The 72,089-nt window shown below is 37.1% G+C and overlaps 2 protein-coding genes across 2 annotated transcripts; both read right to left on the reverse strand.

Annotated features, from left to right (window-relative positions):
- Positions 1 to 21,247: 21,247 nt before the first annotated feature.
- LOC121297823 (cerebellin-4-like) lies at positions 21,248 to 28,178 on the reverse strand. Its single transcript, XM_041224336.1, has 3 exons — positions 27,377 to 28,178; positions 25,505 to 25,621; positions 21,248 to 23,653 (listed from the first exon to the last, which is right to left on the reverse strand). The coding sequence occupies exons 1-3, from the start codon at positions 27,668 to 27,670 to the stop codon at positions 23,456 to 23,458; spliced, it is 609 nt and encodes a 202-aa protein (XP_041080270.1). The 5' UTR covers positions 27,671 to 28,178; the 3' UTR covers positions 21,248 to 23,455.
- Positions 28,179 to 35,035: 6,857 nt separating this feature from the next.
- Positions 35,036 to 51,400, reverse strand: LOC121297802 (formin-like protein 13). The gene is made up of 13 exons (XM_041224308.1): positions 50,792 to 51,400; positions 49,531 to 50,035; positions 49,113 to 49,275; positions 46,613 to 46,724; positions 45,758 to 45,848; positions 44,279 to 44,365; positions 41,123 to 41,275; positions 38,456 to 38,585; positions 38,324 to 38,356; positions 37,906 to 38,006; positions 37,637 to 37,720; positions 36,825 to 36,947; positions 35,036 to 35,163 (listed from the first exon to the last, which is right to left on the reverse strand). Exons 2-12 carry the CDS (start codon positions 49,702 to 49,704, stop codon positions 36,843 to 36,845), a joined length of 1,233 nt encoding a protein of 410 aa, XP_041080242.1. The 5' UTR covers positions 49,705 to 50,035; positions 50,792 to 51,400; the 3' UTR covers positions 35,036 to 35,163; positions 36,825 to 36,842.
- Positions 51,401 to 72,089: the final 20,689 nt, after the last annotated feature.

Raw genomic sequence — 72,089 nt, forward strand, 5'->3', positions numbered from 1 at the left:
ACTGAAATCCTCCTTTTCTTTAATTGGTTTCTACAGTTCAATATGTATTGCTTGGAATACATCATCTAAAGCTATAATATAAACCTTGAATTTGTCTTTAGAAATAATTCTAACTTGTATCCTTGAATATCTTCCACTGGGCACCATTTACAGAAACATAAATACTTACATGCTGTACCACACATTCCAGCAGTGCCAATAATCCATTCACTGGGAGCTTTGAATAACAGTTTAATTGGTAATAAAGAGGCCTTGACCTTTTCTTTATCATACTGTCCAATTAATACACTGCTTCTTAGGAAGAAACTAGCAGAAAAAAAAAAAACAATCACAACAAGTAGGTGGTCATTAAGCAACAATCTTGAAAACCACTCCAATAAAGATGTATGTATGCATCATTAGACTACTACTTGGTACATTAGGTGTCTGGTAATTACACTGTAATAACACAGATGGTTGTGTAGTTACAATACAACAGCACTGATATATTGTCTTTTACAGTCAAGACTGCCTCAAAGCACTTAACAATATGAACTTTTAAAACAATAAAGACATTACCGTTCTAAAAAAAAAAAAAAACTGTCAAACTTGTAGCAAGTATTATGATTAAAATCAGGCAGTATTATATGCCAGCTCAAATAAATAGGTCTTAAAACCTCTGAATCGAATAGACTGAGGAAGAATGCTCGGGCGCTCTGTCTTCCAGTAAATTCCTGAGCGAGAGATTGTTCTTATATCTTCAATTTTACAATACATTAATACATTAGATCAGACTATACCAATTACATAGTTTAGCAAAAACAACAGTTTCCTTTAAACAAATATTTACTAGCATTGTTTAACCCTTTTGGCCCATACAATAATAATCTGGGCTGATAACACTGGTCAAACCAGTTACTAGTGACCAACTTTACTTCCTTTGGTTTGAATTTAAATTTAACTAAACTACTGATAAGTACTGCAGACCAAGTTATGAAGTGGAACCCAAATTAAACTTGTTCTGCACACCACTAGTGCTGGTTGCTTACAGAGAGGCACCTAAATTAACTAACACCAAATAAATGAATTAGACTAATTAGAATTAGACAGGATTAGACTGCATCAGCAATACCCTAACTCTTCTATGCCTTATTCAGAGCCCGAAGAAAAAATAGGAGGGACCAGTGGCAATTACATGTACAATGTGTCCAGAAAAGCATAGTTTTTACAAAAGAAACTGCAATATGGACTGATGATGAAGAAACTTGGAAATAACAAAGCAGGTCTACACGAAAATTATCACAATGTACATTCCTACATGAAGCACTCTGGCAACCAGGTTTAAAGGGCTGACTAAACTGTTGTAATATGCATTCTCAACTGCGATTGCCATGTTAACACTATTCCTGTTGTTTCCTTAAAGTTATAACACATGCAACGTTCCCATTACCACCTGTCATTTGGATTCAATGCTAAGATTTAAAAATTTCACACAATGTCTGTCAGCCAATAAACTGGGTAAAAACGTGTGGTAAGTCTCTTGTCTATACTTTTACATTTCATTTGCATTTGAGGGACTTTTGCATTAACTTCAATGCAAAGGCATTCCTTAAGAAAATATTCATTTAGGGTCCACCCAATGTTAAATATCCCACCTGTGACCTGGTCCGTTAATTCTTTTTACTCAGGCAATGTGAGAGACAGCCCTGCTTATGTCACTGGAAAGAAAAGATTCAGAGCTATAAAACGAGGTCCTTACACTGACCCAAATTGCTCCTTTTGCAGCTCTCATACTGAAACAATCCCTCACTTCTTTTCCAGTTGTACATTTTCTAATGTATTTTGGAGAAGAGTTGCTTACTGGTTTCTTGATTCTTGCAGTATCCTCATTTATTTCTCGATAAAAGATATAATTTGTTATTTTCTGGACTCTGATCTTGATTGTTCTCTTGTCTTCCTAATACATTTTATTATTTGATTTGGAAAATATTGCATACATAAATGCAAATGGATGAAAACCAAACCAATTTTTTCTCATTTTCGCTCTGATTGTAAAATATATCTCAATTCTTTGAAGATGTGTAAAGACAAGAGAGCTATCAGAACATTGGATGCCTTCAGTGGTACTGACTTTTGAACATATTATTTTCTTTGAATCATCGATTTTAACAACCTTTAAATATTGAAAAGCCCTGTTTATAGATTCTTCTTCTTCTTCTTCTTCTTCTTCTTCTTCTTCTTCTTCTTCTTCTTCTTCTTCTTCTTCTTCTTCTTCTTCTTCTTTTCTTTTTCTTTTCTTCTTCTTCTTCTTTTTTTCTTTTTTTTATTATTATTATTCATTGATTATGGAATGTATATACCTCATTGTTGTTCATTGTGCATTTTTTTTTTTTTTTTATATTACTGTGTCTTACTATATTAAAGCTAATAAATGGGAAATAAATAAATAAATAAATAAATAAAACAAGGTCCTTGTGGCAGAGCACAGCTCTGTCCTTTAGAAATTGGCAGGGATGGGGTTAAATTTCCCTACCTGCCTGGGTTCCTTGTGTTCAGGTGGCTGGGGTTGATTAGATGATTAGTTTAATTAACAATCAATCAGCACCCAGCCACTTGACATAAAAGGAGGCCTCTGCTTCTCATTTAGGGAGAGGGAGCTGAGGAAGCAGGTTGGTGTTTTGTTTGTATGTTTGTATGTTTGTATGTTTGTATGTTTGTATGTTTGTATGTTTGTATGTTGTGAAGGCATTGCCCAGCCTGGAAATTGTTATTTTTGTTATTTTTGCTTTTTGTCTTGCTTTATTTGTGTTTAAATCCCTTTATTTTGGCCCTTGTGTCCTTCCATTTTTGTGTTTATTTATAATAAAATAGTTATTTTTTTTTGAACTACAGACTGTCTCTGGGCCTCTATCCACTCGCCAGCCTGCCACATTTGGTGTCAGTGTGGGATAGCGCCACCTAGAGGCTGAGAGCGGTATTTTATTTTTCAGGTTGAGAGAAACAATCAGAATGGAGCTGTGTCAGCACATGCTAGGGCTGATGGCTGCCGCCTCACAAGCCCTTCCTTTGGGCTTATTACACCAGAGACCCCTACAGGCCTGGTTCAATGCCTTCGCGTCACATCCGCGGAGAAACAAACACCGCAGGTTGACGGTATCCCAAACCTGCTGGGAAGCACTACGCTGGTGGAAAGTTCCGTCAAACATCTGCCAGGGCGTGCGCTTGGGTCCCATCTTCTGGAGGGAGGTGGTTACGACCGACACTTCCAACCAAGGTTGGGGAGCAGTGTGGAACGGCTCAGGGACCCACGGAGTGTGGTCAGGACCCTGGAGGTCAGCCCACATCAATGCTCTGGAACTCAGAGCAGTGGACCTCGCCCTCCAGCACTTCTTGCCAGTGCTTCTAGACAAGCACATGCTGGTGCGATCGGACAACACCACGGTTGTGGCGTATATCAACCGCCAGGGCGGTCAATAGTCCCCCCGCCTTCACCGAATGGTAGCATGGCTGTTGCTATGGGCACAGCCGCATTTGACCTCTCTGCGCGCGGTTCACCTACCGGGCAGAGTCAATTACACAGAGGACCTCCTATCCAGAGAAGGCCCTCTTGCAGGGGAATGGCATCTCCACCCTCAGGTGGTAGAATGCATCTGGGAATCTGCGTATAGTAAGTTCCCAGGTGGGTGGGCTTACACGTCAGCTCGCGCAGAGGCCTATCGGCAGCTTTGCTGTAAAGCTCAGCCAATTCCTACTGCCTGACGGCAATGTCCCATACATTGATGGTTATTTTCTCTTTCAGGGAACCTGGGTTGCATCCACAACCTATCGTTCTGCTGTATTATTAAGATAGATGATAACACTGGACCACAGTTAATAATTTCATGTGGAGTTTGTTTATTCAATCTGATCCCACATATTGCTTTTTCTTAAATCATAAACACCTTGCAATGCAAGATGCAGTTTGAATACAAATTAGCTGAAACAGACTGAATCACACCATGCTAAATAAAAATAATGCAGTGCAGTTGGGTATGAGATTGTGGGTGTCACTGTAGGAAAGTTTAACAAATTAGGTCACTTTTTTGTTTATAAATAGGTTAACATCCTTTGCCTAGCCACTTTATTAGGACCTGTACCTAATATCAGGTTGGGCCACTGTTTCCCCTTAAGGTGTTCTGCAAGATATTAATCTATATAGTCAATACAATGCCATGCAGTTGGTGCAGAGAGGTAGGCAGAGGATTGTGAATGTGTCATCCAAGTTCATCCCAAACATACTGAATTGGATTGAGATCTTGGGATTGTGGTGGCCTTGGAAGATGTCATCCTCCTCAAACCTTTCACGTACAATTCTGACACGTTGGATGGGTGCAGTATTGTCTTGAATGCAGCGATTGCTATCAGGGTGCAATTGTAGCATTGTTGAGAAGACTTGATCAGCAGTGACGCTTAAGAACATAAGAACATAAGAAAGGTTACAACGAGAGAAGGCCATTAAGCCCATCTTGCTCATTTAATTATTAGTAGCTTATTGATTCCAGAATCTCATCAAGCAGCTTCTTGAAGGATCCCAGGGTGTCAGCTTCAACAACATTACTGAGTTACTTCCAAACTCCCTGTGTTATAGGCTGTTTATAAAGCTGTTGTTAAAGTGTCATTACACTACCGAAGTTGTTAACAGCAGTTAATAAGCTGAAAACAGAGCTCCTTTAAAAGCTTTAAACCATAAGCATTTTCAACTCTGTGGCTATCATTCAAGATATAGTGCTCCAGTGTGAAACATTGGTTTGCATCTCTTTTTTTATTGTTTGTTATGTTGAAAGGTTAAAGTCATCCTTTAATGTTTTCTACAGGTACTGATTTGCTCAACAAAAGCAATTCGTTGACAAGTGACCATTTGCTATTATTTATTCCACCCCTTAATCTATTTAATCATAATAAAGTAACAGATTTCACAGAAACTGTTGCCATCTGTATGATTAGACTGTCAGCAGTGAGTGTTTTCATTTGTTGCACAACTTATAATATATAATAAAACAAAAAGTTTTGCATAAATACATGATAATTAAAACAAATCGGCTGAAAGTTTATGTTTAACTGTTTAATGTACAATACAAAAAAAAAAAAAAAAAAAAAAACAGATGCAAAGTGGCAAAGCCCTATCAAGATTTAATTTAAATTGTGTGGTTAAACAAGACCATTGGGGCTAATAAAGAAGCACTCATGTAACAGAAGATATCCCTGTTAAATGGTCAGTTTTCAATTAAATCACCTGTGTTCTCTTCCCCCATTTTATCTGGACAAGCACTGATGAGCAAAATGGCCTGCGAGTTTTTTAGAATGTTCTTATGTTCTAATGTTTTAGGCGAACATACAAAATGGCCTGCAAGTTGTTTAGAATGTTCTAATGTTCTAGGCAAACATACAAAATGGCCTGCTAGCTTTTTAGAATGTTCTGATGTTCTAATGTTCTAGGCGAACATACAAAATGGTTTTACCTGCTAGCCCACTGGTCGAAGGACTATGGATGTATGTACATAGGGCACAGTTGTATATATACAGTATATGTATACATTTTTTTTTTTACTTATTCTTGCTTTTTCTGTGCCTTTTTCTATTAGAACATGCCTATAGTTTTAAAACAATGCTCTTTTTCTGCAGTGTTTTCAAGGAGTGCTGCTGTATTTCTTGTGGGAACATTTCTCATGGTGGTGCACAATAATTTGAGACGTGACACACTAAAAAAAACAAGTAGAGGTTCATTTTTTATTCACTGTGTTCTAGTTTTTTTTTTTTTTTATGTTTTATGGTTTAACAACACAAATGAACAATGATTTTAATTGTCACGTGTGTTTCTTTGGGAATTCCCATAAAGAGTCTGGCTAACAGTTTCAGTAAAACAACCTAAACCCATCTTGAAAAAAATGAAACTGTGACCCACTTCTCTATGCTGCCGATCCCTTTGTCTTTATGGATGTTTTTCCATATGTAAAATGGATACTAATAACAATAATGCAATTCAATCTGGCCACCCTACTCTAGGTAGAAACACAGAACCTGGGAAATGCAGTCATCTGATTTAAAGCACTGGAAGAATCTTAGGAGTGGTCCTTACTGTTTCACATTTTTTAGCTTCATAAAACTGCTCGTAAATACAGTAGTGTTATATAATTATAAATCACATATCAGAAATTGACCAATTATAAATAGAAAAGCACTTTTGTTTTTATTAAATAGTCCCTCCCACGACACAGCATCTGTAGGCCTACATGTAGTATTCAGTGTTGGTTGAGTCTGGACTGAATCATTTCACAACCCATGGAATGGGGGATAAGTTATCCTTTACAATTTTTTTTTTTTGTTTTAAAGCTATTCCTGAGTACAATCTTCATTTATGTGATGTGTGGCAGGGTAGCCGAGTGGTGACGTCAGGCCACAATGCAGGAAAAAAAACAAATGCAGTATTGAAGGGCAAAAATGAATAAAACAGTTTAACAAAAAACTCTGCTCACAGAGCAAAATGAAACAGGTATACAAAAACAAAATCACAGACACAAAATACCAAACACACAGGTCAGGCCGGGCAGATCGCTTTCACTAATCCTATGTTTGTTTGGGTTTTTATCTTTTCATTTTCTCCTCGCTCCCTGTTGTTCACTCTTCTGAACACCCACACAGAGTGCAGAGAGCTGCAGGCTTTTATGCAGGTGGCCATCTCCCAATTAACAATAAATTAAATTAAACAATTCATTAATAGGGATATGGCCACCTTCTGCACAAGGTTTTTAATAGAGGATGGGGCTACAACACTATCAAACAAAAGCTACGGCTTCTCGGCGTCATATATACAAATAAAACAATAACAAAACACACAGCTTTTGCCGTCATTTAAAAATACATTTTATGGCCGGGTTTTGGCTCTGCCCCTTTTTCATATACAGGGCTCCTGGTCCTGTTACATCATGTATAAGTTATGTCTCTTTTTCTATACGAGAAGTCATTTCCCACAGACATTAACATCAACCTCAAGAAAAAGACTATAATCACTAACAATGATCAAAAGGGAAACGTCCATGAAAAAGAAAAGGTTTTGTTATTTGCATCAAAAGACAAACACCAAAACTAAATTGTTATGCATTAAGATAGATTATTATTCCCATTATTACTGTGATCTCTTGTATTTCTGTTATACGTAAATCACACATGGCTATGGCAAATCTTCCTATTGAGAGGCTTCTTGCTCCACCCTACCCTATAACTTTCCATGGCTTTGCACTTTCTGTAGACTCTTTTGTGTTCTCTTCTTTCATTTTCTTTTGCAAGTAAGAAATGTATACATTTTCGAGAAATGACACACAGGATAATCTGAATGTACAGTACCTAAAACAAATTCAGCCAGCCGCTATTGCTGGTACCTCATAAATAAAACAAAAACTGCATGACACAACCTCATAACAAAGCAGAAATCTGTTTACAACTAAGATCTGTTGAGATGTAGAAACAAGTTTGGCAAGTACAATGAGTTCTTACATATCAAACACCCACAGTCAGCAACAAAACAGCTGCTTTCCACCTGGGCTATGAATATATTCTGCCAGTGGAGGATAAATCCAATGGCCTAGAAATCCTAGACTATAGATTTTCAGATTTAAAAGTATAGTTGCTGGGTTTTGATCCTTTTTCCATGGGGGTTCCTTACTGTCTGTACACAGATGATTCAACTTTACGTGTGTTTGATTAATGTGGTTTTACAGTGGGTCTATATTTGGTCATTTAATATTGTTGGCTCAGCAAATTTTGAATATAAAGTGCCTTGGAATACAAGCATTTCGTTTTTCTAGTGCTTCTTGGTAGAAGTAGAAAGTTTTGGATAAGATGAGCATTATTATTATTATTATTATTATTATTATTATTATTATTATTATTATTATTATTATTATTATTATTATTATCTGGAAAATATATTGCTTTAAAAAACTAACTATTTATAGGAAATTTTGACATGTTGCTTGTTAAATGGTGTATTTTGTAGAAAACTAGGTTTCTTGTCCTACTTATTAAGCATATTAAAAGTGTTGAAAAACATGGTAAATGCCTATTATAACTTGAATAAAACCATTTTTAAAAAAGGCAAAAGTTATATATGTTGCTTTAAGTTGCTGCTTTGTTTTTGGAATGCATTTGAAAGGACTAGACTGCAAAAGGTCATCTCCTGCTGAGGAATGAGACAATTGAAATGACTTATGCTGACTGAATGCAATCTTTTGCTGTAAACTCTGCTTCCTGCTACAAACAGTTCTCAGAGAGATTGCAGGTGCTATGCTTTCCTGGTGACCTTTAGATCAGATTTTAGAGTTCACACGGTAATGCCTCAAAGTCAGTGCTGACAGCTTAATAAAGTGAAGATTTGTTAGTAGTGTCTGTAAGAAATTCAATATCTCTCTTGATAATGGACAGCATTTCCTCTAACCAGCAGTAGAATTCTCAAAGGTGTAGTTCTCTGTACAATTTACAAAGGTTTACATATTCAACTTTTTCAGTGCCTTTGACGAGAGGTCTCGTCATTTTACTGTCTCTCTTGCTGTACCAAACGCATCATAAATATATAGGTTGTAACTCTGTGCAACCTTTAAAAAGGCTTTGACCATGGCTGGGACCAAATCAAAACTTTTACAAAACCTTACTTATCAAAACTCAAAAATTATACTGTAAATTTAAAGTATAATCATACTACTCACTTCTAAATCTTTTGTAGTCATTTTTGTATTACTTTAGTATAAATACACGTTAATTTGGATTCATATGTTGTTTTTTTCTGACTTCATGTGAACGAAAAGACACACATTTGCCCGTTTTCCCATTGGAGATAGTGATATTTTGAAATATCACTGTCCTGGTCACAAAACCAAAGTTTGTGGGGAATAATAGCCATTTTCTATACTTTTGAGGCATAAGCAATTAGGAAATAACACTTACTACCCAGGAACAAAAAAAAAAAAAAAAAAAAAAAAATTGTTACACGGTGTTATCACATATTTTACATATTTCAAACCTAAAATGTTATTAGATCTTAATCTAAGTCCTAATAATAGCTAAAGATAACCTGATTAAACACACGACACAATAACATGATACTTTTTCAACACTTATTTATCCACAAATGATTCAACATTCAATATTCATATGTGAAAAATTATGTGAACCTTTAGATTCAGTAACTGGTGGCACCTCCTTGAGCAGCAACGACTTCAACTAAACGTTTCCTGTAACTGTTGGTCAGTCTCTCACATCGGTTTTGAGGAATTTTGCCCCTTTCCTCCTTACAGAAATGCTTTAAATCAGTTATATTTGAGGGCTTCCTTGCATGGACAGCTTGCTTCAGGTCCTGCCACAACATTTCGATGGGGTTTAGGTCCAGACTTTGACTAGGCCATTCTAAATCATTGAATTTCTTCTTCTGTAGCCATTCTTTTGTAGATCTGCTTGTATTTTTAGGATCATTGTATTTCTGCATGGCCCACTTTCGTTTCAGCTTCAGCTCATGAACGGATAGCCTGACATTCTAGAATCTTCTGATAAAATGCAGAATTCATGGTTGTGTCAATGATGGCAAGCCGTACAGGTCCTGAGGCAGCAAAGCAGCCCCAAACCATCACACTCCCACCACCATGCTTGATGGTTGGGATGAGGTTCTTCTGTTCGAATGTAGTGTTTTGTTTTCACCAAACATACATTTTTTCATTGAGGCCAAAAAGTTCTACCTTTGACTCATCTGTCCAGAGAACATTGTTCCAGAAGTCTTGTGGATCATCTATGTGCTCAATGGCAAACTTCAGACAGGCAGCAATGTTCTTTTTAGAGAGCAGTGGTTTCCTCCTGGCTATCCTTCCATGAATACAGTTCTTGTTCAGTCTTTTTCTGATAGCTGAGTCATGAACACTCATACTAGCCAAGGTGAGAGTGGCCTGCAAATCCTTGGATGTTACTCTGGGGATCTTTGTGACTTGATAATTTTTCAGTTTGTTCTTGGAGAGATTTTGGTAGGAAGGCCCCTCCTGGGTAGAGTGACTGTGGTCTTGAGCTTTTTCCATTTGTAGACTATCTGTCTAACAATGGATTGGTGAAGCCCAAAATCCTTAGAAATAGTTTTGTAACCCTTTCTAGACTGATGAGCATCAATAACTGTTTTTCTGAGGTCCTCAGAGATTTCATTTGATTGTGGCATGACGTGTTTCCACACATCTGTATGGTGAAGACCAAACTCACAAAGTTTCTGATCTTTATATAAGGTGGGGCCTTCCAAACTCACCCCTGAACATACCTAATTATTTAAACACCTGATTCAAATTATCCCCTTAATTGAGCTGATAAAACCAAAGAGTTCACTTTTTCACATACCCTGAATTTTAATTACTCATTGTCTAATTCATACATCATTTTGTATCAAAAGAGATGGAATTCGTTAGTATTAACCCTATTGGATATTTAAGAAAAGAGTGGTTTTGATTCAAGAGGGCTATCATGGTAAAACTATGGCATTTCCTTAATTATCACTGGGGTTCACAGACTTTTTCTCGGCACTGTATATACACGTGTAAGCAATCAGGATTTGACAGTGCTGTTTGGGAAACTGACACCACACGCAGTTACTACAGATTCCTGACTTCTCGTCTATATTTTGTTACAACAGAGTGCTTTCTCTTACCATGGCAGAGCAGGCACATACATTTTTCATTTGGGTTGGAGTCAAATGGTTAAATAGGTTATTAGAAGATTATGTTTAAAATATCAGCTCTTCAGGAGTTTTGTGTAAAATAAGCCCAATACTCTGTTTTGAGATATTATATTAAAAGACATCCTTTATAAACTGCAGCTAGTGCAAGAGAAAAACACATTTAAAGGAGTGAAGAAGTAATATTGGAAATGTGTAATACATAATTTAATAGACAATTAAGATAATTTAGTCAGCAGTGTATTTAATTTTAGTTTCAAGTTTTTTTAAAATAATAAAATAGAGTTTGCAGTCTTAATTATTGCTAAAAAGAAAGTTAATGCTTTTTTCTCATTTGAGATATAATGAAGAGTATAATATAATCATCTTAAAAAAAAAAAAAAAAAACACAAGGCTACAAAATTATATTTTTGGGAAACAAAAAGAACATTTATCAGATAAGAAACAATTAATTTAGAAGATGCCACATACTAAGTGTAAAGTATTTTAATAATAATACTACACCTTTAATATGGTAAGTCTAATTCTAGTTGCCTGAAGCCCAAGTGAAAAGTAGTTTTTATCATGTTTTTGGATGCTAATATAATTTGAATCCTGCAGATTATTATATCCCAGAACTAATGAAAGCATTAGCAAACACTTTGATATCTGTGTGGTGAACTATTCTTTCACACTTTAGGCTTATAGTTCTCCTCAGGCAGACAAGCCAGCCATGGGAGAATGTAGCTGGACTGGTTAGTCAAGTGGTGGTCAAGCCAATGGTAATTAATTGAGAATTGGACTTGATGACTGTCAGGATGTGAGGGGTGTGGTGTGGGTGGTGACTTCAGAACTAGGAAGGATAACACAAAAGGTAGACATGCGGGGCAAAATCTGCGTGGCTGCACAGCGTATTTATGAAGTAAATACCAAAGTAACAAAATAAATCACTGGTAGCATTCGTGCTCTCTCTCTCCTGTGCACTCTTCCTCCTGTGTGCACTCTCTTGCACACTCTCTCACGTGTGCTCTTTCCTGTGCGCTCTCTCTCCTATGCGATCTATCTCCTGTGTGCTCTCTTCTGTGCGTGCTCTCTTCTGTGCGCACTCTCTCTCCTGTGTGCTCTCGCTCCTGTGCACACTCTCTCTCCCACACGCTCTCTCTCCTGTGTGCTCTCTCCTGTGCACACTCTCTCCTATGCGCTCTCTCTCCTGTGTGCTCTCTTCTGTGCATGCTCTCGCTCCTGTGCACGCTCTCTCTCCTGTGCGAGCTCTCTCTTCTGTGCACACTCTCTTCTGCACCTGCTCTCTCTCCTGTGCGCACTCTCTCTTCTGTGAGCTCTCTCTCCTGTGCACTCTTTCTCCTGTGCATGCTCTGCACACTCTCTCTTCTGCGCCCACTCTCTCTCCTGTGCTCTCTAAATCACTCTCCCCTGCAGCCAAAGCTATTAGTTCTTATAGTGGTGATCAAGGGATTAACCTGCTATTAATTATCTAGTCAACCACTCGGTCACATTCTGCATGGTTTACTAAATAATACATATTATGCACAGGGGCAAGGAGTACCCCATCACAATGGCATATAAAGGAGTAGTCTGGATGCCATCTCATATCTGCTATACATGCCAGAGCAGCAGATTGTGCTCTTGGTGTCAGTCTCACCAGATTAGCAAAGCTTGGGTGCTTTTGTTTAACATTTTTTGTTTAATGCTTTTGTTTTTTGTTACATAAAAGTGTGCTGCCAGCGTGTTTAGCTGCCTATGCCTGAATGCAACACTCCCCTTCTCCACATTCCCCAAATTCACAGCTAAATAGATAAGAAAAAGAATGTGCAAGGAAGATATAAGAAGCAACACTGCAGAACTGTATCACTATGTTCAACTGACATCTGAGACTTATTGATGACCAAAGGTGACCATGGAATGAGGTCATATAGAGGTCATATACATAACGTGAGATTTGCAGTCCATACAAAATAGTTAATTTATAGATCCAGGCAACATCTCCAATAGATAGGGTGTTAGAAGGGGGATCAATCGAGTAAACAAAAGCTAAGGTTAAAACATTAGGGGACTATAGTCCTGGAGTGATGTTTGGTTTGTCTTTCTGTCTTGTTACTTTTTTACACTTGTTGCAATTATTCTGAAACCCGCCTACTCCAAACTGAAACATGGATAAATAAATAAATAAATACACAAATAAATAAATAAATAAATTCAACATAAGAAACCTTGTAGCTGTATTTTTAATGTCATCTGAAATCAACTCATCTCACCTGCTAATTTGGTCTAATAGCCTTCTGTCACTGCTTTGGTGTCAATTAATAGAACTTTCAAATATTACCGCGGTATCCAGTTGTTTCGCTACTACTAAACTATAAGAAGCTAGAGGTCAGTGGGAAAAGTGTCCCTTTTAATCGTTTGTTTTCTCAATGGGGTATCATTATGATCATTTTGTTTTATAGTCCTATCACTTTTGCTTTGAGGAAGTAAAGGAACCACATAACATAGGGATATATCTATGAAGAGGAACAGATGTTTGAAACGTAACTTGGTATTTGTAATGGTCTGAAATCTGAAATCAGACTATAAAAGCTCTGCTGTGCTATATCGTTAGCCCTGTTGTGAAGGAGCTGAGGGGAAGAGGTGCTGTGAGGTAGCTGCTGAAATAAATAAATTATAAATAAATAAATAAATAAAGCAGTGGAAGCATAGCTTCTTCTTCTGATTTACTATTGTGCAGTAGATACAGTAAGCTGGTTTGGGGGGAAAAGGGTGGACTTGTTTTTCTTTTAAATGTACAGCAAAACCTGAAAAGCTTAATAAAATAAGAGATCAAAATGTGATAGCTTTGCATTCTGATTTTTTTTTAAGAATTCCAAATATGAAAGATCTATTGGTATTGACGTAAAAAAAAAAAACAAAAAAAAAACAAAGAAACAAAACAGTCGTGGATCAATGACATTCTTATGTGTTAATTCTGTCATACACACCACTGTGTGTTGGGCACTGTGACTGAGTAACTCGTTACAATAATTATTTTGAGCAGGATAGTAGTTGTTGTGGTTTGGCAGTCCAATGTAAAATGTTAAAAACACACCTCCTACCCCATTGTATAATTAATTTGAATGTGTAGATATAAATCAAGCTTGATATGTTCTCAATGCATTTTAAGTTTTATTGCATAATTTACATTTTTGACTGTGAGTTTTTAGAGCATTTTTGGCCAGGATGAAAGATTGTCATACAGGCATATGGCTCTTGCTTTTATATAAGAATAATGAATATTTAACTTATTTTCACTTTAGGTTAAAGTCAGATTGACATATTTTACACCAATATAAAATCACATGGAACTAAGTTTAGCACACTATCTGCATTTAGAATAGATTGTCATGACTAATAGCTTGTCACTCTAGAACACTATATATATACAACACATTTGGTATTTATTACATCTGCTGTAGGAAAGAAGTTTTGCTGGAAGACATGTTAATGGTTACACTGTGGTCTACCTGATGTACTTAGAGGTATGACATGGTTCTGAGAGCTTCATTGAAGCTTTTAAAAGTTTTTAAATGTCACATTGATGTTATGACTAAAACGGAAAATGACTAAAACATGATTTATTATTATTATTATTATTATTATTATTATTATTATTATTATTATTATTATTATTATTAATTGACTTTGAATGGAAGAAGCATCTCCTGACTCTAAACCATTAGACCACTCTCTGCTTTCAAATACCCTTGAGATGTCAGAAATAGTTTACATTTATATTTATTTTTCTTGGAAAGTTGGCTATTTTCTTTGCTACCTTTTGCCCTCATTATAAGTGCTTAGTTTAACTGAATTTCAAAAGCCTGTTTGTGTTCCCCAAGAGAGGGAGAGGAAACGGACACTTCTCCTTAGTGCTGAGGCTCTTTTAGACAATAAGTGCTTTTAATATTCAAAATTAAATATTTAGTTTATTGCGGTTTTATACCTAGCACTCACCCTGATTTTTCCATACAGAAATCAACGCAGGAAAGTAGTAAATGTTTGATTTTCATGCTAAACAAAGGTGCCTTTTTAAATCACCTAAACAGGATTTAGATCAACCATTGTATTTAAATAACTAAAAATGTCTGAAGGACAGCATGCTTAAATTCCTGCCAAATATACTTTATAGAGTAGCTGTACAGTGGAAGAACTGCTCTTGTAACTTCATATTTCTTCTAGCAGAGAATCCATTCAGATGTTGCTACTGTAAATGAAATATGGTGATTGAATTTGTTTTATTTGTTTAATGGAAACATCATAGCAGGCTAATCATCATTTGATTCTTTCCGGTCATTTGAATTGCCTGTATAAAGCTGCCCAGGTCAACAATAAAAGGGCTTGATTACATTGTGGTCACAGAAACGTAAATGCATGGTACTCTCAGGTAGCAGATATCTGGCTGTGGTGTACAGTAACGAAATGTAATACAGCTCTGTCTCAATCCATGTAAATTAATTAAGTCAAACTTGACTAGAGAGCGGTTTACTGTGCTTGTATTTGGAGAAACAGAAATGATCATTTACTTGTCATTTATAAAGCATGTTGAAGTGAAGTCTGCTTTACAGTGACTCATCTGAATCAAGAAACATGTTGGATTGACAAAAGTGGACACCATCACTGCGTTAGTAAAAGGGTCAAGCATCATATACTGTAATCCCTAGATTGAAAAAAAAACAAAAACATATTCCCTTGCAACACTTTATAATGTACGTTGTTTTCCATTGGCTATTGTTTACTAAAAGGTCATTTCTTTGAGTCAATCGATGAGTGGAGTGAGATCCAATGAACAGAAATCTTTATCAGGAGATTTGCAGCTGGAAAGTTTATTTTATTGTGAGTGCTACTTTAAAAATGACTGGTTCACCAGGGCTTGAAACTCTTCCCATACACCTTGCTAAAGCAGAGGGAACACTGGGACTTCAATACGAAATCAATGACATGTAGAGTTCGAACTCAACCTTCTGTGCAAAAAAGTGCTTGAACTGTAACTTTCAGAGATGCTGTTATCCAGGTCACCCATCCTACCACTTCATCATGCCGCATGTCTGTTTGAATTTTCTGGTTGCATTGGCATGCCTTCAGGATAATCCAGACAGCATATTTGATTGAGTCATTTTTCCAAAATCACAAGAGGTAAGGCTGCAGCATATTTACATCATGTGTTAATGCAGGTACAGTATTTGCATTCTTTTTTTTTTCTCTCCCAGAAACTGTCATTTATATTTTATTGTAAAGCTGGCATTTTATTTCAAAACTATACCCTAAATCACTACTGCATCCAGGTACTTGTACTGCTGGTACAGCACAGGTTGCAGCTTTAGATCACATGGTCTAATTGCTGCTAAAACATTTCTAGCACTTAGCAGAATATCCTAAATGAAAAAAAAAAAAAGAACAAGCAAAGAATCTTTAACAGAGCAAAGGGGAGGAGTGGTAATAATGTCGCTAGTGCTATTAAGATGCAAGAAATATATATATATATATATATATATATATATATATATATATAGGCTGTGTGATCCAGTGGTTCAAGAAACAAGCTTGTAACCAGAAGAGTTTGTCATGTCACACACTACCTGGGACATCTGTGAAGTGGTGATAAATGGAAGAGAGGTGACAGAGCTGATAAATGTGCAATTGTGAATCTGGGGAGCAGGTTTTCAGTTCCTTAGGTTTGAAATCATATTTTTCAATGTCAAAGAAAGGAGGTGTGAGACAACAACATTTAAATTAATTAACTTTGGAATGTGTGAGTGTGCAATAAAGTTATTTAATATTAAAGAAAGGTTCCGCTTTATTGATATAATGCTTTTGTAATGCATTAATAAAGCTCATGCATTGTAGTGCAGAACAGCATATAAGTGTGCTGAGGATTTCTTTAAGAGTTTCCATTCTCATGACAGTTAATTGATTGAAACTCTCTTTTAAACAAACACATTTTGAATAGTATAGACATATGCTAGTAGAATGACATTGTATTTGTTCTAACAAAATACATCCTAAAAAAAATAAAAATAATAATTTTCATAATCTTTCAAATTTTTAATACTGCATCTGTGATTTAAGGCCACTAAGGGTGAGGATTGAACTGTTTCCAAATGTTTTGCATATAAATTAGCCCATGGCTCACACTAAATGTCATTAGGACCATGGTATTGATTAGAATGGGCAACAGCAGGGAAACTTGACATTTTACAAATCACATGAAAAACCAATCCCTTCAAAGATTTGTCAAAGTTCTAGAGGGTCGTATCTTTTTATAGATGTCATAACATATGGCATGGTTATAAAGTTAAAAAAAAAAAAAAAACATTTTATGTTTAATAGTAGTTCAGGGGTAAATTTTTCTATGATTTACAGTATCATAAGTAGTTCTATTTTTTCGGGTTTTATTAATTGCATTTTTCAGTGCTTATTTTTAGCCATTTTTTAGTTTTATGTAAATCGTTTTTTTCGGGGCTTTTGTTTTTGATATACTGTATGAAATTAGTGTTTTCGGTTACTTTACAAAATGCTTGAGCTTTTTATTTTCTGTCAAAATATAACTTGACAGTACTTGCACACTTAAGTTGCACCTTCCTTCCTTTGCTGTCTTCCACAACTAAATCCCTATGATCACAAGCACATTCTTCAGGGGTTTTTGTGTGGAGGCATTTTTGTACATTTAGCCATAATTCTGTTTTAAATCCTCTGTATCTTAACTATAATACAGCTTTAAATCCCACTAACAAGACTCCACTCCTAATTGTAATCTTGTTTTAAATCTCACAAATGGAGTCTCCAATAGAAATGTAGGAATGTGCTGTCACTCAGCAGTTGGGGCGGGTTTAAAGTAATCAGAACGAATCAATGATAGATACAAGTCAGGCAGCAGAACATTGCCTATCAGCAATGGGGAATGTATTTATTATTGTTTTATTTTTTAATGGAAAAGGGTAAAGTCAATGTGACTTGATTAACTATTTCCACAGTTTTTCAGGTGTTTTTTCAGTGTTTATTGGCTACCCACCTATTTCATATTTTTTTTGTATCGGGAGTGTTTTATCGAGTTTTATCGGTTAAAAACGAAAATCAGAAGTCCTAATCATAAGCTAAAACATTGTTTGCTCTAGCCAATCAAACAGCTTTGATAAACCCAGAAATCTCATTGCCATCCATCCTTCTATAGATGTGTAATTAGTTAAGTAAGAATTCATAGTAATGTCAGGGTCATTGCAGTCTATTGTACTGTTTTTATTATTATTTCTTATCAATTTCCTGGCATAACATTTTATGAGCACAATAACACTCCACATGAGATGTCCATCTCATGCCTTGCAAACAGGTTATTCATTTTTCTGATGAGAAATACACCAGGAGCAGCAGTGACTACACACACACACATCTATAATATTCCTATAACCTAATCAACCCGTTCCCTTTCTCTAAATTTAAGGCCAATCAATATTTTAATTACTTCAGCCCTTATGTTAACCAATGCCAAACTTTAAAAAAAGAAACATGCATTTGAAAATGCCAGATTGTTCTTTTGTATGAACTGTATATCTAGTAGCAATGTGTGGAATATCAGATTTTAAATAGTTAAAATATGCTAACTAAGTTTGCATTCTAGACCCTGAATTGTCCCCTGAACCAGCTTCAGATGTATGGTAACTCAAGCCTCCACTATTAAAGACCATCTCCTTGGGTTTCTGTATATGTGTCATGTTTACTCATCCAAACCATGTCTGTACTATGCAAAAGTCAAACAAGTTAAGACAAAAATGTGAGACAAAGGCCGTTCATCTATAAAGCAGCATTTTTGTTTATTTCTATTTCGTCAATGAAAATGAAAAAGTCATGTTTTAAAGTCAACATTTGGAATACATGGTATTTGAATTGCCATTACCATTATCCTGTTACAGACCTGTAAAGGTTTGTCACAATTTACAGAACTTTTTGAGTTTACATTGCAAAATGTAGTATTTAAATATGTGATTTAAAAAAAAAAAATACACATAAACATTCCATGCATGTATAACTATCAGTTTGTTTCAGGGATTTTAGATTTGATGAGAATTTATAAATAGATTTCTGGTAATACTTTAAGTATTTCTAATTACTGTGTATTTACATAGTAGTTACTTAGCAAATACTACTTCTTTACACGTACTTACAATGTTATTATGTATAGTTACAATATACTTAATGTGTAAATTATTTTGCATGATATAACTCTAAACTTAACCCTAACCCCACTGACCCTAACTCTAAACCTAACCCTTTTCTGATAAAAGTGTCAACTTACATATAACATGTAAAAAGCACAATGTAACTATGCATAATAACATTCTAATTATTTTAAGTACACATGTATTCACTATGTAATTACTATGCAAATACACAGTAATTAGAAGCACTGATTTCAAACTTTTCCTTTGAATTCTAGTCTATTTGAAGGATCTGTTCACGCAACCCTCCACCAAAAGGGGTTGTACACCCCTAGTGCACACAGAAAGTTGTCATTTGAGAAATCTCCAATTTGAAAGTACCTTCCTTCTCTTATAGAAGTCCTAGAAGTGAGGCAAGCCTCCAGGATGGAAGCACTGCAGCTGACCCCACAGATGTAAATGTGACAGAGTTGAAGGCAGATAATTACATCTCAAAAACAGAACAGTTTCATCAATCCGTGCTTATTGGATAACTGATGACATGAGCCGTGTTTTTATTTTGAAGTCATGTGCACTTGGAGATGCCTCATGCACATGACTTCAAAGTAAGAACGTGGTTCACCATGCACCATTCATAATAATGATTTGTTATTTAGGAAGCTGCTTTGATTTCTGCTGCAGCATTTGGCGGAGGACAGTTATGCACAGGTAATGCCTTTCTTTGATAAAGTGCCATTATCAATAACAATGAAATTTCAGAAACGACACTGGACATGTGGCAGCACTGCCAAGTCATTTTTATTGTACTTCAGCTGCAGCACATCTTCCATATTAAGTAGGCTACTTTTAAGTGTGGTTTTGGTGGAATGAGTCAGAGTTTTTGATCGAAATGGATGGGATGTCATTTTAAACTTGTCTGATAATTTTTTTTCATTTTCTTCAGCCGTAACTTTTGTTTTGTATTCCCAAAAGATTCACACTATTTTCGATCTGAGTGGCAATCGACTAGATCAACAGAAATGTACATTGCACTTTTCTGTTCATGACTATAAATCTAAAGCTGTACGTATTATTTTCTATACAGTTTACATTTTACCACATTTATCATTGACTGCAAAATTCATGTTGGAGACCAACTGAAAAAGTACCACACCAAACGTATTTGATAAGCAGTCTGGACACTGTGAAATATACGAATTTCAGTCACTCAAGCACGACAACCTTCAATGTGAGGCAGCTTTTTTCAACTAGCCTCATGATCCTCTATTAGAAAAGATCGATTCTGGGTGTACTACTTCAGACCACAGCATGTCATCACTTACAAATTAGGCAATTAGTAAAATATATTATTGGTAAAACTTAGATCTTGAAAAACCAATAAAAACAACTTTGGGACACAGTGGACACTGAACATTGAAAGGAGGATTTGGTAAATTTAGTTCATAAGTAGTTAAGCAAAAAAAATACAATTAAAAAATCCTGTACATGTTTAGCACAATGTGTGCATCTTTTGAGTAGAAAACTTTGAGACCTACAAAATAATAGTAGTTCAGAGATTGCCTGGAATTGTTGTGTTAGCTCTATGTACTTGAAGGAACCCTGTGACACGCTGACGAGTGGACTGAGGCCCAGAGACAGACTTCAGTTCAAAAAATAATACTTTTATTACAAATAAAAACACAAAATAAAAGGGCACAAGGGCCAAAACAAAGGGATTTAAACACAAATAGAAAGACACAAAACAAGACTTACAAAAATAAATGCTTCCAGGCTGGACGATGCCTTCACTGGATGAGGGGGAAAAAAAAAAAAACCAGCAAGCACAAACACCAGCTTGCTTCCTCAGCTCCCTCCCCTCTCTAATGGGAAGCTGAGGCCTCCTTTTATGTCAGGTGGCTGGGTGCTGATTGATCATTAATTACTCCAATCAACCCCAGCCACCTGAACACAATAAACCCAGGCAGGTAGGGAAATTTAACCCCATCCCTACCAATTTATAAAGGGCAGAGCTCTGCTCTGCCACAAACCCATAGTGGTTTTCACTGGATCGCTTTTGGTTTTCTACTGAACACACTCTATAGTCTAGTCTACTAGGTATGGCCAAAAGTCACCCTATAGAATTAACTAATTTTGCTTGATAAAGTTGAATAATGTTACTTTAACATATTGAATTACATACTGCTTTGTAGTTGTCTATATACTGAACAAAAAAACTGACAAAAAAAAAAAATAGAAATGTGACATTTTGAAATCTAACATGAAATACTGTACTACTATCACGGCTTCTGGTAGGCTTTAGCGATATCATTTTGTAGTTCATTTGATTACATGATGTTAAATAAAAGATCTAAATGATGGTTTGTTTTTTTATGTCTATGTGATGCAAATCTTTTGGCCATAGCTGTAAAATGGCTCCATATTGAAGCCAAACATTATTACAATGATAAATGTAGAACTAGCTACCTGTTTACTCAGTATGTGGCCAAAAGTATTTATAAATGAGTAAACTCACTATGGTAAGTATTTCACAATGAAGCTCTTTATTGAGACGAAAAGCAAACACACACATTTCAAACAGATCCAAAAGCAGGCATTTAAAAGCAGCAGAAAATGGCACAAGCAGCATTATCACAACAATTTCTTATTTAATCCAAGAAACTAGTCCATCAATATGACCCAATTGTTGCATATCACTAATAAATGTAATTAATTGTCCACTGCTTGACAGTGCAGTGGTAAACAAAAAAAAACATAGCATCTTGCATTGCTCTGGTCAATAAATCTCTCCTCTTGAGCATTAGAGTCCACAGAGTAAATGTTAATCAGTTTCCCAGTGTCCATCTTTTTATGATTCCATCTTATAATCTCCAAGAAGTTTGGAGAATTTCTTCATCATTTATATCCTCCAAGTTTTTCTCTGGTCGGCATAATTAACATAGTACCTTAGAGTGACTTCAGTTTTAGTAAGCGCTAAAGCTCTTTGAGAAGTTGCTGCCAGTTTATTGCACAGCACTGCATGATGTTTCCATGAGTTGCTTTTCTGGATGCAGTGACATAACTGGAGCATGGCATTCACAACCCAAACATCTCACACTCTGTTTGAGGAGTGTTTGAGGAATCTCGCGTTAAAAACTCTTTAAACTCAGCCCTATTTCCACCGGTGTTTCACTGCTTTAATTTATGTATGTGTAACTACTGGATAACTACATACATAGATAGTTTCGTATTATATTAATTGCAACAGGTGCAGGCATATTATATGTGGTAGGGATGAGAATATATGTAAATAATAATAATCATGTTTGGTCACTACTACAGATTTTGTATCATAGATGGCTCAAAAAAACACTGCAACATTGAACGTCAATAGGAAATGAAAATTGTGCGAAAAAACAACTGTTTTATTTACACCTTTGCCAAATGACCATAATCACAACTATATCTCTTTCTCTGGTTTGTAGCTTGTCTAGCAACCTAGCTAGGCAACCAAGACAAATGGCACTGGAAGAGCCTAAGTCTGCCCTTTCAGAAGATATCTAATCCGATTGACTGGGCTTTGTGTTGTTTGAGATACAGTACTGAAATACATCCACTGAACTGATGCGTCTCACAGGACTGTACTATTGCATTCTGGATACTGTAGTTTTCTCTCTGGACTATGTACACGGGAACATTTGGTATATCTGAGCATCTAAGCTTTTCAATGATAGGACCCCATTCTGTAATCAGTTACAGTAATTGACTCGCAACGAAACCTAAGCAGGTGACCCCTGTCACATGATAAGTGGCTTACCTTCAGGTGATTTTAGCCCCGGCTAGCAATACCGCTTACCAACAGTGAATATGTCATTGGAAAGTGCCGGGTCTGTACTTTGAAACCACATAGGTGGCTTTTATGTTGCCTGAGTAATATGCACTTAAAGTTTGGTGTGCCAGCACACTGAAATGAATGGGGCTGAGTTTAAATTAATAATTTATTTCTATTGCTTTAATTACATCTGTATTACATCATCTAGCTGCAGTGCTCCACATTTATGTTCAGTTTTATGGTACTTCTCAGTGACTTTATACTACATTCTTTCATAATTAACCTATACTTCATAACAACCGATCTCTGTTCATTTTCTCGTTTGCTTTCGCTACATGAAAGCAAACGAGTTTCCAGTACAGGAAACACCTAAAAACCTTATAACATATGTATAATACCTTCTTAAATTTATTTGTTTTAATTATTAATTTTGTTTGTTTATCATAATTACTTACCACTACAGTTTCAGAGAAAGCCAAATCAGGGAGGGAAGATGCTTTGAGTTGAGCAAACCACAGGGTAATGCCAATGGGAGAAATGTAATTCAAGTAATTTTGAAGAACAAGCATGTCTTATTAATGGCCGACACATTTTCAGATTTCTTTCTTTCTTTCTCTTGTCACATTCTTCCCAGCTGATATACAATGTCACTGTGCAGGAGTGGAATTCAGAGGTGAAATCCATTGACATTGAAGAGTTTACTAACCGGAGATGACAAATAGACCACAAGTGAATGGAGCTTGCTTGGGGAGCACTCCTTTTTTACAGGGGGAAAACCAGAAACCCAGAGAATGTAGAGTATTGCCACCCTCCAACAAGGTTTCCCTTCTCCAGTTTCAGATAAACCTTATCCTCCTTGTCTAGAAATAACAGAACTCCATTAGTGGCGGCTTCACGGGTGACATCCTTATCTCCAGCAAATGCAGAAATGACAGGTCTTCCATTTAACATCAGATTTACCTGGATACCAGAAAAGACTTAAAGGGTAAAGTTACAAGCATCAATGAGACTAAGATATGCAGATACTCCTTGAGTGTTCATGCAGTATTGTAGTTATTCAATGAATGCCATTCTCATTAGGGAAATAAACACAGCACCCCATGAACGCTCACTGAGTGACATGGTTTTTACAACAAATACAATGTATGGCAACATTTTTAGCTCTAAATGAATCACTCAAATCACTTTCTTTATTTAAGCTCCACATCTGCTTAACAACGCAGTGTTATTAAAAAAAAAGTTATTCAGCCCAAAATATCTCAACACCAAACAAACAACAAACATATTTTCACTAAAATGTATTCTGACTGTTTATCATAATTAATTTGGCATACTGAAAACACTGGTAAAAAAAAAAAAACAAACAAACAAAAAGAAACAGGTGTCTATTCAGTTGATAGACAGTGGTGGATCTAAACAGTTTAAATATTAAGATAGGACTGAGCCTCCTTCTAACATTTTAAACAAAGACAGTATTTAGATCAATTTTATAGACCCTGCATTGTGCATATACAAACAAACATTGACTAATAAATATTGTGTCTCATTATTTATAAAGCACGTTACAGGTGTACCAGTAATACCAGTTTAGCACTAAAAAGGACTCGACGAAAGCAAGACAGCACAGTACTGACAATTTTAGCAGGAGGCCACAGCCTGAGACATTGTGGGGGGTGGGGGTGGAGGTGGGGGGGTTACCTTATAATTTACAATAAGATATGGAACTTAGCTGTCTGAATAAGAATGTCATAAACTAGTACCTTTCATTATACAATGCATTAAAAAAGGAAACCTAATAAAATGAAAGATTATGAATCGTGCAGTTTTTAAAAACTCCTCTCGGAGCTGTATTCATAACAGCATTTTGATTAATTTTATTAATATGTAAGTTTAATTAATAAAGAAAAAGCTTGTGTCAGCTTTTAAATAATACACGGATGCTTTTTTTCATTGTTTAAAAGTGTGAGTTTTTAGATTCAAAACTGAAGGCCTATCTACACACTGAAGCACAAGTAATCTTCCTGCTCAGTTGTCATGGTTCTTTCACCTCAGCTAAGGTTGTGAATCTGTCTGGTGTGAAATGTTGCAGGAGAAACAGCTACCTGCCTTAACTTCCTGTATGCTTAAAAAAAAAAAAAAAGAATCACAATGAAATAGCAAATAAAAAAATTACATTCCAAACCCTGCCTTGAGCTGTGTTTCTGCTGCCGTGAACCCCATCACAATTCTCGAGGAGCACTGTGCTGTTCCAATGAGTGCCTCCTCTCCCTCTGCAAGCAGGCTCTTCCAAGTCAGAACCAGGCTGGCTAATAAAGCTCTCTCAGGGTAGGCTGAGAGAGCACAGATTTGAAGGTCAAAATCTAATTTCGTTGGGCACATTTACTAGGCTCATGAGCACGGTGCTCCAGGAGAATGCATGAAAGCATGCAGCTGAGAACTGGGCAGTGGAAATGCAGCAGAATTGGAAGCATAGAACCCTGCCCTATTTTCCACTCAAAGACTAACAACAACGACAAAAGTCAGATATGATCTTAAACCCTTAGCAATGGAAAGTTTGTGTGTTGGTGGTCCTAGAGTCACATGTGCTCCTCTGAAACTTTTTTTTTTTTTTTTTTTTTTTTTTTTTATCATTGAACGAATCGACAAACTGGACAGCAGCTGCACATACTCTACCTTACCAAACAATACACTGTGGACCCCTGTACTGAAAAGATCTGTTAAAACAGTGTATCTCCAGAGAGGGTGAAAAAAAAAGTAAAAATCAGTTGGTTGTTTAATTTGAATTCAAAGACAAGAGAAATGCGTACGTACCTGAATGGTTTGGCTCTGGTATACTTTGATGACATGAAAGTTAAAACTGTAAATTCCTTTTCTTGGTGCTAAGAAAACGGATTCCAAGGTGAAATAATTGCCTATGTTTACAAGGATCTGGGGAAGAAAAATGCAAAAGTGCTTTGAAACCATTTATAACAAAGACCACATCCAGACAAGATTAAAATTGCCATGCTAAAGCAGCTTCCCTGCAGGCATAATTTGCTTGCATTCACTGCATTCAGACAATTATTTCAATAGTAGGATAAAAAGTAATGGAAATACATACATTAACATATATTTACTAGTGTTATTACCCCTGCGAAAGGCTTGCATAGATCAAGACAAATAGAAGGGTGTGCTTTTGGGAATCATTTTTAAATGAACATACTGTATGCTAGATGTTCCTTCATGGTAGCTCTAGGTGCTGGTTTACAAGCTACCAGTATTGGTACTTTGAAAAACATTTATCAAATTGAAATTGAATTATTCTCATCACACTGCAGCAAATAATGGGTTGCTTTCTCTTCTTTGAAGTCCAACAACAAATAAAAACCTGACTTATGCCAAGACAGTTCTCTTTTTTAAAAAAAAAAGCTTTCCTTCTATTCCGGAAAATATTATATTTTGCAGAATTTTCTGATTGTCCAAAACTTGTTTGCGATTTATATAATTAGGATATATATATATATATATATTAGATATTACTATATATATATATAATATATATATCACTACAATAAATATCTAGTTTAACAATGTGGAGAACAATCTATTTCTGAACAGAGCTTGATCAAGGTGTGTTTGCGTAACTGAACAGCTGTCTAGAAATGGCTTGCCCTGGTCTTCGTGACCCACAGTGAATGAATCTGGCTTGAAACAGGTTTTCTTTAATAAACACGAGGGAAGCATTTGCATTACAAGGACTGCCCTTCCGCACAAAAAGTGAGACCTACGGATCGGCTGTTTTTTTTTTTTTTAACACCTCTATAGGATTAAGCTGTTTCCTTTAAGTTAGGAATGTATAGCTCCCGTTTGAACTATGTACATACATAGTGACGGTACGCATTTGAGTCTTAAACAACATTAACTAAGTCTGCATTTTTTATATGGGTCCGCATGCGTGCCTGTGTACCAGTTATGTGAACCCCTGCTTTGTCTGACATGCCTGTGAAGGGGTGGGTGTTATGGGGGGTACATGCTTACTTATAATAGTTTGGCTTTTCCATGCACACCCCTTCCCACCCCTCATTTTCAAATCAATAGAAATGAGAAACGTATAATGAGATTAACAGGAAAGCAGGCAGGTGTAAATCAATCAATAGTAACCCCTGATATTAAAAGCATTGATTCTCCCCCCAAATTGAAATGGTGTTTGCAAAATTCATTTCTGTTCTGATTCGTAATGTTACATTACTTAGTGTCTTAATGACAACTGCGGTTGTTAACAACGATTAGTGACAGATACTGTCAGCGCAAGTCCAACTGTTCTGTGATGCGTAATTGGCACTTTACGCATCGCTGTGAGAAATGGGCAACGTGTTTATTATTATTATTATTATTATTATTATTATTATTATTATTATTATTATTATTATTATTATTATGTATTATTAATATGTAGTCTGGACGAAAACAGACTGTAACCTAAAGTGACGGCTAGAGTATCATGACAGTGAATTTTTAAAACCGGCTGTATTGGAATGATTAGTGTGAAGTAATAGAAAGCCATATTGTGCTTTTTATTTTGCACCAAAACCACAGTAGAGATGAAGATAACGAGGCAAACTATATTGTACTGTATTGTAGGCTAAAGTAGCAATTTCAGAACTTCAAAGTATTCATGTTATAACGTAAATAAACATATCCTACCTGATCAAAGTAAATGATTCTAGTTTTGTTGCTCATCTCAGAAGGCTCATGGTTAGTGCTTCTCACTGCTGAGAAAGCTACTTTTGAGTTCGCTGCACGGACAGAGATCCCAAGCGGAGAAGACGACACTTTGGAATCACTTGCTGGATTGGAGTCACAGACCACGAGACACTTGCCCTCCAGAACAATGGCCTCAGTGTCGTTTTGAGCCACTACTAGTTCAATATACAAAGCCAACCCAATCAGAAGAATCAGCATTGTGAACGCAGCCTTACTGAATATAATAATGAACATTGTAAAACACCAGAAACGGGTCTTCACTGCAGTTTTCCCAATAATCTCTTGGTTTGGACGCTTAAACCTTCGGATACGGGTTTCTTTATAGATTTAACAGTGCGTGGAAATCTCCTTCCTGTATCTCGAAGCTCACAGGTGAATTATTGATGATCGAGATCAAGAAGTAAGTAGCAAAACATTTGACGTTGCCATGATTTATTTATTTATTTATTTTTCCAGATCGGATTATTTCCCCTGAGTCTGTTCGAGTTGGGATGTAACGCTGTATTGATTGCAGAGGTTACAGACCGATAGCTCGTTCCCAGTCTGCCAAGCCCCGAGCTACCGTATCTGATCGCATTGCCAATGTATTTGCACGTTAAGAGTCTCTTGAAGTAATTCCCCGTTGTCTTATGTCATGTAGTTCCATTTTAATTTACTTGAGAATATATTGTATGTGCGCTCTTTGGTGCCTATAGATAAGCGCCAACAGCGCCTTATTCTTGCTCGCTCTCACGTACACTCAAAGCACCTGCACTCTTTCCCACATCACATGACACGCTTTATTTATAGTATAAAAAAAAGGGGGAGGCCGGGGGGGGGGGGGTTTGGAACAAGTCACATGGAGAATATATTTACTGGTTGCTTTAAAGTTACGATAAGTAATAATCTTGTAGAATGACAATCCCTAAAACAGGTGTCCAATAACAATCTTTTACTGTACCGATTTGGCACGAGCTGTTACATTGTTCTGAGCTAATTGTATTGTGTTACATAGTTATTTCATAAGTCTAATTTGATATGTAACTAAATAATTATTAAATACGTTACAGCATATGCGACACATTAAAATAAACAAACAAATAAATAAATAAATAAATAATGAGCCTAATTATTAAGGGAAATTGTGGGCTATGTTAGGAGACAAACCGGACAGGAAAATTAGTAGGCGTCTGTCGAAACAGCAACAAAAAGAAAACATTATACTAGCAGAGTTGTCTTACAGATACTGTTAGAGGAGGTAGACATTAATAAGGACATTTGATTTAAAATTAACAACCAGGTAAAGTTGCAAATAAATTGCAAATAAAATAAATCCATAAAAAAATAAAGAAATAAAGAAATTGTGCAGGTTATAGCCTACAAGCCCGATTCATATTGTATAAAAACAGCACATGAAACCCGTTTGTTTGGTTTTAAAACAAAAACTTTAAAAAACAGCTTAACCTCTGAACAATATCTGTAGACCATAATACCGCACAGCAATACACGAAACACGGTTGTCTTTTCATGTCGTATAAGCGTACCACAATTTTGGAGAGCATAAAATTGGTTTCTTAATTAGATGAGACATACATTTAAAATGTTTATAGATAAATCTATGCTATACAATCTAATAGCAGCCTTTAAACTTACATTATTGTGTTTATGTAAATTAGGTGTTGTTAATTAAAAAAAAAAGTAAACAGGGATGTAATGAGTTAGACAGGTTGCTTAACTGGTGTGTCTATTGATTTAAGATTCATGCATAGCTTTAATAGATAGCATAATTAAAGAACTTTAACCCTTGAAATGTGGGGATCCTGCAAATCCAAGGGCAGAATTCTCCGTTTGTGTCTCCTCTCTAAAGTAATTAACGCTGCCTTTGGGAAACATGAAGGTACTCATTAAAACAATGGCTCCCCATGGGCTGTGCAACGGGAGTTCTTCATCTTGCTATATATCTGTCAACACTATGTACTGTGATTCACACAAAAATGATAGAACAAGTAGGAGCTAGTTAGGAAGTTGTGACACCTTCAAATATATTTTTTCTTATATATTTAGCATAATAAAGTTGTTTTTTCAGATGTGGTGATGAGGAAGTACATTACAAATGACACATTCTTAGTTCTTTCCCCTTAACTTTTTTTTGTGGTTTTCAATCATTCATAGTGGCTTATTGCAAATACAATGTTTTAGAAGCTGCCTGCCATAGACATGCTATGTGTAAGCACAGTTAGATCAATACATTAATAAAAGAACTATCTTTTCACGTATAATTTAAAAATACTTTTGTTTTAATATACCAACACTGTTACTCAGTAGTTAGGGATCAAATTGGTACAACTAGAGTGAAAAATCAGGGACTTCTTTACTAGATACGTTTAAGCTGTTCCAACTATACATAGTGACACCTATAATATTTAGCACACCTGTGTAAAGGGGATGCACACATGTATAAAAGTAAATGGAATCTCTGACATGTACACTGTATTGTATATGTAAAAGCTGTATGGTCCATTCTAGCTCCATGCATGCTAAGATCATGTCCATGCTGTATCATGCATGCCAGTTCCAGTCATGGTAGGAACAGCAGATCTGAAACACAAGTGACAGACTTTCGCAGGATTTACTGATTTTGCAGGAGGAACAGCCTCAGATGTGATGAAGACACAGCCATTCTGGAGAACAGGATTCTCAGTGTATTCCTTTTCTCCCAGCAGGACATTGCAGATGGTAATCATTGAGAAATGCTCACCTGGGTATCCTTCCACAACAATTACTGCCTTTCTGTTCTGGAACACAATTTGCATATACATTTTCCATAATATAAATACATAAGTATATCACTATTAATCAGAGTTATTTATTTCATACCTATTGTCTTTCCTAACAAGTTGACATAGTAATGTTGGTTTAAGTTCACAATGGGGGCAAGAGACTAAACAATACACCGAGACTGGGGTTACCTGGTAGCAAAAAATGTTTTTGTTAATTGATAGCACTTTAAAGTTAGTGGTGCCAGAATTTAATTTGAATTTCATTAAAATGATTACGTACACACATTGGTCAGAATTGCCAATGGTTTTAAATACATTATAGAGCCCACCTATGTACAGCTGCATTCATAAAATATAAATCTGTACCTAACTGGAAAACAGCTTCTTGCATTTTTGACTGAACTCACTCTAGACAGTAAGGAACTGGCCTGTACTCTATAGTTTCTTTAATATCAGTGGATCTCAAAGTAAGACTCTAAGACTTTTAGCATTTTTAAGTTAAAATGAAGTGGCATTCAATACAGGTTATGTCTAAAACATTAATTACAGTGCTCCCACATTGCACTGCTGTGCTGAATATAATGTGTTATAAAGTGGGATAGTCCTGATATCGTCCCATATTACCATTTCATTTTCACATGCAGTCTGTTTATAATGTGAAATACATATAGCACAGTCTTTCACCCAAATAGTTCAAGGGGCGCACATGCAAACAATTAATGCAACCAATTAATACCTAAACACTAAATGATTTCCATTACATGAGAGTAGATGTTGACTTCATGCTGATTTGAACTCGGCTCTCGCCAAGATAAGCACCAACTAAGACGTAGCTTTGCAACAAACTAGTGTGATCCATCTGCATCTCCATCCATTTGCATTGTTTTCCATCTGATGATGTAGATATCCTTCTGTCTGGCTCCAGGGATCAGCTCATTTTGCCTCCCCAGCGCATCAACACACACAACGGCTGCGATGCTAGCTCTGGGGATCAACCCAGTGCGGTCTCCCCAGCATGACAACCGTCTGGATTGAGCTTAGTAGAGTTCATCTTTGGGGTCTTCAAGTGGACACCTTCCACCCTCGGTGTTTCGTTGACTAGCCCACAACACCTCAAGAGGGCTCAACAGTGATTCTGGCGTCCAAGCATCACCCCTTAGATTAATTATGTTTCCTAAAACGTCTGCAAACGACAACATGTGTTACTTGTAATCAATAAAAAACAGAGCATTCGTAAAACATTTATTATAGAATTTGTGTTGAAAACCATAGTGAATTTAATAATAAATGCTGTACAAAAAGCTCTCTATTTTTAAATATTTTGTAACATTTGCGTTGGAATAGTCTATAATATTTCGGTATGGTATGCCCATTTGTATTTTGTTTATATGTTTTGTAATTTTTTTAAACATCAGTCTTCAAGCCTTAGTTTTGTATTAGATTTGCCCCTGGGTTGTTCATTTCTTGTTCAGTACATCATGCTAATAATGAACAAAGAGCTGGTTAAATCTAGCCCAGAATGCATAAACAATTTGTATAAACTACAATTAGAAGGATAGAATTGATTTATTAGTTTAAACAGCAGTGAAGAGAAGCACAGCACTCACTATTTATTATTTAATAAACAGTTGCCTTCATTTTATTTTGTAATATGTTTAAATAACGATTGCTCTTTTGGAGGCTGTTTGTATTCACTGTAGAAGTTGCTACTGATAGGATATACATGCAGAAATATTGGCAAAGACAGCAACACATAGACAACTAAACCCCCAAAAGGCACAAAGACAATAAAATGTTTTTTTTTTTTTTTCTGAAGCATCATGAAACATGGTTAAGTATCTTATATATCAGCGATTCAAGCATCTGGATGTGAAATATGGCTGGAACATCTAACTGGACCTGAATGGCCAAATCAAGACCCTTCGGTCAAGAGGAAGAGATGGCATCATGAAAAAGATATACACAGGAAACAGGTACAGAGGATTAGATATGATTGGGACTGTGGCCTGAATTAAATAAGAGTTTATGGCGCAGCCATTTCTATGCTTTGTAAGGACTACAACGTTGCCATAGCTTAGATTGAATACAGGCCTGGGCTGTTTGCCTCTTAGAAACACGTTCACATTTTATTAAAAATAAATAATACCTAAAATTAGAAAATGATGAATTTCCCACAAATCATGATAAAAAAAAGATTGACCCTGACATTTGTGCAAAGATGTAATGTTGGCACCTAAGATATGGCCTTTGTTAGCATAATGAGACAGCAATACCAGAAATTGCATGTAGGTATGCAAGCATAATGCAATTCCTGAATATCTCAATGTGCAGAACATGTTTCATCACAATTCAATGAGGGGTTTTAAAGATATAAAAAGAAAGAACTGTCACCCTGTGACCTGCATTCACTGTATACTGAACAGCTTGCAATGCACATGAAAGTTTCATAACGTTCAGGGAGCTGCTTCTTAAAATATAGACTCCATTTGCAAAACCAACCACAAGCCATAACCTGTAGAGTGTGTCACCATGACCTAGATTCTAATACTCCAAGGAACGTCTGCTGAGTAATGTCCATATGGATTGGATAAGTGTTTCTCAAGATACATCGGGACATGCAGTGCTTCCACTATATGCCAGGGACAATACATAACAAATATAGGAAATTGGTCCTCAAGAAAGATAAAAAGCAATGCATTTTTTGCAAGTATTGATCTAGTGGAATCCCATTTGGATTAACAGAGTATGCTTGGTTAATGAGTTATAAGACTTACGTTTATTTATTTATTTGTTTCAAGATACGGGTCTATTGAGATGGTTCATTTTATTTTCAAGGCATCAGATGGCAAAAATAAACAAACAACAAAAAACCAATAATGAAATAAAACTAGTTAAATTGTGGAGACAAAGTTATTTTGCAAGAATTCAGATAAGAGAGTGCAAGTCCTGTACCACTTATCATAGCGATTAACAATGATGAGATATTTTGTCAAAATATGTAAAACATTTTGATATTTTTTATTAGACATGGAATAACTGTAACAAATATAACTGAAGGTCTTTCACATTATGATAGACCGGGCACATGATAAAATGTATGCACAAATCGTGTAAACAGGTATGTTTTAAATGACTATTTGTTTTAAAAGTATATGTACCAGTACACATTCAAACTCCACTCATGACACTTAAATATATGTGCAACTTTCCATCATAACCTACATTAAAATAGCTTAGCTTTATTTCAAATATTGTGTTTCTCTAATTAGTGGAGCATGTATCTGCTGTAAGATCGCAAGGAAATGTAATTGTTTTTTAAACCCCCTAAATGTGATTTTAAGATTAGAGTAACAAGACAACCCTTTAAATGTAAAATGTATGTTCAGTGTATTTACAACCTTGACTTCCTATTCCTATATTCCTGGGTAATGTCCTGTCCATTCCCACTCTTTATGGTGCCTATTAAGAGGAACGTGTGAATGCTGGTGTTAGTATTAGTTGTGTCTAAATGGCTTGTTAGTTAAGGGCAGGCATGCAGGATTGTTTCCACGTGCCCATTGTTTATTGCTTGAATGTTTTGAAAAGATTCATTGCATTGGGCTCTTGGTCTAGTTTGTAATGAGGTACTACGTACCATCAATGGCAAACACAAGAAGAATGTTGTAAACAGTCACCCATAAATCATAATTGACCATAAACTGATAGCAGGGCACTGCAGCTTCGAAATCTATCTCTCTGATTCTGTAACATGAACTGCTTCCAGAAACTGAAGGAATCCGGTTTGAAAATGGTGCCCTGTTGTGTCAATTTTACAGCTGTGCGGGGCGGAGGGGCAATACAAAAAATGTATACTGGGCTCTGTTCGAAGTCAAACACAATCCCAAGTTAAAAGTGAGTCTAAATTGTTATTGAGAGCTGTAATTACAGATTAGGGGAAACTGTTCCAAAGCTTTGGAGCCGTAGATAAAATGTTACATAGGCGTGGTTTCCATGGAAAAATAAAAAATAAGTTTCACCTTTATCTCACGCTATACTTACCAAATTTGGGTTTCCATGTATTTTTCTTTTAGGGTCAGAAATTCTCCTTCAAAATGCAAATGACATATTTAATATTAAAATATAGGAATGTATATTAAAATATTTCTGTCTACGTTCTAACAAATACTGACTACAAAAAACTCCCATAAATACCAACATTTTATAAGAAAGCACTGTGTACTATCAATGTATACATATATATGCCTGCATATATATATATATATATATATATATATATATATATATATATATATATATATATATATATATATATATATATATATAGACAAGTTTTCCTACATAACTGTAGCTTCAGCAATTCTAATCCTGTCACAGGATAACGCTGTGGCCTAAGACAGTACCGGTAGGAATAAGAGACTTGGAGACAGAAACCACAGTGAAGCATTGTTGTGCATATTTATTTTACAAAACACAAAAATAGAAACAAAATAAATAAGGCACAAGGGCCAAAATAAAAGGTACAAACAAAAGAACAAATCACTTGAAGGCTGGGCATTAACCTTCACTACACTGTTACAAAACAATACAAAAAAATCACAGCACAGGGTCCCCGAGTGGCTCATCCAGTTAAAACGCTGCCGCTGGGAACGCAGGGTGAGTCACACAGCTTGGATAGTGCCAGTTTGCGTCCGGGCTGTGCAAAGAGGCCGAACTTTGCTGGGGACTCCGAAGGGGGAGTCATATTGGCTCTGACGCTCCCAGGGTGGGTTGATGGGAACAGCAAACCCTACTGGCCACACACCGAGCACATTCAGTGGATAAAAACAGGGCTGATCTCTGTTCTACATGATTGGTAGCCTTCCCACCTCTGCTCTGGATTGCTCGGTGTAAAAGCGATTCTGGCTTTAGGCTTGTGTTATTGGAGGACGGTCTCACGCCCTCAGAATGTCCATGCTGTGTGGGGACCCGCTACGATGAAGAGAAAAAAATATAATTGGACATGGACATGTAATTGGGGGAAAATTAATAAAAATAATAATTGATCACTCAAGGATTTTGCTTCCTTTTATACATGTGGCCAATCCCCACCTATGATTGCTGGCAGGGACAGATTTCACCCCACCCCCTTCCATCCTTACATTCCCACACCTCCACTATTTACAGCAGCAGGGTTCTGCCCTCTGCCACAGGTGCAAACGTAATTTCTTTTGTCTGTGGTAGGTACCCATGATTGATGCTACTTTCAGTCTAATGTACAAAGAATTGCATCTGATTGTTAAGGGGCAAAAAAGACTTTAAGCAATCAGCCATCTGATCACCAAACACGAAGATAACAGAAGTTGAAAGGATGAAAAAATATATCTCTGTGCTTTGCGAAAGGCTTTATTTATTTATTTAAAATTATTTATTCTCTTTTTTTATAACCATGATTATAAACAACTAAATCAGAAAGCACTAGCATTGAGTCAAATGGAAATAATTTGAAATGCTGAATAATAAAGGTTGTTAAAAATAAAATGAATGAAGAGGTCTCTAAACCCCTTGTGCTGTATGCTTTCCTCCCTATTTGGTTAATAAAGAATTGTTTGGATCCTTTAGTTACAGTATAAGGCTGTGCAAGGTTACATTACAAATGGGATCTTCACTGCTGAAGTCTTGTGAAATATAAGGTACAGCTTTCAGACATGTTCCTATGCAAACAAAAATAACACATGCCATAGAGCACTAAAACAAACAACTACCAGCTCTGGTGCTGTGGAGGAGCAGGAACAAGGTGCACAATGCCAAACCACGATATTAACTTGTAGAAACCATAATACAACTAAATAATAATAATAAACTGGAGGGGAATTGGAAGCCAACAAAGAAATGTGTCTGACTACCGTAACCTGTACTGCTGTGTGCACAGCTCTTCTGTCCTAGAGAATGTGTGCTAACCACACTCTCTACAGTATTTACATTACACTCAATTACTGTCCCCAACATATATAGATTTTTTTTAAATGTAATCAATTTATTGGAAATACCATAATGTTATCATCCCAACAAACTGATTTTAATAGCACCCCTTGCTTCTATTTAGTTGGGATAATAGAGGTTTAACTGTGGTATAAGAAGACTGATGTGGTGTTATCAGAATGGGACCTCTTTTAATCAGGAGCATTAGTTTCAGATTACAAACACAAATCAATCGACTTTCAATGGACCTTCTGACAGAAATTGACCCCCCCCCCCCCAGCACAGGCTTAATGAGCTCCTTCACATGAAGCTGAATTTAAGCCCGTCAGTCATTAGAGATCCTGCCTTTTTAAAAAACAGTCAGCATCAGAGTTGGCCTTCATCCTTGATCCTAACCAACAGAACAAGTGCAGTGGTGCACCTACCTAGAGTTGTTCTCTTGTAGTGCACTAAACTACTTTGGGTGTGGAAATAGTCACTCGAGCAACAGTGCAATAATCTGAAGTGGGTTAAAAGAATGTGTACTACAGCACAAGATTTTGTGATTGACTTTAATAGAACCTTAATGTTGGGAGATTATGGTTTTTAAGTTGCAAATGTAGTTGTATGTTTGCCAATGAAACAATTGCTTGAAATAAATCCTGCCCTTGCATAATAATAATAGTGCATACTACTCGTCGTGAAAGTCCTTATGCAATGATTTCTTCATGAATCTTCTTGAAATTGCTGATGAATGAGCACACCCATCCGAAAAGCTCCTGTGAGTCTTGTTCTTGTGGCTCCCCAAATTTCACCTTTAAAGCAAGCCAAAAAAACAAAGCAAGAGGGATTTAAACAAGACTCTGCAGCACAATGTAATCTAAGGTCTTAAATGTTCAAAAGGAACCAAAAAACAATATTGGCGGCATATTGTTTTATTGGATAATGATAATCTGTTAAAAGAATCTGTTCAAAGATTAAACATAGAGACATATAGAAGATGTTGTACATATAAAGTCTAATACATAATGATTTGTTTCCATGAGTTTAGACATGTGAATAATCCATGCATGCGAGTCGAAATCTAAATCACTGTTAAAAAGAACAAGGGACAATTTAGACTGAAAAAAGGAAAAGTTAGTAAAGGATGTTTATATAATTATTGTACAGGTTAATGAAATAAAATGTCAGGGTCACTGTCAATCATCTAAATAGTGGCGAAACAATTCCCAATTAAAGCCTTTCGTATTTAAAGGAGTTTTGCAATCTGAAATCTAAAATATTAGCAAGAGGGATTTCACAGAATTGTCACAATCATTCAACATTTTCCCCCCCCCCCCCCCCCACAACTTGGAATAAGTTAGGTGGATGCAATTTTATCTTTATACAATCTTCGCCGATTGATGAAAACATAAAATTATGTCATCATTTTTTTGACATTACTGTATTTTGACATTTGCAGACAATAACAAACATCACTTAATTTAAGACAAGGCATGAATACCAGTATGTCACTGTACAGTTTCTTCATTTCGTCACATTTCCTTGTCAGCTGAGAAAGGTCTGCTTCATACTTCTGAAGTACAGTCTACAGCAGGAAAATGAATTTAAGATTTATAAATGACGCAATTCCATTTTAATGTTCTGAGTTAAATTGATGAAACTAAGACAGATCTCAGAGGCTTTTTAAAGAAGCAAAGCAATCTAAAATAAACTTTTTATTAGTATGAATAACTATACAGTATTAACTAATAAACACATAAATGAAATTACCTTTAGGTCTTTGTAAAACTGTGTTTCCCGGTTAACTTTATTTAAAACTTTATTTAAAACCTTTTTGTGTTGAATTATTTTCTGCAGCTCATTCTTCAGAACTGAAAAAAAAAACACACACACCTAATAAAACACTAAACGATCTCAGGATCTCAACATTTCAAACAGTTTTAATGCGATTACGAGAAAATGTTCTTGTGATCTTAACATGATAATTATTTTTTCAAATTAATTAGGTCATGAACAAAGTTGTTAGTTACTTTTTTAAATCTAGCTCAAAACACAGGATATTAATAAAACAATCCACTTCTCTTTGAGTATACATGGAGCCATATTTAAAGCAATTGTACCTTTCATGAGGCAGCCTTAATTTTTTTTCTTTTCTGATTTTCGACAAAAAAAAAAAAAAAAAACTTACCATCCACTTCTGCAGTGAGCCCTTTAATTGAAGCTAGGAAACGAAATAAAGAACTTCATTTAATTAAACGGAGAGTTTTCCAAAACACAATGTATTTCTTTGTGGACGCTGATAAAAATGTCATTAACTTACCCCCTGGAACAGTTTCAAATTCTGTCAACTCTTGGAAAAAAATAGCCAAGTCGGGTTCATGTAACATGATCTGCTGGACAAGGGCATGCAGCAAGGTGACTTTTCTCTCCTTTCCACGCATTTGTGTGAGCTGAGGACAAGGGGCAGCATTACACAGTGACACGTCTACTAGCAGAACCACACAAGATAAAATAAAGATGATAGGGTTAATACAGAATCAAACACAGGCCTGGAGCACCAGCCACTCAAATGAACATACTTCATTTATATTACCCTGTAAGAAGAGATCCTCACTGATCAATTTATTGGGGAATCTTCAATTGATATGAATACCCTTACCATAGTAAAAGCATAGCAAAGTGTAATAACACTATGTAACACAATTTTTGTTCCTGGGTAGTAAGTGTTATTTCCTAATTGCTTATGTCTCAAAAGTATAGAAAATGGCTCTTATTCCCCACAAACTTTGCTTTTGTGACCAGGACAGTAATATTTTGAAATTTACCTATTTCCAATGAGAAAACGGGCGAATTTGTGTCTTTTCGCTCACATAAAGTCAGAAAAAAGCAACATATGAATCCAAATTAACATGTATTTATACTAAAGTAATACAAAAATGACTACAAAAGATTTAGAAGTGAGTAGTTTTTCGAGATTTACAATTATACTGTAAATCACTTTCATGAATCAGCCCCCAAATGTAGTCTCCCATCATGTTCTCGTTATACTGTCCTTGGTAGCGACGTTCAAAGTCCAGTATATCCTGGTGGAAGCGCTCGCCTTGCTCCTCCGAGTACGCTCCCATGTTCTCCTTGAATTTATCAAGATGAGCATCAAGGATATGGACTTTGAGGGACATCCTACAGCCCATTGTGCCATAGTTCTTCACCAGAGTCTCAACCAGCTCCACATAGTTTTCGGCCTTGTGATTGCCCAGGAAGCCCCGAACCACTGCGACAAAGCTGTTCCAAGCCGCTTTCTCCTTACTAGTGAGCTTCTTGGGGAATTCATTGCACTCCAGGATCTTCTTTATCTGTGGTCCGACGAAGACACCGGCTTTGACCTTTGCCTCAGACAGCTTAGGGAAGAAGTCTTGAAGGTACTTGAAGGCTGCCGACTCCTTATCTAGAGCTCTGACAAATTGTTTCATAAGGCCCAATTTGATGTGCAGTGGTGGCATCAGCACCTTCCGGGGGTCCACCAGTGGCTCCCACTTGACGTTGTTCCTCCCCACAGAGAACTCGGTCTGCTGTGGCCAGTCCCGCCTGTGGTAGTGCGCCTTGGTGTCCCTGCTGTCCCAAAGGCAAAGATAGCAGGGAAACTTGGTAAAACCGCCTTGGAGACCCATCAGGAATGTCACCATTGCAGCCTCTTGATGCCATCTCAGAAAAATGCAGATATGTATCCACTTAGGCAGCTGGAACTAAACTGAACTGGTGGGCTTAAGGCCCCTGTATTTATACTACTATTTATATTACTGGAAAGTTCTAGAAAGTTCTAGAAGTTACTCCAAGTTTACACAGCACTGAATCTATCTGGAATGTTCTGGAAAATAGGTACATTTCAAAATATCACTGTCCTGGTCACAAAAGTCAAGTTTGTGGGGAATAATAGCCATTTTCTATACTTTTTGAGGCATAAGCAATTAGGAAATAACACTTACTACCCAGGAACAAAAAAAAAATAAAATAAAAAAAATTGTTACATGGTGTAATCTGAATCTGAAGTAAGCATTGTAAAGTCTAGGTATGGTAAATTGTATTGAAAAACATGGCACAGCATGGTAAATGCATAACCGTAGGAAAATTACAGTGCACAATTACTGTGGTAAACTTTAATGAGGGTATCAATGGATCTAAATGTGTTTTAAGGTGCATGAACATCTCAATGCATACATATTCAAATCTGGTTAAATCACTGTTAGGCAATGTTGGGGAAGTCACTTTTAAAAAGGGATCCGTTAGTTACATGGACCTTGAACAAAATTGTAACTACAGTAGTTACTGTAAGTTGTTATTTTAAAGCAAAAAAAAAAAAAAACTTTGGTCAGGCTGCAACATTTTTTCGAATAAATAAGGTATTGTCCAAAACAAACGGAAATAAATTTAAGCCTTTTGTGTACATAAAAAAAAAAACTACATTTCCACAGGACATATCATTCCACAGGACACATCATTAGTTACAAAAACTCAAGAACTACTATTAAACATAAAAAGGGTTATCCATTCTTTTTAGAATTGTCTCATATGCATGAGATCTGTACACAAGATAGGAAGTACTGGAACACTGACAGATCCTTAACAGTGATTTACATTCTGTAAAATCATGCTGGTGTTTTCCACCAGGGCACATTTATTGCTACTGTTTTAACACCATTCGCTACATTAGCTATATGCAGTGGAAAGAGGCCTGCAGTAGAGTAGGGTTACCATTCTAGGGTGGAATTAAGATGCCCTGTTATTCATATTATTCAGTTAGACCCTCTTGGCAAATCTTGGATTGAACTCACGTATGCAATCCGTTTACCAGGCTGTATTACACTGGATCGTATTATAGCTATGAAAAGGTGCTCAGGGCAAAAGATGGCTCCAAAGAGTGAGGTGATAAAAACCCTGATTAATACAGTTTAACCCTGGCAGGTCAAATGCATAGAAGTCAGCTACCTACTTTTGTTAAAGAAGAGAGTCTGAAACCTTTGGCCTTCTCCTTCCCAGCATTCTCATTGAGGTAATTTCCAACAACTAGCAGGTACTTTAACACAGAAACAAATGACTTGCTGTTCCTCAACTGAGTGCACATTTTAATCATCTGGTTTATCAGCTGAAATATAAAGAGAGACAATTACAGTCACACGTATAATACAGTAAAGAATATATTATGCTGTGTGTGTATATATATATTAACACGGCTTGGAGATAATAATTTTTTAATGAATAAGATAATGCAAAGGCATAATACTGCATACATGAGACGAACAGGTACATGCAATTCTACTTTTATTCACAATCTCATCAACTTACTCCTTAACAGTTTATGGTTCATTTTGATTGTCCTTTCACTACAACAAACCCCTCGATATAACGAACAAAAGGCTTGGACCCCAACAGGTTCATTATAGTGAGGGCGTACTGTATAACAATGGATGAAGCATGGGAAAATTGCATAATTAAGATGCAAATGTGCTGCGGTAAACTTTTATAAGGGTTCCGCTTGCCACTTCTTGTTTTCAAATCAATTTTTTCTTGTTAGGATTCTCAATGTATATGCCCCATATGTTGTATTGAATACCCTTTGCTTGTTTCTTTTCATAATTTGACTCAGGATATTAAGATTTTTCAAGTACAATACTGTGTATTATTTCCTGTGCAGCAAACCTAATTGCCGCTATGCTGTCTATCACTGGACTGAAACTGGTAATGTTGTGCCAGGGAGCCGATACAGCCTTGAAACACGGTATATGCGTTCAGACCTCCATAATGTCTGCAGCAGCTGGTGTTTAAGCCTGTCAGACTTTATCCTTCAGACAGCCTCTCACCACAAAAAGCCAACTCATTACCATACATATCTAGTTATACAGCAAAGATATCTGGTGTTGATAATCCAGATCTCCAGTGTGTTACGTCCTTTCCCCTATTTGGTACTCAAATTAAACATTCAAAGGTGCTTCAAAATGACTGGCAGAAAACTACTTTCACACAATTACTTAAATCAGCATGAGTTTCTTCCACTAACTTTCGACTGCAGCTATAAAGTTTGTGAATACCCTCAAGCACAAACAACTATGGGTACCTGCTTAATGAAACAGGCTTATTAAATTGCACAGCAAGTACTTCCTCAGTTAGGCATCCTCATAAAAGTGAGTCTGTTAGCAAAAGTGACTGGCTACTACTTTCAATATATGTTCAACTTACTCCCCACTCAAGAGAAAGCTCGACACAGCTGGAAAAACCAGCTTAGCCGGTATCAATGTACAAATGTGCATCCGCTAATAAAGGCCTCAATCAGCCAGCTTGTTAAATCTTACAGATAACAGTTTGCAATTCTTGCACAAAATAATCTGCCTTGTCCTGTACAGGAAATGTACAACTGCAAGCTCAAAACATAATTCTGATTGTTTTTATACAGTATATTCAAGTTACATTGAAAAAAAAAACCAAAAAACTATTATTAAGGAATGTGATGCTGCCAGGATTTTATGACTTGTTCTCTAACCTTGAGAAGAGCAGATGTGCATTTTTTATTTTTTCCCCAGAGCATTCTGATTTCTTCACAGTACCGTTTCTAGAAATCTGATCATCTCAAATATGCAGTTCATAATTAATGGTACTGGCTTCGCTCTCTGCACCACAGGTACACTGTACACTTTTTAAACTGAAAAGCACTATGTTAAAAAGAAAATAATTCCCAATATTCCTCTAGAGCAGTAGTCCTCAAGCCAAATAAATTAGTGGATGTGCTATACCAGCCCATAAAAGATAACATAAAGGCAAGCCAAAGGACAATAACAGTAGTGGACTGATTGAAAGCTGCAGAGACGTTAGTATTCCCTGCATAATGGTAAGGTTGATACAATGAGGATCAGCTGGAGAGTTACTGGGGTCAGCTGTGGCTGTGATGACCATTAAGAATACAGAGGAATACAAAGCATATAAGCTACACCCGACAGTGTAAAAGACTTCTCAGATCATGCATGCCAGCACATGAGCTACATATAAATGAATGCATGTACTGTATGTGCATCAGGGTGCATTGTTAATGTAGCATTCTGGTATATGAATGCTCTGTGAACACAAGAGACCCAGATCCTTGTGTCTTACCTTGGATCTTTAAAGTGATTAAAAACTATGGAATTCATGAGTGATTAGATTACCACTGTAAGCCTTTCATTTTTAAAATTGTTCAGGATGTGGGGATCCCCAAATGATCATAATAGGGTCTGCGATGTCTAGAAGTGTATTGTGTGTGAAAAAAAGAGTATTTATGGTATTTGAAGCAAGAACCTGTTATTTTCTAGTATAGCCATTGATTGTCATAAACTTCAAACATGGTTCTCTCAGTTAAACAAAATAAAATGGTTATGAAGTGTTTATGAGTTTTAAATCATTTTAAATAAACCTGAGGGTGTCTGATAAATGCCCATATACCTATCCTGCATTTTTTAAGAAGTGCACAAAAATTATTCAAATTCAATTAGACTGCATTGCAGCAAAGTGTTTTTTTTTTTTTTTCATATTCAGAGGTAAAGCATTTTAACCAGATTGTGCTTAGCAGAAGACTTTCGAACTGCATTTGAATACGATGCATGGTAGTCATATTTACAGAATAAGGCACTGTACTTTTCATAAAGCATTAGGTATTCACTGATTTGTGCAGCTGGATTTTGAGGATTTCTAATTTTACTCATTTGGTTTGATATTAAAATGATAATACTCACCGGCTGAGCATATTTAAATGTTAGCAATTAATTTTAATGAAACCAAAATTAGAATAAAACCCTTTTAACCAGTACTGTACAAGAGCCATTTCTGTGATACTGCCCAGTATTCAGCATGATTTCAAAATAAAAAATAAAAGATGTGTAACGTTTGATATGTCTGGGTACCCAACACACATGCACAGTATTTGGTTCCCTGCTATATGCTCAAATTCATGTTTATGATCACAATTCATCCATATACTTATATAGCACCTAGTCTAAAGTGCAAGCATTTATATATTTATTTGTAATTTATACTGTATGAATTTGTTATGTCATGCCCTTAATCCTTCAATGGAACATCAACACACAGTTTAAGGCAACCTTTTTTTATGACATGTACTTACAGGCTGAAGGTCATCCACACTAATTGGAAGTTCTCTGATCGTGAGCAAAAGGTCCAGTCGATTATTTAAATTGGGGATATTGCACATCTAAGGAAAAAAATGCAATTTAAAACATGTTTCACTAAGATGTTTGAAGAGTTTTTCTTAAGAGCTTGAAAAACATCATTTACTGTTATTAGAGTCAGAAGTGTGTTCTGTATTTGATTGAGATAATGCAAGAAAAAATGGCTTGCTTGCTGCTTGTCAAAGAACATGCACTGGAGTATGAGTTACATATGACTGCCATTACCCTGGTATTGTAGCAGTTACCACGGTATTGTAACAGTTACCACTGTATTGTAGCAGTTACCATGGTATTGTAACAGATACCACGGTATTGTAGCAGTTACCACGGTATTGTAGCAGTTACCACGGTATTGTAACAGTTACCATGGTATTGTAGCAGTTACCATGGTATTGTAGCAGTTACCATGGTATTGTAACAGATACCACGGTATTGTAGCAGTTACCACGGTATTGTAGCAGTTACCACGGTATTGTAGCAGTTACCACGGTATTGTAACAGTTACCATGGTATTGTAGCAGTTACCACGGTATTGTAGCAGTTATCATGGTATTGTAGCTATTACCACGGTATTGTAGCAGTTTATCATTCTTTTCATGTGCTTATATTATCCATTTACAGAACCTTCCTTTGTCATTTTCTGTTTACTAACCTTTGATATACTATTGCATCACCTGTGCTTGGATTACTTTGTAATAGTGTGTGTGTGTGTGTGTGTGTGTGTGTGTGTGTGTGTGTGTGTATGAGAGAGAGAGAGAGAGAGAGAGAGAGAGAGAGAGAGAGAGAGAGAGAGAGAGAGAGAGAGAGAGAGAGAGAGAGAGAGATCAGTTCTGCATTCACTGTGTGAAATATCTTTTACTTCTCTAAATAGGTTCTCGCATTGGCCCATACAGCTATGGCTAAAAGTTTTGCATCACCCTATAAAATTAATTAATTTTGCTTCACCTGCTGAAAAGTGTTACAATAAGATATTCAATTACATACAGTTCTGTAGTTTTCTGTATACATAATGAAAAACTGACAAAAATTAAAAAATGTGACATTTCGAAATATAACATTAAATATTTGTACTACTATTATGGCTATCATTTTTTTTCTTTTATCATTCTGTAGTTTTTTTTTGATTACATACATTATGTTAATAAAACGTCTGGCCATAGCTGTACATTTTTTCTCAAGTGATTGGAGTTTAAACTCAAAACTCCTTAAAGGCATCAGATGTGGAGGAAACTTCTTATTTAAAATAATAACACTTTAGTATAAACATTATCCAAATATATATTAGCTTGTTTCTCACTTGCATGACCTGCTGCATACGAAAAAGAAAAACAAAAAAAACAAACCAAGTTGAGCTACAGCAACCAGACCTCTATGATCTAGTTTATTAATAGTGGATGAAGCATGTTCCTTCTTACCTCCATCATATACTGGTCAACCAAATGAAGCTCGGATGGTGAACCCTTGTATGATTTATACATTTCTATATCATCTGGTGTAGGCACATACCTAATAAAATACATGTCAAAATAAGAGAGTGTAAACAAGCATTTGCTTTTATTAGCATATGCGAATGATAGCGATCATAACTTTTGGTTACAATTTGCAAACCAGCAATCATACGTTTACCAGTGTCGAGAGATTCCTGTGATATCAGTTTTAAACAGCATTAGCAACATGGAATATGAGTCTGTACAAGTGTCATGCACAAGTGTGTTTATTCTGAAGACGTTGTTACAGCTAGACAGCCAGATTGACATGCTGAGTGGTAACTTTTTCTAGGCCTCTAAACCAGTCTGCAAACTTCTACCATTTTCAAGTGCATTTTACAGCAATAAGGAATCACTTTGAATTCAGTCACTTGTGGTATATAAAAAAGTGGTTGATTCAATCTGTGCACTGGTTCTGTCAAATGTAAAACAAATAATAATAATCCAGTTTATCCTGATGGGGTGTATCAATTAATTCTCTAAACCCTTGCCTAGTAAAACAAAAAGGTGGGATCAGAGGAAAGGGAGCCTATACATGGGAAGATTTATATTAAGGATTCCTGTGTTCATTTATGTTCAGACTTAACTTCAGAAAAAATAACAGAAAAGTTTGACCCATTTAAATCAGACCCGTTTAAAAGTTTAAAAAGAAAAAAAAATATTAAACAATTATACTGTGTAATTCCTGCCCCCTAAAGAATTGCATGGGCTGTAAATATTTTAGACTGCAATCTGCACCTTGAAAAGTTTAAAAGTGACAGTATCAGACACTTAAGAATGTACCTCCGGAGGGATGAGATTTGCTCGTCGGTAAGACCGCCGTCCTTTGCGTTTATAATGTGTACCTTTTCTTTCAACTCGTAGGGCTTTACATCAAAGCTTTTGAGAAAAATATCTGCATTGGAAGAGAGAATGTGCTTAAAACCCCAGTAGATCTGATATGCTTAACTGAATCAAACTTACGGTAGTAATCAAAGTAAATATTACAGTAATGCACTTGTGGTTTTGCTGTAGTAGTACGCGTTACTAATTGCATTCCTGGTTCAAAATAAGTACACTTTAAATGCAAAACTAATCGATATCTCCTGGACATAATCCAACGCTAGAGCATGGGACAATGCCCACTTCAGAGGGTAGTATTTATATCATAACGTGGTCCATGGTTGATACTGCAGTTGGCATGTTCTCTATCTATACCATTTACATTGTGTTGGAGCTGCACAACCCTGTATGGCTGTTTGCCATGGTGTGCATCAAGTGAAGGAAAATCCTCAGTTTCCTAGTATTTAATTTGTCTGTTGCTGCCACCCCTTGGACACATCTGGAAATAATACCTCATCCGATTATATTAAACAAATAAGGTGTCTACACTAGACACAGGAGGTAATACGGTACTCTGTACAATTGGCACTGTGGCTTACAGTATAAGAATGCCATGCACACTTTCATGTGGGAACTTTTACTGTAACCCTTCATATAAAAACTGTTTTGTTCCAGTTGAATGATTTTAATGCTGTCAATATAAAAATCCCTTGCATTCCAGTAATTCAGAATCTAGGTACAGCATGTATTAAGTGGAGTTCTGAAACTAACGTCGTTCATAAAACCCATAGGATTTAGATGAATAGGAGCATCTCCTGATTTTATTTTTTAAGCAAATGTGAATTTTAATCAGCAGCACCATCTCCTGGCTCATTGAAACACAGATCAGGGTTTATATATACAGCTCTGGAAAAAATTAAGAGACCACTGCAAAATTATCAGTTTCTCTGGTTTTACTATTTAGGTATGTGTTTGGGTAAAATGAATATTTTTGTTTTATTCTATAAACTACTGACAACATTTCTTCCAAATTCCAAATAAAAATATTGTCATTTAGAGCATTTATTTGCAGAAAATGACAACTGGTCAAAATAACAAAAAAGATGCAGTGTTGTCCACACCTTGATTGACCTGGCTGTGTGGCATGGAGCATTGTCCTGCTGGAAAAACCAATCCTCAGAGTTGGGGAACATTGTCAGAGCAGAAGAAAGCAAGTTTTCTTCCAGGACAACCTTGTACTTGGCTTGATTAATGCCAAAGCTGCCCGATTCCAGCCTTGCTGAAGCACCCCCAGATCATCACCGATCCTCCACTACATTTCACAGTGGGTGCGAGACGTTGTGGCTTGTAGGCCTCTCCAGGTCTCCGTCTAACCATTAGACGACCAGGTGTTGGGAAAAGCTGAAAATTGGACTCATCTGGGGGTGCTTCAGCAAGGCTGGAATCGGGCAGATTTGTCTTTGTGAAGGGCGCATGAATCAAGTCAAGTACAAGGTTGTCCTGGAAGAAAACGTGCTTCCTTCTGCTCTGACAATGTTCCCCAACTTTGAGGATTGGTTTTTCCAGCAGGACAATGCTCCATGCCACACAGCCAGGTCAATCAAGGTGTGGATGGAGGACCACCAGATCAAGACCCTGTCATGGCCAGCCCAATCTCCAGACCTGAACCCCATTGAAAACCTCTGGAATGTGATCAAGAGGAAGACGGATGGTCACAAGCCATCAAACAAAGCCGAGCTGCTTGAATTTTTGCGCCAGGAGTGGCATAAAGTTACCCAACATCAGTGTGAAAGAATGGTGGAGAGCATGCCAAGATGCATGAAAGCTGTGCTTGAAAATCAGAGTTATTCCACCAAATATTGATTTCTGAAGTCTTCCTGACTCAAAAAATTAGTATTGTGTTGTTTAAAAATGAATCTGAACTTATTTTCTTTGCATTATTCGAGGTCTGACAACACTGCATCTTTTTTGTTATTTTGACCAGTTGTCATTTTCTGCAAATAAATGCTCTAAATGACAATATTTTTATTTGAAATTTGGGAGAAATGTTGTCAGTAGTTTATAGAATAAAACAAAAAATGTTCATTTTACCCAAACACATACCTATAAATAGTAAAACCAGAGAAACTGATAATTTTGCAGTGGTCTCTTAATTTTTTCCAGAGCTGTATATATATATATATATATATATATATATATATATATATATATATATATATATATATATATATATATATGGCAATATTGGGTATACCATCCAGTTACCCTTTTGCCAAGGTCTTTAGAAGTCCCCTCTGCCAATTTTCAAGATTTCTGTTTCACACATGTTTTTTTTTTTTTTTTTTTTTTTTCAGGTAGACGAGATTAGTCAATCAATAATAAAGCCCACGGGTGTGATTAATGAAATAAAACTCACATATCTTTTCACACAACCTAAAAATATGAGAAAACAAGTTCTTACTAAAATTATGTGCCACTTTCTGATTTAGCAAGATTTGATGGTTTGTTGCAGACTCCACTCCAACAATGGTTCCTAGTTCCTGGATCCTGAACTGATCATAGAGCAATTCTGCATCTATCTTGATCTTCTCTGTGCTGCACTGTGTCCATATAGACTTTGAAATCTGAAAAACATAACAGAAGAAAAAATCAGTGTCCAAATAATTCAACACATACTACTCAAACAGTCTCTGATCTTTACGAACCTTCCTGAGTTTTTTTCTTATTTTAACAGGCAGAATTAAGCTAAAGAGACTAATGTGAACTGTTTGGTATTTGATTTTTAGCAACTTGGGTCCTGTATTCATTATTTAAACAGTGACAGTTTGTAGAGCAATCGAATAAACCCTGTCATTGCTTATCCCTTAAGGACTGCTCACCTTATCTTGAGATATCAGGTCCCAGTGAAATGCTTTTGTCCTCTTTGATATAGATTTGGATTGCAGACTCAGAGATGGTGGAGGGGGGGGCGGTGCTGGGACCGGCAGTGTCTTTACACACTCTGAGGGGGGAGGCACTGTTGCAGGTGACTTCGGAGAAGGAGTCTGAAACATCGTCTGTGCCAGTGTACTAGGCGGTAACTGTGTAGAAAATGGGGTCTGGGGTAAAACAGCATTCACAACGTTTGGTTCCGAAGTGGACGTTGATAGTGGGGGGTCTGTGTTTGCACTGACAAGGGAAACCGGCTCCTTCTCCGCCACCTGATCTTTGATGTCCAAGACCCGACTCTCCTGTATGATTGAATATAACCCATCATCTTCAGGTTCGAATTGGGATTTGCGTTTCCAGTGAAGACAAAACTTATCAATGGCCTGTACCCATTCATCCCGATCTTTCTTTATTTCTTCTGTACTCTTGAAGTGACAGCTATCCGGTACCCTAAACCTACAAAGAGGGGGAAAAAAACACCATATCACTCCTTCTGATAGCCCACAAACACCCTGCTTTAGCACCTCAGTCTGTAGCCTGTCCCTATAAAAACTGGTGCTCTGGTGTCTCCACCCAACCAAAATAGTGTTACCATGCTAAGTGATTTGCTACCTGATCCTATAAAACCCTTATCAAAGTTTACCCCTGCAAATCTGCATGGGATTTTATCAGTTTCTTCATGCTTTTTACCATTGCTTACCATGATTTATCATGTTTTTTAATATGCTTTGTTGTACCTCTCTGGGCTTTACAATGCTTACCTATGCTTCAATATGCTTTCACTATACTTTTATTATGTTTTTTATAAGGGTATTTTGCTGTGATCCACACTGAATAAATAAAAAAAAAAAACATACTATCATTACCCTGTTGTAGGAATTGAATCATTCAAATACAAGGTAATGTACTTTAAATTTTCTCCATAGTTCCCATTTTTCTTGCTTGAGATATTTCAGGCTTTATTGAAAAACTATAGAACCCTTGTCCTTGTTTTGAATGCTGGGTCTCTCGTGGATAAAGGTTTCTGTGCTTGTGTGATGGTGACTAATAAAAGGTAAGTCAACCCACGCTTACATGTCTCATCATTTACTTGAACACAAAAACACTTTCTATTCTGTGAAATGTCAAGCTGTGATCTCATTAAATTTCAGCCTCAGATACTTTTTTTTAAGTTTTTAATGTATTATGGTTGGCTAGAAGTCTTGTACTTACTGATACTTGTTTTTCTTGGTGTGCACAGTAAAGGAATCACATCCATGCTGCTTCTCAACAGTCGCGTTACCATCTGAGATGTGGATGACAGTGGTGGAAGGGTCCAAGTCCTCAATCGCTGTGGTGTGATCTGTGTGCTGCAGGACGAGCTCACCTTCATGCAGTTGTACTAAATACCTTGCAGAACACAAGACAAATCAACAGGAATGGGTATATCTACTTCATTATGCATTTAAGAACACATGCGTTCCAAGCATTCAAACTTGTGTCATGCTGAAAATGAGCCACTTATTGATAAAAGCCATTGTAATTTTCTTTTCATCAGATGGCTTGTATCAAATGGAATTTAAATCTATCTAGATATAATAAAACATATAGTATAGGATTTCAAGTAAGAGACAGGCTGACTTTCAGCCACTAGATTATATATAGGGCCTTTAATACTACATAGATTGTTATTACATGAACATAGCTGCTATTTACTTCGTGTTAGTATTGGACTTGGCTTTAGCCCACATTAAAAGAGATGGTAGTGGTGGGAACCAACCATGACATACTGAAGCTGTACTGTAACATCTGCACACATTAAAGTAAGAGCCAAGCCTCTAGTGCTTTTCCTCCACCAGGTAATGTGGATTTCCTATTGGCCCGGTGTTGATGGCTGAAGTGTAGTGCTGTCTCCAGGGATCAGCCTCCTTGCGTCCTCCCTGGTGCATCAGCACACACAACAGCGGCGATGCTGGCTCCAGAGATCAACCAAAGTGCAGCCTCCCTAGCGTCATGGCAACCGTCTGGAATGGGATGGGTGGGGCACTTCACAGGGGTCAACAATTGGGCAAGTCCCATCTTTGGTGGTTCGTCGACTAGCCAACGACACATCAGGAAAGCATCCCAGCACCACTCCTCTCCAGCCCCCACCCAACACAGCCAGTTTACTTATCCATCTATTCCTTTCCATTGATGTTCACTTCCTCCATAGACATATACAGTATTCTGGGTGTGAAGATATATATTTTTTTCCAATATAACTTACCATGCAAATATACCATGGTGACCTGAAGAATGTTAAAATGTCAAGGGATTTGGGTCATTTAAAATAGATAAGGCAGCAGTAGATAAATGCTCCCCACTCCAACCCCCAACTAACACAAACTAACATTTTATGGGGTGTTTCATGTCTGTTTGTTATGTATGCTAGATTATGTTATCAGTTGCACTAATCAATTACTTAATTACTGCGACAAATAAAGGTGTCTTATCAAACTGAAGGCAATATAAATGAATTAACTTGAAGTTTATCATATTTACAGTAACAGTTAGTTATCTCATTGCATTGACATTTTCTCCAGGCATTAAATAACCAACATAGAACTGCACTGTTGGCTTTTTCAGCAACAGAAAAGCGGAGTTGTCTTTTCCTTTGAAGTTGTATATTAAAAAAAAATAATGTATGGCATTGTTTTCAATGGAGGCCGTTTCTTATTGATGTATTTCTTATATCCGCTGGAGGAGCATTGCAGCACTGAAACAGGATGATGCTAAATGAATCTGAATAAGAACACACAAAGCTAACTTTGATATTTCATGCCTATACCATGTAGGAGTCAGTCTGCTAATTCTATTAGGTACTGCTGAGCAATGCTTTAATCTAACATTTTTATTTATTAACATAACATGTCGTAATTAACAACAATGTACTTTTTGGTAAGGGGAGTGCTTTTCCGCCTCACATGTTTAATTGTTTCATCGGAGTGTACAATATATATATATATATATATATATATATAATAGATATATTATATATATATATATATATAATATATATAGATATATATATTATATATCTAAATGGTGTTTAATAAGGTCTCACTTTTTAAGGTCGGTTTACACATTATACGGAAAAAAAATTTGTCCAGTGACGACTACCCTCCTTACGTATGAAGTTGGTGGTAAACTGCGTCTTTCACGGTCGGGAGGGTAAAAATAAAAAATGTGGGGGGTGGTGGTAAAAAAAACTTGAGAATAAAGTAAAAAAAAAAAAAAAATGTAACAAAAAAACAAAAAAACAAAAAAACAAACAAAAAAAACCCAAACAAAATTAAGTAGAAAACAGAGGGTTTATCCCCCTCCTCTCTCTACATCCAGCTGTCCTTCACGTATAATCCTTGATTTTGTGGGTTCTTCGTAAACCACCGAACTAACTTGTGTTGGAAGCACATATATATTATTGTAGATAATTTTATTTACAAGCTTCATGATCTGAAAGACAGACAATAAACAGATACATTGTAAAAAAAAAAAAAAGTCATTATATGTTTTACTAGTTGTCCCTTTTTAGGTGGTGCCCATCTGTTATGGATAATGCTCACACTTGCTGGTGAGGCAGGGCAATGAATAGGGCACATTATTTAATCCAACAAAAACATTTAAATAACTAGTTGAAGGTTTTCTATTAGTGATCCATAGTGCTGCCTGTGTTGGTAACGTTGTTGTTTGATAGTTCTGATAGGTATTCCTGGGGTCTTATTCAATAAGGGCTATTTACTTTTGTTGCATATCACCAAGAAAAAACAATATCATCAAAAGTAACTACAGTTTTTTTTTTTTTTTTTTTAAGTATCTCTATTTAAAGGCATATATCATATAAGGTAACACATTGTGTGAAGGGTGTTCAAAGTATAAGAAATGTCATCCCATGCTGAGCTCAGACTACGTGAAATGATGTCTCTTATACTAAGAGACACCGCACAATGTATTAACTTTTTATAGATCACAAACCTAGTTTTGTACACAGGAATTACCATAACATAATGTCTGTGACAATGATCGGATGATTTCTCATACATGATTTAGAACACAGTATAAAGACATTATCATGCCCCATACAGTTTTATTTTTTTATTTTTATTGCTGTGTTTTAATTTATATTGAAAATGCTGCCTCTGTGTTTTTTGAGCAGAGCTTATAATTATATTAGAGGCAGCCATGTAATTTGTTGTTTTTCTGGAACAACAATGAAATTAACATGTTTCTAGGGCAACAAAGATTGATGTCATACAGCTAAAATCACCTTAGGGGAATAGAAGCTTTACAAAATATTCACAAAACTGGTAAAATTATGGATTAGGTAGTGACACCAGTGCAAAATTCAGACCCCGTAGTTCTAGATAATCATACATTCAGCTTAATGTACTGTAACTACCTGAGTGAATGATTAATACACTTTCAATGGAAAAATAGGGACAAATTACAGTATGTTCAAAATTAAAATAAAAATAGGCTCTATTTTCCACTTCTGCTTTGAGCACTAATGTCATGAGCAGCTTCCCCAAGGATTAAAAGAGTCCAAAATTTAGCAGACAATGCTTACTTTGCTTTTGTCTTCTTGAGAATTGGCTTCAAGCTCATAATCCTGACGGTCTTGAAAGGAAATTGAGAATTTAGTTCCTTCACTGTCTTCACAGGACTTGATTTGTGTAAAAGGAAACTGCTTTTTCACAATCCCTTTCTCAATGCTGCAAATGACCTTTGAATTGAAATCAATCTGGAAGACAACAAATGTTTTAAACGTCAAATTGACTTTTAAGAAAACAACAACAACAGAAAAGCTCAACAGCTTTATACTGTTCACTTGGTTTTTTTCAGCTTTTCCTAATTTTGTAACATTAACAGAATGCATAAAGAAAAAACAAACATAAACCGACCTTCGGATGAGATGTAAGACGTCTTGTAAGTGACTCTGCAGGACGAGTTGTTGATGCATAGTTAACCCATAGTCTCTGTAAGTCACTTTGGATAAAAGCATCTGCTAAATCAGTGGTTTTCAAACCCAGTCCCTTGTCTCCTGGTTTTCATTCAAACTGAGCTCTCAGTTAGTTAACTAGATGCTAAATTTAAATGATAATCTGCTTACTTAGACCTTTTTAATTGTTTTCAGCAGTTGCAGATTTTAAGTTAGCTATAACATTTAATAAGTAACTACTCTGCAACTGTTTAAGAGCTGAAAACAATTAAAAAGTAATTGAGAGCTCAGCTGGAATGAAAACCAGCAGACACAATGGGTTCCCCAGGACCGTGGTTGAAAACCACCATGCTAAATGACTAAATCAATAAATTTTATTATTATTATTATTATTATTATTATTATTATTATTATTATTATTATTATTATTATTATTATTATTATTATTATTATTACTTAAACTTGCCCTTTGTTGAGAAGCTTTTAATAAATCTGGCCCATGATGTTTAGTTCCTGAAGGATTTACATCAACATATTCTCACCTGCAATATTCGTTTCTGCCACCTGTATCTGTTGCATTTGTAGACGCTGAAATTATACTGCGGTGTGCTTTCCATCTGCCATTGAAATAAAGCCAGATATCAAACATACTATAACATACAGGACTGGCAGACAGGTACCGTCATACATTTCCAGATGTGGTTCCGTTGAAATAAATGTGCAATTGTAAGTACATCACAAATTTATTCATGATTTAAAACCAATCAAGACACTGCAGTACATCCCCTGTAGAGCTGATGGTTTTGTCATGCGTATGAACTTTACAAACAGTCTGAGAATCAATCGGGCACTTATTACTTTTACTTACATTACTAACCACCCCACATTAAAAAACAGCAGAGGGTTAATTGCCATGGTAAGACTATAAATGCCGGCAGTTGGGATTGATGATACATACACTAGCAGTGATGGTGTAAATGTTTCAGGCAAGGAGCTGTGGGCATGCTTAATAAGAACTCAAGCCTCGCGTTGTGAGAACTTGGTTTGCAGAAATCCTCATTTTTAAGCCTTTGTTTTCTCCATAAGGAGGATCATCTAATAGTACTGATACAGTTGTACAGCTTGTTGCAATCCCCCCCCCCCCCCCCCCCCCCCCCCAAAAAAAAGATCTCAAATGAATAATAAGCAATTAAAAGGAGGGTTACATTATTCTCTATGGATTAATCATTCACGTGAATATACGGAACCTTTTAAAAGTGGAATTGTAACTACAAACTGATTACTTATCAGGCATACTACAAATCAATCCTATGGTCGTGGTTGGAAAACTCCCTGTGTTTTTACTTCCTCCTGCAAGTTTCAATTGATATGTCAATAGGCGTACTCAGTACTGTTATCTGTGTGCATACAGAAAAGCTACCTTTGGCTTCATGTTCCTCTTTTTTTTTATTATGGGATGCCAGTGGGTGCTGACGTGTGTATCTGTGTGATGGGAGTTCAATTTCTCATGTACCCTCGTAACAGCCTCATCTTTTACAATGTCTCAGATCAGAAGATGCATTCTTTACAGCTGGGGTGTGCATTTAGCATCTTGGATATATAATGGAAACATGTTAAACATGTTTGTATTTGGATTAAAAAAAATAAAAAAAAACATGCTTTTTAAAATATACATTTTAAAAAGCATGTGCAGGTATGGTCCCCGAGTGGCACACCCAGTAAAGGTGCTGCTACATGGTGTGAAGATTGAGTCATACAGTTTGAGTCATGCAGCCAGTTTGTGTACTGGTTGTGTGAAGCTGTCAGTCTTCAATGGGGTTTCCACAGGGAACTTTGCATTGGCTCTGAATTTAAATCAGCAGGGAAGCATTAACCCACCCCCGGTAATTTGTTATATATGAAGAACAGATGATTATGTTTTCAGAAAGCCATTTATTATAAATGCTGTACTGTAACATTTTTGTCTGTATTCGTTCCTACAACAGAATTTATAAATGACTTTATAAAAGAGATCATGCAAAGAAAACCAATGCATACGGTATCACAAAATAATCAGGGTCTGTTCTATTCTGCAGATAATTATAAACGCATTCAAGGACATCTACCTTAAACTCAAGTTGTCTCTTCACATATAAGCAGAAGGGTCACTGCTATGTGTTGTGAGGATGTCATAGCAACCAGCTTTGTAATAATTCCCTGGTTTCAAAAACCCAGACAGATCTACACTACTGCAACAAAAATATGAACTATAGAAAAGTGTGCCAAAGAGGAGTCAGAGCTACAAGCTAATAAAAAGTGCTACTTTCAAAAATAAAATACAGGCTTCATATGAAGTGTAGCCCCAAGCAGTTAAGACAGTCGCACATTTCAAATTACTTTTTAGACATTCAGATACATTATACCAGCACAGTTGCTGAACAGCATAAAATGACTGCTATTTATCCACAAAGTGTTTACAAATGCAACACTTTGTAGCACAGGAATGGATAGTATTTCAGGTGTCTCATATCAAAATGTTTTATGTGTGGGGCACAGTATTGCATGGCCCTCCTCGATCACCTGATCTAAATGTTTGTTCACTATACTGTGTATTTAGTTTCCTTACCTGTGTTTGTGAGGTTTGCTTTGTAGTTTCACCTGCCCCCTTGCTTGCCCACGTCAAAGCTTCTTGGATGGTCATCTCACCCATTTTTACCTTGTTTAATATTCTCAGCTGTTCTTCGTTGCTCAGCTATAGTGAAACATGAAACACAGTATATAGGGATGTCATGGTTTACCAAGCTTTGTATGCCTTTAGTGTGTTTTACTAAAATTTGCTATGCATTTACATGACAGTTTGTATATATTTTTTTACATTCCCAAAAGACAGTTTATTATTATTATTATTAATAATAATAATAATAATAATAATAATAATAATAATAATAATAATAATAATAATAATAATAATAACAACAACAATAATAACAAGTAGAACTGCCAGACAGTTTTACGGCTCCCAAGCCCCAGTATCAGTACCCATCTAAGCGTATTTAGTACTCAGTATGCCAAGTTTAAAATCAGTAACTTCAACTGTTCCACAGAAGAAGATTTTGAATTTTTTTTTTTCCAAAAATGCATCAGGCGGCCATCTTGTTTAACGCATAAATGCCATTTTTGAAAATATACATTTTACTAACACAGGGACGATGGTTTTCAAGTTTGGAGTGTCTCAAGTGAACCATTTTTAAACTGAAGCAGTTTTAAATATAAGAAGAACATGTAGGAGTGGCAGCCATATTGTTTCAGGAAACAACCATTTTAACATATTTGTATTCCATTGCACTGAAACGATGCCTACCAAGTTTGGAATGTTGGTCAGACGGTTTTCAAATAAAAGCAGTCTGCTGTTAAGGGTGCGCTTCAGGAAATTTGTGGCAGCCATTTTACTATTGAATTGTATCACAGCAACTTCTGCTTTGCAAGCAGGTTTGGATGCTGATAATATCTGCCAAGTGTCAGATCAATCACTTCAACGGTGCCAAAGAAGAACATTTCAGGAAATTTCAAGAAGAAAGGCCATTTCGGTTTACCAGTTTCTTAAAAGTAGGGATGGGCAGATCGATCCAAAGTATCGATACTTCCGATCCTGACATTTCATTTTTGAGAATCGATCCTCACATAAAAATATCGATACCAGGTGCTTTCTTTAGCCAGTGATTTTTTTTTTTTTACTGAAACTAAATGTGTATCAGATACTGAAAAGTGAAAAGAAAATTAAATGTAGTACATTGTTGTTTAGGATAGGAACTACTTCTCCTTCCGCCCTCTCCCTCCACTCCTCATATAGCCTATACACAGGCACGCTGAGACACACACAGTCACTCGGTCACAGTCAGTCACATAAACGAGAGTGAACATGGTCAGCAGTGCTGCTCTGCTTTCATGGCCGAAAGAAACCGAAGCATCGTTTGGAGTCATTTCACTCCAATAAACAGCAATGAAGCAAAATGGGACATATGTCAAAAATGTGTAAGATATTGTGGCAATACCACAAACCTTCTAAAACACAAAAATCAGTCACACACGAGAGCATGACGAGTTGCAGCGGAGGCGATTAGAGGAGGGGAAGAGAACCGCCACGTCTAGTGACAGAGTGAGGCAGAGTTCTCTGACAGAAGCCTTTCAGAGAGGCAGGCATTAATCAGGTATCTAAGTGATAATATTAGGTTATTTTAATCATTTGAACAGAAATCAGTTAATACTTTTTATTTCTTGAGGAGCATAATATTACAGTGGGTGCATGTACATATACACTAATACTCCGATACCCCGACTTTGGTTAATATCCGGCTCTGTAAAAAGTAATGTAAACACCTTTATCTGATATCAACGTGGGAAGTTTCAGTCGAAAAACATGTTTCTGTCTCAAAAGTGATTCCCCTTGTGTCACTACTTCTCAGAGCAGCTGCAGCCACTGAGCGTCAAGGTAGCTCCCTTGCCACAGAACTGGCACTGCAATGTCAACGCAGATTCCGTGGGATTGAAACCTTTCCCAGTCTCGCTGCCAGCACGTTCTTGTACAAAAGGTTTAAAAACCTTGCATTTCGTGACAGAGACAATGTGGAAACTATGAAAAAGTGAATGCGCACTGAAATGCAGGAAGTCCATCAGCCCACTTCAGAGTCACCACCGCCAGGCTCTGCCTCTGCACCTATTCCAAGATTTGCCTCACCAGTGACTCTTACATCTACCCCAAGCTCTGCCCCAGCTACAGCAAAAGGAGGGATATGGGCGGATTTTGACATGCAAGTTCTGTCTGCCCAACAGCACCGCTCAACAGGTACTGATGCACTCATTGAAATGTGCCGTTACTTAGAGGAAAAGTTAATTCCCCGGGACCAGGACCCATTACATTGGTGGCAAGAGCATGAGCAAACATTCCCATCCCTAAGCAGACTTGCAGCAAAATACCTGGGATTCATTGCTTCATCCATACCCTCAGAAAGAATTTTATCAAAGGCAGGAGAGTTAGTGAGCCAAAGAAGAAACAGAGTGAAGGGGGAAAATGTCAAACTGCTGTTGTTTCTAAACAAAAACCTATAAATGGGGAATGAATCAAGGTAGAGGTTGACAATTACTTTATGTAGCCTACATTTCCAGTGTTGACCTCAAGTGCATCCTGTCTGGTGCTGTAAGAAGTTTATGTGTTAAAAATTTAAAGCTGAATTAAAAGATAAAGCTAAATTTATGTGTTCCTAAAAATCAGAGCAGCATTTATTCTTCTTTTCTTCTTAAGAGATTTTTATTTTATGTTGTTGATTTCACTTCAGGGTATCTGATTAGCCCAAATTTTCAAGTAATGTGAAGAATAACACCTGAAAATGGTTTAAAAATATAACTGAACATTTGTTGAACGTTATTGAACATGTGTTTTACAATTGCTGTTATTAAACAGAAAACAAAAAGAGAAGTCTGATCATTGATAGTTTATTTAATACTAATGCAAAGGCTTTCAAATATATTTTTTGATGTCTGCATTTACCAATTTTCACTGTAGAAATCACAAAGATTTCCCCTTTTTATGTACATAAGAAGACTTTTAAAAGTATCGGTCTCGGTATTGGTATTGGGATACTAGCCTTGGTATTACTTGGTAACATAACATGATAACCATTTTGACATATTTGTGATCCACTGTTACTGGGACAATAAATACCAAGTTTGGAGTTTGTTGGTCAAAAGGTGTTCAAATAGCAGCAGTTTGCATTTGGGGAGTGTTTCGTTAAAGTTTGTGGCATCCATTTTGACATTAAAATGTATTGCAGAAACTTCTGCTTCGCAAACTTGATTGTTTTTTTTTGTTTTTTTTTTATTGTATTTAACCATCCTTTCTAATACAGGATATGTGCAAATTAACTTGCGATACCTCATCTAAAAAGCAGAAGTATTGAAAAAAACAGTATTTAATGTATTTACCTACCTGACCACAAATGACACTCACTTCCTTGTTTTAACATGGAATATGGTTACCGTAATAAATTATAACAGAGTTTTTTGAACAAGACAACAATGTGAAACAACATATTAGTGAAGTGAGCAAGCCATTCGCAGTTCACAGCTTGTTATTTCAGCCTGGAACTGAAAAGAATTCCAAATACTCGACATTTACTAAACTGCACAACTTGATATTCCAGTTATGTGTTGCCGACATCTTCCATACGTCAAAAGAAAGGCATCACTTTTTTTGTCAGATTTGCTGCTCTCAGGACACTTTCTAGAGGATATTCCTTTGAGCTGCAAAAGTCTACCGGAAACTACAATAGTAGTGCAGTATTTCGTGTTTTGGAAAACTACAAAACGATATGTAATTCAATATGTTAACGTAACATTATTCTGCAGTTTATAACAGTTAATTCTAAAGGGCATGACCATCTCAGTAGATGTAGTTATTTAATATAAATAGTAGTGAACTACAGAAATGATTTTAAAAAAAGGAAAAAAAAAATTAAAAATTGGTTACAGGAAGGATGCTTGGCAGGGGCAGAGACTACTGTAGCCACAAATGGTAAACTGCAGGAGATTTTTTAAAAGTTATTAAAGAAGCCTAATTAAAGCACAAAATTTTCACACGCGTGCCAAAAATGTAAATTCTCACTCCCAGAGGTTTTAATGCGGGTAGGTATAAAAAAGATATAAATGACAAATCTTGAGGAGGTGTAATAAATTAGCACACTACTGTATGTGCTCCCTTTCTGAATAGAGCCTGTCGATTGGACACCCATGAAGAGATCAGGAAGTGCGTTCACCAATTTCTTGCTACTTCTGCAACATTAGAAGTTTTTCTTTTGAGTGTTTCTCCTTTTAGAAAATTAGCACTGGGTTGAATTGTTTGTTAAAACGACCAACAATAATTACACACCCAAATTTGACAAATAACACAAGATGGTTTGTTTAAAAGGGGAATTTATCGAAGAGGAACTTCATTCCTGGCACATTAGAATGAATAAAAGAGTACTTCATTGATACTGGTAATAGTCTGCCTATATAATTTAACAGCAGAAAGGAACCCCGGGTTGGAATAAATGCACACCTTTTTAATTGTAATAATTGATATGTTAAAAATATGTTTTGATTTATACTAGGTATGTAACAACTTCAATATTACCTAATTCCTAATTTATAGAGTCTGCCCCTTTTTGAACCAGGGGCTGCAAATTAATTGTTGATGAAAATCAAAGTAAGCTAGTGAGTTGGGAATTGGAACACTTGTACTAGTTTCTGTCTTCACTGTAAAACCAAAGTATACACAATAAAATAATAATAACAATAATACATTTTATTATGTATTTCCTTGTACAAAGCTGTTTAAAAAGCAATTAGAATGCATACATAACAATTTCCATTTCACTGTGTTTCTAAGCTTTGCATAATAATAATAATAATAATAATAATAATAATATATAATAATAATAATAATAATAACTTGTTCGCCACATTCTAACCCAGCCCAAAAACACAAGCATTTGGAACGAAAGCCGGACATGCTGTATTCTTACACTGTACAGGTAAGTTTGATCAAGTATTGTTGGTGGAAAGAACAACAAACTATGTTGGCCATAGTCAATACTAATTATACAGTCTATTATAATGCTAACTACACAGTGCATTGTATAGGGTACTGTCACCAGCAGTTACCAATCTCTGACCTTATGGTGTAACAGCTGAAAAATAGTTCCTATACCTGTGACAGTTTAAAAAATAAAGGGGGGTTCTTACTTGAGGTATTGCTTCTGGTGGGTTTGTAATATCCATTGGTTTAGTACTTCTACTCATCTCTTCCAAAGCTTGACCAAAGGTGAGTTTCCCAACCCGAGCTTGCTGTAGCCACGTTTGTTTCTCTGCAGTGTTTAGTTCCTATGAAAGCTAGGCAGGGCCTAGAAACACCATGGTTACCTGTAAGGCAACTTCCTCATTCTGGAGGAAGAGGACAATTTAAGAGCACTGGGAGGAGAGATTGAAGTATAATCACTTAAAAAAATCAAGTAGGAACATGCTGGTTAAGATCAAATTGCATTTACCTGGAGAAGAAATGTAAATGAGTTTTCGGTGTAAGGAATGCTGAATTACAAGTCTTGCACTGTAGTGCTGCGTGCTTAATCACCTTGTATGGTAATTGTTTTTCAATTAATTTCTCAAGCTTAAGCCCCAGAAAATAATAACTAAACTGCTGTTTACTAAATGTATAAATAAGAAGCAAAAAATATAAATGTTACAAAACTTACAGTTTTGAAATTTATGCAGTTTAATGTCTCAATGTACTCTTGGAGATAAAAAAAAAAAAAATCATGGAATTGTTTTGTTTAACAAAATTTAATCTAAATTTTTGACTCATCAAAGTAGCCACCTTTTGCAGATATAACAGCCGAACACACTTGTGGCATTATTTCGACAATGTAAATCAAATATTGTTTGGAAAGTTCTTCTCAGCACTGTTGCAGAAGTTCCCACAAATGTGTTGCACTTGTATGTTGCTTTGCTTTCACCCTTCTGTCCAGTTTATCCCAAACCAGCTCGATGGGGTTTAAGTCTGGAGACTGTGCTGGCCATTCCATGATTTGAAGCCTACCATCTTGTTCTTTTCTTCTAAGGTATTTCTGACATAGCCTGGAGGTATGTTTTGGGTCATTATCTTGCTGTAGGATGAACCCCTGACCAACTAGGTGTATCCCAGTGGGTATTGCATGGCGCTGCAAAATGCTGTGGTAGCCGTTTTGGTTCAGGGTGCCTCACTCTATGCAAGTCGCCGACTCTAGATCCAGCAAAAGAGCCCCATACCATCATGATTCCTCCTCCATGTCTGACAAGTGGTGTCACCCACCGAGGAACCATCCTTTCGCCTACTCGACAGCGTACAAAAACCCTGCGAAGAACCGAAGATTTCAAATTTTGATGCATCGGTCCATAAGACCTTCTTCCAGTCTTCAGTAGTCCACTGGTGGTGCTTCATGGCCCAGGCAAGCCTCTTTTTCTTATTTTGCCATCTTAGCAATGGTTTTCTTACTGCCACTCGACCTGTCAAACCTGAAGACTGAGACTTGCTTACTTCGACCAGTGTTAAGCTGTGCTTGAAGCTGTTGTCCTGTGAGCCGCCTATGACGCAAGCTGTTGACTCTCAGAAACTAGTCTTCTGATTCTGTTGTGGCTTTGGGTCTGCCAGACCTCTTCCTGTCTGTTTCCTCCAGTTTCCAAGTGCCTTTTGATGGTGTAGGAAACTGGACTCACTGACACCTTGGCTTTCTTTGCAATTTCTCTAAAGGAATGACCTACACTTTTAAGGGTTATAATGGTCTGTCTGTCTTCCTTTGTTAATTGCCTTTTTCTCGCCATTATGATAGCAATATACTACTTCCTGCAGAACAATACTGTCCAAATAATGCTTAAGAGGGTGTAGTAACACAGTCTGTTCAAACACTGCTTTTATACAGACAGAGGGTTTGTAAGTAATCAACAAAAGTTGGGACACCTTTTCAAGGCTTAATTTAAATTTACTTCCATTGCAGCTGAACAGCTGTAAGTTGCTGAAAAAGGCCTTTTTGTATAACTCTGAAATGCATATTGTTTTTCAGTTTTTGGTAACCTAAACTTTTTTTTTTAACCTCTGGCAGTTTACTGCTTACCTTTTTACCATTTCAGGTTATTCACTGGACTTGAACTGCTTAAATTTCAATAAAAACTGGAATGGGGGTGTTCTAAAACTTTTGACTGGTAGTGTGTGTGTGTGTATATATATATATATATATATATATATATATATATATATATATATATATATATATATATATATATATAATTCTGTGGTATGGTAACTGTTATGTCATGAATGTAACGAGTCCTTACACACTAACCCAAACGTGTGATTGGGTTGTAATTTTTGTATAACCTGGTGACTTATGTTAGCTTACATGATTACAATCGAATGTAATGGTACTGGTGACCACCATTACTATTATATATTATAATATTAAATAATAATAATAATAATAATAATAATAATAATAATAATAAATCTGTATTAGAGACTGCATTTTTTTAGGCTTGCACTGGTTGGTGTGCCATCTATATCAGGTGTCCCCAAATTTGGCTCCCATGATATTGGGCATCCTGACTGAGGACCCCCACTCAGTGCATCCTTTGAAGTATTAACTTTAGCCCTTCCAACAGTCACACCCATTTGTTATAAATGCTGACTCTCATCTTAACTAATGTCAAGGCAGGAACATAAAAACAAAAAGGCTTTTTAACAGCAGTGTAAATCTAAACATTGCTTTGTCAATTGGGACAAACTGCAATATACAGAGGCTTGCAAAAGTATTCAGACCCCTGACCAATTCTCTCATATTACCGAATTACAAATGCTACATTGAAATTTCGTTCTGTTTGATATTTTATTTTTAAACACTGAAACTCAGAATCAATTATTGTAAGGTGAGATTGGTTTTATGTTGGGACATATTTTTAAGAAAAATAAAAAACTGAAATATCTTGCTTGCATAAGTATTCAACCCCTGTGCTGTGGAAGCTCCCAGCTTGCACCGATGAAAGAAATTGCCCTAACGAGGACACAAATACCTTACCATTGGCCTCCACCTGTGAACCATTAAAGTTGTTGTCACATTTTCTGGATAAAAACCCCACTGTTTAAGGATCATTGGTAAGGCTGTGAATCTGAAGGAAAATGAAGACCAAAGAGTATTCTACAGAAGTTAGAGATAAAGTAATATAAATGCATAGATTAGGGAAAGGGTACAATAATATCCAAGTGTTTGGATATCACAGTGAGCACAGTTGGATCAACAGGAGGATGCTGCATCACACCACCCAGGCATTGCCAAGAAAAGGCCGTCCCTCAAAACTCAGTGCTCAAACAAGAAGGAGACTTGTGAGAGAAGCCACAGAGAGGCCAACAATCACTTTGAAGGAGCTACAGAGTTCAGTGGCTGGGCGTAGAGTAATGGTGCACCAGACAACCATATCAAGAGCTCTGCATAACACTGGCCTGTATGGGAGGGTGGCAAGAAAGAAGCCGTTACTCAAAAAGTACCATTTGTAGTTCAGTAATATGAGAGAATTGGTCAGGGGTCTGAACACTTTTGCAAGCCACTGTATGTGTTGTTGTGACTCCCCCTGAAACCAACTCACCACCTGCAGTTTGAGAATCACTGCCATACATGACACGTGAATAAACACATTTGTTTGAGCAAAACAGTGCTGCTGTAAAGTATTCTTGTTAATAGGTGGCTAAATGTTTCACCTGTACAGAGCCTAAATAAACAGCATTTCAATATTTAGCCCAGCACAATTAAAATCAGCATGAAGTTAGGTACTGTAGTGGGTGCACATATTCTACACAGGCACTTTCCACTGCAATGCATCTGAAGTCTAATCCTCATCAGCCAGTTCAGTCATAAAATCTACTCCACATCCTGTTTTTTCACCAATTTAAACAAGGTTTTTGCAGAGATCCTGCTCCCTACTAAAAGCCTTCAGCCAGCAAAGGGTATAAGTGTATATATATATAAGAGTCCTAATTGTCTTCCGTGAACTCGAGATATTTTGTCTCCTTCAAAAAGTCAGAGTTTGTTAAAGACTGGAGTTAAGGGTTTGAAAACGTGGCCCAGTAAGGGTCTTGTGTGATGTGATGTTTTTGTTTGAGAGTTTCTAAAGATTTTACTGACAAGAAGTAGTTAGCCCATTCATTGTTTGATATGATTAAGTTTACTTGATTTTGATTTTTCGAAACCATTATTAATACACATACTAAACAGATAAGATGCTCTGCAGAACACCCCGCAGATATCTGCTTAGAATCTCTTTGGTGTTTTTGCATATTTTAACGCAGATTTAGACTGGTTGTACAGATAACAAACTCCCAAGACATGTTAAATATTACACCATCGGAAGTTGTCACTGTAATTTAAATAAGAAAGAAAAAGCCTTCACAACCAAATAATGACAGAAAATGGATTTGTAGCGGAATGATTTTGAAAGATCTGTTCACATTACTGATTCCATTTCTCTATACATTCTTAACTTTATTCTCTCTAAGTGTTACATTTCATTATACTGATCATTCTCATTTTGAATTTGTTGCCATGATGAGGGATGGATGTTACTTGTCAGTTCAAGTTTTAATCTATTTTTTTTTTTTTTAACTTAAAAGATAAAGTATGGGCAACATGACAGAATGCTTTAAGAGCAACCCACCAGTTGATTAAAGATGGCAAATGTCAATCAAAACATAAATAAATGCCTTTATATTTAGAAATTCAATTTGCAGCCATCAATTAAATGCAGGTGTCTGTAACGATTAGAGGTGAACGTGTCACTTCTCAGTACTTTCACGTCTCAGTACTTTCAATTAATAACACCTGTATAGCCAAAACAAACTAAGCTAAATTAATACAATTCTAGTCAGATAGTCAAACTAAGTATTGTTTTTCTTTGTCACTTTGCTTTTAATATTAAGAGCAGTGAATATCATTTGTTAGCGTTTTAACAACTTAAAGCCTCCTTGCGGTCTCAGGTTTTCAGATATCAAGCTGGCATTTTTGTTTGAATATGATGAAGAAATTACAGTGTTGGTACAGGGTATTATTAAATGCTCAATGTTTTTTTTTGGTGGGGGAGGAGGGTTAGTTTGTGGGCCCACACCACATTCAATCAATCAGTCAATCAATTAATCAATCTTTATTTTATATAGCACCTTTCATTACTAGTCACAAGATAAAAATAAGGTTACTGTTAAGTTTTTTTGGTAACACTTTACATTAAGTGTGTCTAATTAAACTGTACTTATAGTGTAGTACATTAATTACAGTATGCAAGCACTGCAAAAAAAACTCTGGAAGTTAAGATGGACAATATTTGCTCTGAATTTTATGTTTTAAATTTTTTAAAATTGTAAAAATGTTTTATTTTAAAATGTTTTACAATTTGTAATGTTATTGAAAAAATATATCATATATGAAAAATGTTGCAAGAATCTCTTACACATTAGTCATCGGTGAAATAAATGTATTTTTGTAGGATGGTACAGAGGGGAAAAGAGAGCCATGAAGTTCGCTATCCCAAGAATTTGACGAGTTCCCACTGACCACTCAAGCAACTGCTACTTCTGCATGGTGGACCCTTCCAAACGTCGGACTGGGAAGAATGCACCTGCTATCACGTATCCGGACCTTCCTTCATCCATCGCCCCGGTGCCACACTGCCATGAGCTCCCCATACCCACCCCTGCGGAGAGAGAGCAGCCGTCTTTAGAAGAGAGCAGCAAGTCAGAAAGCGAGGAAGTAGTTGTAGATCCAGATGAAAATTTCAGAGGTGGAGCTGAGGAGAGAAACCCATACTACCACAACCAAAAAGACCTCAACGACTTGATTAGAGATCTTGGTCTCACCAAGTCCAATACCGAGCTTTTGACGTCTAGGCTCAAGCAGTGGAACTTACTGGATGAAAGTGTGCAAGTCGCAGATCAGAGGAAGCGTCACCAACCTTTTTCCAGTTTCTTCACCTGTCAAGATGGGCTCTGCTTCTGCCACAATGTGACCAGTCTGTTCGAGGCAATCGGAAGAGGCAATCAAAGCCGTGCTGCTCCATAATGGTAACAAGTACCCATCTCTTCCCCTGGCTCACTCGGTGCACCTCAAAGAGGATTACAACAGCATCAGGACCTTGCTGGATGCCTTGAAGTATGATGAGTATGGCTGGGAGGTCATAGGAGACTTCAAAATAGTGGCATTCCTGATGGGTCTCCAAGACAGTTTTACCAAGTTTCCCTGCTATCTTTGCCTTTGGGACAGCAGGGACACAAAGGCGCACTACCACAGGTGGGACTGGCCACAGCGGACCGAGTTCTCTGTGGGGAGGAACAACGTCAAGTGGGAGCCACTAGTTGACCCCCGGAAGGTGCTGATGCCACCACTGCACATCAAATTGGGCCTTATGAAATAATTTGTCAGAGCTCTAGATAAGGAGTCGGCAGCCTTCAAGTACCTTCAAGTCTTTTTCCCCTAAGCTGTCTGAGGCAAAGGTCAAAGCCAATGTCTTCGTCGGACCACAGATAAAGAAGATCCTGGAGTGCAATGAATTCCCCAAAAAGCTCACTAGTAAAGAGAAAGCAGCTTGGAACAACTTTGTCGCAGTGGTTCGGGGCTTCCTGGGCAATCACAAGGCTGGAAACTATGTGGAGCTGGTTGAGACTCTGGTGAAGAACTATGGCACAATGGGCTGTAGGATGTCCCTCAAAGTCTATATCCTTGATGCTCATCTTGATAAATTCAAGGAGAACATGGGAGCATACTCGGAGGAGCAAGGCGAGCGCTTCCACCAGGATATACTGGACTTTGAACGCCGCTACCAAGGACAGTATAACGAGAACATGATGGAAGACTACATTTGGGGGCTGATTCGTGAAAGTGATTTACAGTATAATCGTAAATCTCGAAAAACTACTCACATCTAAATCTTTTGTAGTCATTTTTGTATTACTTTAGTATAAATACATGTTAATTTGGATTCATATGTTGTTTTTTTCTGACTTTATGTGAACGAAAAGACACAAATTTGCCCGTTTTCTCATTGGACATAGGTAAATTTCAAAATATCAGTGTCCTGGTCACAAAAGCAAAGTTTGTAGGGAATAATAGCCATTTTCTATACTTTTGAGGCATAAGCAATTAGGAAATACCACTTACTACCCAGGAACAAATATTGTGTTACATAGTGTAATTGGTCAGGATACAGATCCAGCGCATTCCCCTTGTAGATGTAGTTGAGCCTCGCAAGACGTGAAGACGATACATGGCTCAAGACTCATTTGTTTCCAGGTTTTTTAACTAACTGAGCCAACAGGGGCACCCTTGCTGCCTTAGTCCCTATGCAATTACATGGGCTGTTTGTTCCTAAAACCTCCACTGTCTATATCAGTGCTTCTCAAACTCTGTCCTGGGGACACCCTGTGGCTTCTGGTTTTCTTCCAACAGAGGTTTCAGTTATTTAACTAGACCCTTACTTGAACAGATAATTTGCTAAATTAAACCTTTTTACTTGTTTTCAGCTCTTGAGCAGTTGCATATTTCAAGTTAGCTGTAACATTTTATAAGTAACTTGAACTGCAACTGTTTACGAGCTGAAAACAAGTAAAAAGGTCTAATTAAGCAAATTATTAGTTCATTTAAGGGTCTGGTAAATTAGTTGAGCGCTCGGTAGGAATGAAAACCTTCTGGATGCAACCCCAGTTCCCTGAAATAGAAAATAACCATTAATGTATGGTACATTGCCGTCAGGCAGTAGGGATTGGCTGAGCTTTATAGCAAAGCTGCCGATAGGCCTCTGTGCAAGCTGCCGTGTAAGCCCGCCCCCCTGGGAGCTTACTATACGCAGCGCGCAGACTCTCTTCCTCTTTTGCTCTTCGGACCGAGAAGGATTCTGGAGCGACCTCGCGGGTTAATGGTTATTTTCTCTTTCAGGGAACCGGTGTTGCATCCGCAACCTATCGTTCCCTTTCAATTTGAAAGTAACCATTAACGTATGGGAACAGTGTACCCAAGATGTCGCGAGGGAGGAATCTCGGCAGTAGGACAGACTTACGTCATAACGCAATGGCGTAGGCAATACATCTAGGCATATGCGGAGCTGCGCCTCAGTGTCTATGCTTGCAATGACACCTGTCCTAAGGTGGGGTATCAGACACTACATTGGCATCCTGAGGTGCCATAGAGTGTAGTACAGATGCTCCATATAATGGAGCAGGGGAATCCAGCATGTTTAATCAGGGCTTCTAGCACCACGTCAAGGCTCCAAGATGGTAGGTTGGTCACTCTTGGAGGTCGCAAGCGTCTTGCGCCTTTAAGGAACTGAGATGCCAAAAAATGGCAACCCGGTGATAATCCGTCAATGCGTACATGGCAGGCTGATATGGCGGCTAAATACACTGTAAGTGTAGAGGGAGATTTCCCTTCATCTAACAGTTTCTGCAGAAACTGTAATATTACTGACATAGGACAAGATATTGGGTCATGGCCCCCAGCCAGACACCAATCTTGGAAGAACTGCCATTTGTACGTGTACTGCGACCTGGTAGAGGGCGCTCTGGCGCTCTGAATGGTCGAGATCACTGCTGTCGAAAGCCCTAAGGCTGACAGGTGCTCCCGCTCCGTGTCCAAGCCCATAGCTGCATGATCTTGGGGCTGGGGTGCCAACGCCGACCTTCGGCCTGGGACAATAGGTTTGCTCGCAAGGGAAGCTCCTGCGGTTGACCATGCAGTAACTGCACCACACTCGGGAACCATACTCTCCGAGGCCACCGAGGAGCGATCAGAATCACCGTCGCTCGCTCTACCCTGAACTTCCCTAAGAAGGCGGGGAGCATCGGAGTCGGTGGAAAAGCATATAGGAGAACTGGCGGCCAATCCTGAGCCAGTGCGTCGACACCTAGGGGGCTGTCGGGATCCCTCACTGAGAACAATAGGGGGTAGTGCGTGGTCTCTCGGAAAGCGAAGAGATCTACCTGCGCTCTTCTGAACCATTCCCTGATGCGCTCAACCACCTGAGGGTGGAGACGCCATTCTCATGCAAGAGGGCCTCCTCTGGATAGGAGGTTCACTGCGTAATTGACTCTGCCCAGTAGGTGAACCGCGCGCAGAGAGGTCAAGCACGGCTGTGCCCATAGCAACAGCCGTGCTACCATTTGGTGAAGTTGGGGGGACCACAGGCTGCCCTGGCGGTTGATGTATGCCACAACCGTGGTGTTGTCCGACCGCACCAACATGTGCTTGTCTAGAAGCACTGGCAAGAAGTGCCAGAGGGCGAAGTCCACTGCTCTGAGTTCCAGAGCGTTGATGTGGGCTGACCTCCAGGGTCCTGACCACACTTCGTGGGTCCGAGAACCGTTCCAGACTGCTCCCCAAACTCAGTTGGAAGCATCGGTCATAACCTCTTCCCTCTGGAAGATGTGACCCAGGTGAACGCCCTGGCGGAAGTTTGACTGAACTTTCCACCAGCGTAGTGCTTCCCAGCAGGTTCAGGATACCGTCAACCTGCGGTGTTTGTCTCTCCGCGGATGTAACGCGAAGGCATTGAACCAGGCCTGTAGAGGTCTCTGGTGTAATAAGCCCAAGGGAAGGGCTTGTGAGGCGGCAGTCATCAGCCCAAGCATGCACTGACACAGCTCCATGCTGATTGTTTCTCTCAACCTGAACAGGGAGAGACACCGTTCCAGCGAGGCAACTCTTTGTGTCGACAGGGTCTCTTCCATAGACACTGAGTCCAGATGCAACCCCACGAACTCGGTCTGTTAGATTAGCACGAGGTGGCTCTTCTCTGAATTGACCTTCAGACCCAGCCGCTGAAGATGGTTTGTAACCATCTGAGTGTACTGTGCCAGCTGCTCCTTTGACTGCGCGCAGGCGAGCCAGTTGTCCAGATAGTTAAGCAGTCGGACACCTTGAGCCCGCAAAGGGGCTAAAATGGCGTCCATACATTTTGAAAAGGTTCGAGGAGCTAGAGACAGACCGA

Source organism: Polyodon spathula, chromosome 23 (assembly GCF_017654505.1).
Source record: "Polyodon spathula isolate WHYD16114869_AA chromosome 23, ASM1765450v1, whole genome shotgun sequence".
NCBI lineage: Eukaryota > Metazoa > Chordata > Actinopteri > Acipenseriformes > Polyodontidae > Polyodon > Polyodon spathula.

Bases quoted from the DNA above. Each gene is read 5' to 3' on its own strand.
- LOC121297802 (XM_041224308.1), bottom strand. From the start codon at position 49,704: ATGTTTCAGACTCCTTCTCCGAAGTCACCTGCAACAGTGCCTCCCCCC. The intron at 44,366-45,757 runs GTAAGAAGGAAC...TTTTTTCCTTAG, and splicing joins TTGACCAGTATATGATGGAG to ATGTGCAATATCCCCAATTT. The intron at 41,276-44,278 runs GTAAGTACATGT...TTTATATTTCAG, and splicing joins GTGTGGATGACCTTCAGCCT to CTGATAAACCAGATGATTAA.
- LOC121297823 (XM_041224336.1), bottom strand. From the start codon at position 27,670: ATGTTCATTATTATATTCAGTAAGGCTGCGTTCACAATGCTGATTCTT. The intron at 25,622-27,376 runs GTAGGATATGTT...TTTCTTCCCCAG, and splicing joins GAATCATTTACTTTGATCAG to ATCCTTGTAAACATAGGCAA. The intron at 23,654-25,504 runs GTACGTACGCAT...TCTGGTATCCAG, and splicing joins ACCAGAGCCAAACCATTCAG to GTAAATCTGATGTTAAATGG.